At 31.9% G+C, this 54,739-nt stretch overlaps 2 long non-coding RNA genes across 2 annotated transcripts; one reads left to right on the plus strand and one right to left on the minus strand.

The window, feature by feature from the left end:
• Positions 1 to 10,691: 10,691 nt before the first annotated feature.
• On the minus strand, positions 10,692 to 12,626 carry LOC143078357 (uncharacterized). Its single transcript, XR_012979188.1, has 3 exons — positions 12,562 to 12,626; positions 11,115 to 11,180; positions 10,692 to 10,816 (listed from the first exon to the last, which is right to left on the minus strand). It is a non-coding gene; the product is annotated as an uncharacterized LOC143078357 (long non-coding RNA).
• A 12,975-nt stretch (positions 12,627 to 25,601) lies between these two features.
• On the plus strand, positions 25,602 to 50,116 carry LOC143078358 (uncharacterized). The gene is made up of 5 exons (XR_012979189.1): positions 25,602 to 25,662; positions 31,821 to 31,924; positions 45,888 to 46,187; positions 47,129 to 47,244; positions 49,930 to 50,116. It is a non-coding gene; the product is annotated as an uncharacterized LOC143078358 (long non-coding RNA).
• The last annotated feature ends 4,623 nt before the right edge of the window (positions 50,117 to 54,739 follow it).

The raw sequence follows: 54,739 nt of genomic DNA on the forward strand, positions 1-54,739 counted from the left end.
AGTCAAAAACGAAAGTCAAATATCTGTGGCAACAGCACATCAGAATGCCCTCAGAGACATCTCGAGGTTAAAGAGCGTCCACGCGGCGAGCTGATTATGTTCATAGAGATATCGATTTACCAACGGGAAAAGTCTTTGATATCCAAAAAGAACTGTTTTCCTTCTCGATATTTTTTTCTATGTTAATGATAAATGCATTTTCTGTTTGACAAGATTTTTTATTTTCGTTGTATCTGAAGTTGTCCAATTTAAAGTATGAGGCTACTCAGTTGGTATATACAAAGTTCGGGACATTAGCATTTGTACATTTTAATTTGTTTGGATTATTTATTTTACCATTTGAATATTCATTGTAATTTGGAGCTGTATTGGATTGGATTGTTTGAATGAATGTTTCTTTTAAGTAATGATATTTTTTGTCTATTTCGATATTACCAAGGTGGATATGCTGTAGCAGTGTGACCAGTTTATTAGAATCTTATAGGTCGGTAGACTATTTGCAACCGCATTTAAATTCCGCCATTGCATCATCACTTCAAATAGAATAAGTCGGTTAAACCATGTGATTGAAAACAATAGACTGAACAGGTTGTTAACACTTGTAACTATCAATAGGGTCAATCAACATTTTCGAAATGATAAGTTCATGTAAGCGTTAATTTTGTTACAGTTACGTAATTTTAGTGATATTGATCCTAAAACATTAAACGGTCATGATCTAAGTTTGTGAATTATGTTTGCAGTTTTCTTGACATGCATTGTGACGTGTCATCGTATTCATTTTATGTCAGAAAACTATAGCAGTTATATCAGAAAAGTATCGCATTCATAAATTTTTGATATTAAAAAATCATCGCTATGATATAAGACAAATATCGCATTGATATAATACAATATAGCAGTATCTTTGACTTATATGTGATTTTGGCTTAGCAAACAATTGAATTCATCTCAGTTGCATTCCACTGAATTTGCTACATGATATTTATAGAATGTGTACATCTACAAATGAATAATCGTGCATTTATGTTGCATTTGTTCAACAATTCAAATTTCTCGTTTAAATACACCTTGCTTGTTATTACATAAAATAATTCATGGAAATTATACACCAGACGTATGTCGTGTTAAATGTCACCCTGGTTTTAAGAAAAGAGTCATTTCTTTATACCGAGAAATCTGCCTTTCTTCGTACAAATGCTAACATTCGTCTGAAATTTCCCATAATGCAACTCGTTGATATAAGACAATATCGCTCGTTGATATAAGAGAAGTTTTTATCGAATCGCTTCTTCCATAGACTGATAATTCAAACTAGAAATGTTTTTTTATAAAATAAAAATTTGGGACTTTAAATGCTTATAAGACAACTATATATCTTTAGAACACAGCAAAAGGATATAGCAATTATGAATCACCAATGATAATAATGAAATGATAATAATAATAATGATGATGATGATGATGATGATGACGACGACGACGACGACGACGACGACGACGACGACGACGAGGAGGAGGAGGAGAACAATGACGACGAGGAGGAGGAGGAGGAGGAGGAGTAGGAAAACGACGACGACGAGGAGTCAAAGGAGGAAAAAGAGGACGAGGAGGAGGATGAGAAGGAGGACAACGAGGAAGAGGAAGAGGACAACGAGGACGAGGAGGAGGAGGAGGGCGATGGCGATGATGATGATGATGATTATGATGATGATAATTATGATGATAATTATGCTAATGATGATAATGATGATAGTGGTGATGATAGAGTACCTGCAATAATTGCTTTCATTGCATATTGTATTATTTTCTGGTCTTTAACAGTTTCGCACCGGTAAACGCCCTGGTTTTTCTTTGAGAACATTCCAATGTTCAATATGTATTGGCTTTTCTCATTTTTCGTTATGAACGCTTTGTGTTTGATAGTTGTAATATTTCCATTTATTGCCTCCCTAATTCCATATATCGTCAAAGAAGGAGGACCTCGCCATACAATTGATTTTTCTTCTTCCAAGAATGGACATATCAAAAGAATCGATGAGTTTTCTTTCACATAAATAACATCAATTGAGACTTCTGTTAAGAAATACAATCACAATTTTAATATAGTGTTGCAGGTTGATAATGAAGCGAATGTAATAGATATAATTTCTGCATAATTTATGTTTTTGTCTTCCTTCAATGTCTTTTATTTGTGTAAATGCCCTTTGATGTAAAATTAAAAAATGCTTGAAAAGGAAGCGAATGTGTAACGAAGGACAGAAAGTACCCATAGATCGTAACGAAATGTGACTGTGCAGTACTGCAATTATGATATCATTCTTACAGCTATTACCACTGAAAAAAATAGTTTTTGAGAGGTTTTCATGCTATAAAACAAAAGTCATTCCTTGTAGAATATATTGCACTAGTAAGCTCAAATAATATACATTCTATTTGCGACAATAGCTCATATATTCAGGCAAAAACCCTATATCAGTTCATTTCACTTTTTCATGATTATTTCATTTTGAAATAAATCGAAAGTTTACCTCAGTTAATACACACATATATATTTATATAAGATTTAAATTCCACAAAATATATGTAAATGTCAGCTAGATATATTGATTCTGTTATGTCATTTGTCTTAAAATAAAAGTTAATGTAAAATATTTTACTTTACCGCCAGTATGAAATATCAGTACACAGCAGCAAAGCGAAATCACAATCCATCTGTGCACCATCATCTCATGTAAAGTCTAAAAAAAAAACACACACACAACTTCATTATATAGTTACATCTGTGTAGATACTCTTTTAAATATATGTCCAATCCACTAATGCAAAGGTACGTCAATTATCTTATTTGTTATGTTTTGTTTTGTTTGTCATTATTATCGTTATTATTCTATCTCGGACCCCTTAAACTGTCCTTCCATTTTCCTGAAAATAATAGATGTTAGAAACTTTATATTACAGTTATTTAAAGTCATATACAACTTCAAATTAAAAACATATGCATCTGTTTTATATACCTGGGTTGTTTTTAAAAGAAAACCTATGTACATATACTTTTTTTTCAAGAAAATTCTATAATTTGTCCTTTAGAAGAAGTTTCCTTTTTTTAATTGCTTGCTTCCAGCAAACAATTCACCGACATGTTTTCCGTATGCAGCGTGATCTTTCCGGTGATCGAAATACGCAAGTTCAAAGGGAAAACTAAACGTAAACATCGCTCTGTCGTCAAGATAAACTTTATCTTATTGTACCTGTTATACACGTGCTTATATTACCTGAATATCCATGCTTCGTTGTTAATTGCGTACAATGGGTGACAATCGTTAAATTCGACTTCAATACACGACCATTAATAAGCTGTCATATTTTCACAACACTGACCGATTAAAATATTTTTTGACGATTATCATGATTTATGAGAAAAAATTGTAAAATCCTAGACAGAAAACTAAGTGCATGACATATGATATCAATGGTTCAAGAATTGGATTAACATTATTTTTCACCGGCCACTCGTTCCATATGACTTTAAATCACCTGGGAGTAGACTTTGCATAATTTGTTATATGATGGTATTAATATGAGTACTACCATATGCAGAAGCAAATTGACCCTGAAATGTTCAGGATGACCGCCGTTACCATGGAAACTGTACAAATGCGAACAAATTCAAAATGTTTCAAATTTAATGTTATTTTATACTCCTGTTGCCTAACATATTAAGGTATAGTATTTGACTAAGATTTAAAAAATGCCTCTTCAACCATGCAAACAGCAGAAACGCTCAATAATAAAAACAATGTCACTATAAAAGTCGTAAAAAATATAACCTGACATGTGTAGACGTGCAAGTTTTGGAATTTTAAAACGGCTGCCGTTAACATAGATACAGCAAAATAATCATTTGGCGTTCGTTTTGGCGACTTTTGAGTTAGCATTCAAACAAGAGTTACTAAGTTACCTGTACGAAGAAAAGGTAGGAGTTATTTTAGTTTTCTTATTGTGAGTATGAATGTAAATCATGTAATATTTAAAGGAAGAATCGTGGGGTTTTTTACAGTCCAAATTCGTAAATTCTTAATTTGAGTTTCAACAAAATTTTATTCTTTAAAAAAGAGGGACGAAGATACCAGAGGAACAGTCAAACTCATAAATCGAAAATAAAGTGACAACGCCATGGCTTGAAATGAAAAAGACAAACAGACAAACAATAGTACACTGACACAACATAGAAAACTAAAGAATAAGCAACACGAACCCCACCAAAAACTAGGGGTGATCTTAGGTGCTTCGGAAGGGTAGGCAGATCCTGCTCCACATGTGGCACACGTAGTGATGCTCATATTATTACAAAGCCGATTAATAGTTTAATTCAGTAGGTCACGTTATGAAAGGGAATGGGATTGTAGTTACAACGTAAGGAACATATCTGATATCATTTTAAAAACGGTTATTCCATAACGGTCAACCAACTCGTGATGGCGTCCGTAAAATTTACGAAGGGATGATTTCAACTTCACCATTTGGAACTCTTGGTTTAATAGCTTCCTTGTGAGCAGCAACCTCTATCCAGAAAAAGCATAATAGGAAATGCAAGCACGGGAATGTCGTATCAATTAACCTATATGTTGTATCCGCTTTTAAGAGCTAGTACATAGTGTTAGATAAATAAATAAAATAAAGCGTTAAACCTGCCCTTGATATCTAATTCAAAAGTCAATTTATTTTCCATGTTTGATTTATTGCATTGAAACATCATGACTATTCTTACAGCACTAACTGCGTATCTAACAAATCTGGATTACCTTGATTGTGATTATTTTTGAAAAAAAACGTATCATTGACGTATCACCTCATGGTCTCACATCATAACATTTATTAGCATAAAAAGAATAAGAACGTGAATTGTTAAGCCATCACGAAAAATTTTATATATTAATGTTGTATATTTTTTTATAACACACTTTATTTCATTTTCCCACCATTATTTCAGGATAAAAGTAAAAGAACAACTAGCAATTAACATACTCTAATGGTAATGACTTTTAAAACAAAACTAATATTTATCTTATAGTAAAAAGAAGATCATGCATCATTATTATGAATTAAACACTTACATTATATGGATGGAGCGTCCCAATCTGTTTGTCCTCGCTTTTATAAATATCATGAGATTAAAAGGCATAAGCACAGGAAGGAAGGAAAGTATAATCAACTTTTCGATTTAGACGCGGAAACTCTACTTTGTATAGTATTAAAAAAATATTGGCATGATTAATTTATCCTATTCCTGATTGTGACATTTTGACTGAATTTAAATTTGCTTGGCGGTGACGCAAACATACCAGGATTGCTTTCACTATCTATGTATAGGTATAGGCTCCTTTTGGTGTCCATATTATTCCTTAAGAGTTTGTTTGATATTTTTTATCTTTCTCTTCTCAATCGATTTTCGAAATTTGAATCTTGGAAAAAGAGAGGCTTGTAAGACCAGAATGACATTCAAAATAATACATGTAATAAGTAAAGAAAGATAAACTGACAACGCCATATCTAAAAAAGAAAAAGTTCAACAGACAAAGAACAGTATATGTAACAAAACATAGAAAACTAAAGACTGAGCAACACGAAACCATCAAAACCAGGAGGTTTGGCTAGCCATAAAACCATGTTCAACCGACCATTTTTTCTTAAAATGTCTTGTATTAGGTCAGGATATGGAAGTTTTTTTTTCAAATAGTCCGTTAATGTGTATGCTATCATTTGTTGCACTTCAGAGTTAATATTGTTTCTTTGTTTTCCTCCTACAGTTGATTTTTTGTATTCCGGATTTGTTTTCTCTGAATCGATTTATGACTTTAGAAAAGCTACTATTGTGCCTTTTGTTTTGCTTTCAACCGACTCTTACTGTTCATTTCTGGATGTAAGTCAAGATATAAGTAAACTTCGGTCATCTTAAACTACTCTTATTGTTTGTGTGAGATAACACAATTGGAAACGAGTAATGTATAAAAACCATAAATATTATTCAACAACCCATAACATAAGTTTGAAAGATTATATCGTAATAAATTATAACAATACATTCATACCAAGGTCAACACACAAAAAAGACACTGCTTGCTTTAATTACAGTCCCATGTTTAAAGTCTGTCAGATTTTCATTTTTCATTTTTAATAAAAACATTTGTGTAGAATTATTTAGATTATATGAATCAGAGATTGAAACAGACACCCTTAATATATATATATATATATACAACTCGTCTAAACATCAACCCAACAATGTTAGATCTGTAAATTTGCTTTCGCAAATTTTTGGTTCTTCCCTCGCCGGGATTCGAACCCATGCTACTGTGATATCGTGACACCAAATCGCCTGCACTGCAGCCGTCCCGCTAGACCACACGACCACCTGGGCTCTCAATAAAAGAGCTTTCGCTGGCCGTGTGTTACCTTTCCTCGTCAGTTTTAATCTAGCGGCGTACTACAGTACATGATATATAAGGCATGAAGATGTTATTGTTACAGATCAGCTAAATTATCTATAGTAAAGGATCCTACAAATTAATGTAATATACAGTCACGGAAAATAATTATATTCATAAGTACGTCTGAGTCAGTGACAACTCTACAACAGATGTATCCATCGGATCGCCATCAATGATGGTGATACATGGCTGTGTACATAATGTATATACAACTCGTCTAAACATCAACCCAACAATGTTAGATCTGTAAATTTGCTTTCGCAAATTTTTGGTTCTTCCCTCGCCGGGATTCGAACCCATGCTACTGTGATATCGTGACACCAAATCGCCTGCACTGCAGCCGTCCCGCTAGACCACACGACCACCTGGGCTCTCAATAAAAGAGCTTTCGCTGGCCGTGTGTTACCTTTCCTCGTCAGTTTTAATCTAGCGGCGTACTACAGTACATGATATATAAGGCATGAAGATGTTATTGTTATATATACATAAAAATTGAAAATTGATTTCTGTTGAAAGACACTATCTAACTTCAAACTTTTGGCCTTTTTACTAGAAAAGAGGATTCACCAAGAAAAAGTGTCGCACAAACTAGTGTGAGGTCAACATTTTATTATAAACATTTGTTTGATTCCTCAAATATAACAAATAAACATGTCATTTGTATGATCAACCATTCCTGCAATTACAGTATTATTGATCTTTTTCTAAAACGTTTAAAAAGGCATCCTGCTACACAAATCACTAGTGCAGAAAACCCACAAACGACTGCATATGTTGTTATGAATGACACAGAACTATTGCCTGAAAATATCAAATTAAAATTTAAAAGAAGGTATATACGTTGTAAAAGCTATATCATTTCGTGACCAATATCCATTTAATTTAATGCTAGTCTATTCAATGATACTTTTCTGCAATAAAATTATCAATTTCGTAATATGTCACACAATATAAAACAATTATATCCGTTAAGTCACTGTGTTGTTGATATCCTTCAAAAGCTCGACGCATGATATTGATAAATCAAAAATGAAGAGTAGTTATGCATATGCGATAAGAAGAAAGTAACGGGAGAATACATGCCTTCTTAAGATTAATCTGAATTTTGGTAGGGCTTGTACACGGACAGTATCGAAAGTAACGGTCAACCAACTCATGATTGCGGCGGTACTATTTGAAGGCATGCGTTCATCTTTACCAATTCTATATATTGGTTTAGTACCTTCATTTGAAGATCAACCTTCATTGTCAATATCTACCTGTTAGTCAAATTATAGTAACCTGTGTATTTCTTTATTTTAAGCTCGATGAGATAGATGCGCTAAACAAAATTACTAAGCTATGATACATTTATTGATTGCTAAGACACCATCTTTATAGAGGAACGTTAATTTAAAATATCATATATATATATATTTTCGGTTCTTTTTATTCTGTCTAAGAGACGTATGTATGAAGTCATTTAATGATGTTTATTTAACTTTTAAGAACAAAATATGTATTCTATCGTATGGTTTTAGTTCTTTTTTCATTAACACACACAAATCAATCTTAACTGATCGCGAATCGTAATTATTATATAAAGGTCGGGAAAAATCACTTACCATCTGGCTGTATTTCGTGCTGTTACATAATTTGTTATCGAAACAATGTGTACAAATTAAAAAGAGTAAGAAAATAGATTAAGCGAATGGAATAACTAGAATTAACTAGCTACAAAGAAATGTCATTAGCCATCTTGATAACAAGTACCAGTTAATTCCTTTTGCATATTTAATATTTTATCTATATTTTCATATTAAAATATCTATACCACAATAAATGTATCAGTTTGTCATATTCAAATTAAGATTGAACCTCCATGTCAAATTCATATTTTTTCCATTTGTCTAGTTGATCATCCGAATTAGCACAAAGCAGTGGCTAAAATATTATAAATAAAGGCAACAGTGTATACCGCTGTTCAAAACTCATAAATCCATGGACAAAAAACAAAATCGGGATAACAAACTAAAACTGAGGGAAACGCATTAAATATAGGAGGAGAACAACGACACAACAATATAATGTAACACACATAGAAATATAAGTTTAGTTTTAAATATAATGGCTTAGCTATGCACATGTACTGATGACAAAAGTTCGGGGTATATGTATTTATTGCATTAAGCAACATTTACAGTATCAGAATTAATATAACACTTTGTACGTACTTTGAATTCGGTCTGTTGAATGATCAAACATTTCAAATGATGTAGTTCCAAATATATCTAGGAAGAAAAAGAAAATAGAAAAAATATTCCAAAATTTCAGATTCTGAAAATGCGGATGAGTGCGTTGACTTCTAACATATTTTACTATTTTAACCATGCTAGTTGAAGTAAACATTATAGGCTGCACTTTGTAAATACAGATGTTTCTCAAGCCACGCCTTTTTTGGGAGATATATAAATTTCAAAGATATTTTGTTTTGTTTACGTACTGGTTCCCAGATTGATCTCTACGTTTCATGTCATAGAATTATAACTACGGAATGTTATCAGTATAAAAACACATGGTAGCAGATAAAAAATAAAAATTAGAAGACACACATTGAAACTATTTACCGGATTTGTTATCACATAAGCAACACGACGGGTGCCGCATGTGGAGCAGGATCTGCTTACCCTTCCGGAGCACCTGAGATCACCCCTAGTTGTTTGGTGGGGTTCGTGTTGTTTATTCTTTAGTTTTCTATGTTGTGTCGTGTGTGCTGTTGTTTGTTTGTCTTTTTCATTTTAGCCATGGCGTTGTCACTTTGTTTTAGATTTATGAGTTTGACTGTCCCTTTGGTATCTTTCCTCCCTCTTTTGAAGAGGGTAGTATAGAAATTTTTAGAAGTTTTAAAGTGCGGGGCATATACATGTTGAAAATATGCAGCACAGTCTAATGTTGTGACCTTTGTATAAAAAAAAACGTAGTACATTAACCTATTTGCATTTAAAATAACTAAGCGATTGCAGAGTTCGTAACCTTTCAGATCCAACCAGAATCCGTCATTGAAATTAGTAACCGGAGTTATTTGCGTGTTTGTGATTTCGCTTTGCATATCAATCTGTTACAACACATGGATTTAAAAACGAGAGACGGAAAATACCAAAGGATTATTCAAAACTCAAAAGTGGAGATGACAACGCCATTGAAAAAACCGCTAGTCGTCAAAAAGAGAAACACGTATACATGTATTCTATAACGTAAAACATTCGAATGGATAACTTAAATTTTACTGCTGGGATACTTCATTCAAAAGCATCCTTTTAAAGAAAACCCCCTATCAAATAAATCAGAATAAGAAACGCAAGTTCTGACATTTTATATTCACGTAAGGATTTATAGCTATACTGAAAAGCCGGTCCGGTAACATAGTTATCGTCCCTTGATTTTCGTAGTCCCTAGTGTGGACAGTGTGTTACTTGTTAATTTTTTTGTAATACTCCTTCCAAATGTATTTTTTCATGTTTTATGCCTCAAATAGCAAGTAAGAGGATGACATTACACTGTAAAAAATATGGGTCATTAATTTTAAAGTTCAGTAGTGATTCGGTCCAGCTTAAAAAGATTAAAAATTAGCACTTCAGAAGCAGTCAATACTTTTTAAAATTGTATATATTTTGAGTAAGAGCCGATGAAGGTTTGTATAATTTTGATAAAAAAAATTCCCAAAAGTAGTACTACACTATAAAAAATATTATTGATAAATCGCGGATAGGAATTTTTTATTTTCATTTTTGTTGTTATTGGTTTTTTTTTTTTTTTTTTACATATATTGCAAAAATGGTAATATATACCAAATGAGAAATGTACTATATCCTAATGAATCAATTGATTTAAATCAGTTGAACATAAGAAATCTTCATATTCATTTTTTTTAAATGTATAATTATTCTATTACTTCACTTATTGTTATTTTTTCCAATGATATTTACGTAATCCATAATCTGATTTGAAAATTCGCCAGTACTTACCATTTGTATAAAAATTGAGTGTACAATTTACTTTTCCATAAGTGTTTTTCATAAGCATTACTAGTACACCAAACGATTTGAAGTCGTTTTCTGTAAATGTCAGATTAATAGTATATCCAAACCGTATCTTGCCACACAGGTAAATAGAAAATATGTCAACAAACAGATTGTACCGTGAACAGTTGTGAAACATATTCAATGTTTGGTTAAGACATTCTACATTGATATATTTAGTAGGGTTGTAAACTTGGAATGATATGCTGTGATTTTCACTTGTTGATATTTCTATAGGGTTATCTCCATTCATACACACTGGTAGATCTACAACAACACAAAGGTGTTATCAACTATTTCTAAATAATATATTTTCTTCAATATTTAAAGATGATCCAAGGCTTAACATCAAAACATTTTTGTTACAAGATTGATTCTTTAATAATATGTAAATTATCTCATGTGGGTAAGGCTTGTGTTCCTCTCTAGTTTGACATAAAACAAATAATATGTGCATAATAAACATGTCAAGTAAAACAAATGTCATCATTGTATGTACATGACGCCGTAGTGACATTTCTGCACTGGATATTAAAAAAAGTTACTAAACAATCAATTAACTTACTTGTACACATGTTCGTATTCTGGTGGCCTTTGAAAATGCGAGTTGGAACATGAACATTGGTGCCATCTTGTAATAAGGATATACAATAAATTACAATATTGATATGCACACACACTAGTCACAAATGAACAAGAGAAATTTGGATTGGTGTGGTAACTTTCTAAGTTCCATTTGTTGAAATAACTTTTAAAGGATAACTGTTTCTTCATATGTTCAGTGCATATTTAAAATGACTTTTCCACTAGTCTTTTCTTTTTTTTAAAACTTATTTTCTTCAATATTCCAAAAGCTTCTTTGACACGTTTATCTTATTATGAATATGTTAAACCAAAATTTACTAATAGAATGACAATAAAGTGCACCGGTCATTACTAGGTCATTTCACTTTACCAAAATATTTAGATCTCAAAGTGACCATTCATAAAACTACTAAATCAAAATTAATCGAGGAAAAAACACTGCAATGTGAACCGTTTTATATATATTTTTTTAATTTATACGTTATAAAGGTAAATCAGAAGTTTCTATCACCAATGGAAACCAGTAAATATTGATTGTTTTTCATCTCTTTGATCACTTTAATTTCACAAATAATACACGAAGGTCTTGCAGTACATATTTTAGGTGCTGATGTTGTTTATCATCTTATATTGTGTTGTAGCATTCTTTTATTTGTCTTTGTAAATTTTTACCTTAACTGTTTAGTCTAGTTTTGTTAATTATTTGAAATACTAAGGATTTTTTTATCCCAGGCATAGAAAACCTTAGCCGTATTAGGCACACTTTTTTTGGAATTGTTGGACATCAATGCTCTTCAACTTTGTACTTGTTATTGCTTTTGAACTATTTTGATCTGAGCGTAACTGACGAGTCATATAAAGATAAAACGCGCGTTTGACATATAAGATTATAAGCCTGATACCTTTGATAACTATTTGAAAATATCAGTTTGAAGTTAGTTGATACTTATATATCTCGTCTTTGTGTTATTGTACTGTGGTAAATGTCTGTATTATTGTCTTTCGTTTGTGCTAATGGAATTTGTGTATATGCCTTTTTTGGTTATATTTGTTGAAATAGGGATTAAGAATATAACACAATGTTGACAGCTGTCCCCCTTTTTTTTGGACATTTTAATCAATTATGTATGGGTGTTTTCTTCGAACCTCGTTATCAATATAACGGAGTTTATGCAACTGTAACACATGTGAGAGGTTTAGCAAGCTATAAAACCAGGTTCAATCCACCAGTTTTGAATATAAGAAAATTCATACACCAAGTGAAGAATATGACAGTTGGTATCCATTCGTTTGATGTGTTTCGTGTGTATGAGCTTTTGTTTTTGCTGTGTACATAGATTTCGGTATTTTTGTTATTTTACTTTTTATCCACTTTAATCTTGAAAACATGACCAATAAAAAAACCACATTAGCTTATTAAAACCTACCTTTTATTAGGAGTGCCATCAATACTAGGAACATAATTTCTTATGAAGGCTGATTAAACCTGCTTTCAAATTTTGTAAAGGAATTTAAAATGTCCCTGCATAAGAAGGTTTCATATCAATTTTACACATTGCATCGTGATATAAGATACATACACTCTTTAATGATACAAAGCATTTGCGAATAAGTATTCAAATCGTAATCTTTTCGTGAATGTATGTAGATGTAGATGACATAATACATAAACGTCATTTGACTATTGGTTGGCTTGAAATCTATGTCAGTAAGATGTTTAGCAATGGAATGAATATTCCATTTGGAATAATTTCCTTATGAAAACCTATGAAAAAGCATACACAAAAACAAAGACAAGCAAAAACGGAATATACATGGTCCAAATGGACTGACTTATAATATCGAGTTGTTATTTTTCTTTCATATGAGTGGTGTTATTTGATTGATTGGTCAATCTTCAATGTAAAATGCAGCTGTCAGCACATTTCGTATAAGTAGTTTTGTTTTATTGTATTTGTAGAGGAAGCACGATAACCCCGCGAGATCTAACGACCATCAAAATGAAACTTGGTAACATTATGTTATAAAATGATAACATATTTTAAACACTTTCTAACTTACTACCCTCATAGACGTAGTTGGCACAACATTTCGAACGTTTCAGTTGTTATTGTTCTTCAATTTTGTATTTGATTTGTATGTTCAACTGTTCTGATTTGAGCATACTTTTTTAGTGTAATTCAGACGGAACGCCATTCTAACGTACCTCATTCCATGCCTGGGATTTCGTCGGGTGATCATCAGAAACATAAACAAACTGTAATGAGATCAAACCAGTTTTGCAGTCATGCAAACATACATATTGCATTGCCTATCTAGACAATATATCATTTTAAAACCAAAGACACAATTTAATACTTACTCAATACCATTAGGATAATGACTAACATATTTTGAACTAAATAGGGAATAAATAAGTCAGTTTATACTTACAGAAATTTTAAATTCAATTGTGTCAATACAATATAATATCAATTGTAAATTTTGTGATGATAGACCTATTGATATTGACATGCTAATTTCCTTGTCACATCCTTCTTTCGATTAATTCCATTGAAACATAAAAGCATTATGTAAAAATGTGTTTGTTTACACTTGAAAAAAGTATATAGACTAAAACAATGCTATCGAAACAAAGAAACTTAAAATCAAATTGAGACTACACACATTATGAGCTATGAAAAATCACTTAGACATGTATCAAAATTAAGCAGATATGAACATCATATACAAATAAGAACATGTGGAATAGTTGACATTGACCTAAACATTTTAACAAAAGTCTAAGGATTTAACCAGCTAGAAGGAATAATATTAAAAGTCAGCGAAGTTTTTTTAAAATAGTTTATTTCTAAAAAGAAAACAAAAACTTTGAATTTTTTTGAACTCAAAACTGCTAAAAACATCAAAAGTCATCTGTTTAAAAAAGCGTTTGTAATAAAAATGTGATTGGTGAGTGCTAATTTCAAACTGACCGTCACGAAGTAGCACAATAGTGTCGAAAATTGAACGTTAAACATCAATCAATTAAATACTCAAACTAATTTCAAAATAGTTCATTTTTAATTAGATAAACTGCGAGCATTTTTTTTTTTTTGGAAATTCGTTTATTAAAAAAAACTCGTTTTGGTAAAACAAAACACATTACGATTATTTGGCTATTTCTTTAGGTATGTATTTTCATAAAGCTCTTCAATTGTTTCAATTTAAAAAAAATCCTTTGCTTGCAAATATTTGGCTTTGAGCGTTCCTGATGAAGGTCAATTTAGAAAAGCGCTTCGAACGCCTTAAATTTGTATGAAGTGTTTTCTCTCTCTCTCATGTTTTAGAGTAATGGGTCAATACCTCTGCTGGTGAACTATCAGTCAACGACAGAATCATCTGCTCTGTAGTCAATACTACGGTACTGATATGATGTGATTAAGAACAATCCTTTATAAACGTTTCTGTAATTAAATATTGAAATCATAAACCAATTAAGGTTGACCATAGATGGATTTGGCTATTTCTTCGGTTTTTTTTTTGTCATATCGATCTCTATTTGTATCGGTTCTTTTACATCCTTTGTCTTCAAATATTTGGCTTTGAGCTTTCCGTCTGAAGGTAAACTAGCAAATCGCGTCGGACACTTGAAATGTTTATGACGTTGTGCTTTTATGTTCTTCGAAGCTCATATTAAGTCAAGCAACGATGGTTCGGATGATTTCCCTTCAACCCATCAATTATATACATTATATATAAAACATTTACTCATTATACAGATTTTAATTCTCACCGTTATTTATTATTTTCTTGTACGTACACACAGATTATGTTATATTATAGATCTTTTATGTTGTACAGCTGGGTCCGCAGCGATCTATATCATATTTTAAGACAGAAATTTAGTTATCGTATTGTCATTCGATAAAGTAATGCTGATAAAAAGGTACACAGTTGTCTCCTCCATTCAAAACCATTCTGTTATGGTTTTCTTACTACAACAAGAAACTTCTTGTAGACATACTTTTACGAATAATGAGTGAATAAAGGAGGGTCAGGTGACGTTCGGTGTGATAATGACCCGTGTCTATAGCAAATCCTAAATACACTGTTTGGTGGTGCGCCTTTCAGAGGTGGAACTTATATATCAGATGAGAGGTGTTACTGGTAACGGTTTCGGATACGACCAGTTTTATGTTTATAATGTGGAAAGCAAAAGGGCCTAGAATGGTGTCAATTTTTTTTTACAGCATTGTCATTTATTAGTGAAATATGAAGACATATAAAAGTTAAATTCTTTCATTTGCCAATTAGGCCACACCAATTTAATTCCTTGTTCGACGGACCCGCCCGCACCTATTTTTTTCAAAGAAGAATTTTTTTATTTGTTTTATATTCCCGCATCCGGAAATGTAATCGTGTCCATTTCCCGCACCGTTTTTTTGGTAAATATTATAAACAGATATTTGCACAAGTCTTGTTGTTATAATCACAATCTAACATGTATTTATAACGATTTTAAACATATAAGCACCCAAGTACACTGTGTCAATGTCTGTGATAATATTTGATTCAGCATGAAACCCATTTATCCCAAATGGGAGTGCTCCGATGTAAGTAGAAAACAGAAGAAAATACATACAGAACAAAACAATGGTTTCCTCCCCCCTTACTTAGATTCCCTATCAAAATATGTACTTGTTAGAAATAAACTTCAAAGAACTTCGGAAATAAATGTCTTCAACTGCAATATGCTGGCGATACAAAACTATCCATACCCCCTGCATGTGTATGCACCTGTCCTGATTGATTCAGGGGCCTGTCGTTCAGCAGTTAGATATCGTTCGTTGATGTTCATAAATATTATTTGGTATTTTCCCGTTTGTATATACATAAATTAGATCGTTGGTTTTCCTGTTCGAATTGTGTACACTTATAATTTTTGGGTCCCTTATAGCTTGCTGTTTGGTCTGGATCAAGGCTCTGCCGTACGTACTATGACCAGATGACCTGTATTTGATATTATCCCTCAGAAGGTCACATATGGGGTCATTTTACTGTTGTAAAAAAGAAACGAAGAAATACCAAGGATTTGCATAGTGTTACTATACAAATCCTTTGAAGAACTTAAAAAAATTAACTAAAAGAGAGGAGAAATACATCATATTTAAATAATTTTAAACAACATTACTATATTCTTAAAGAGAATTATTTATGATATTATTTATTTTGAATAATATTAAAGTAAATGTGTTAACATAGCCTATAAGTCCAGGAATATTACAAAATTCTTGGGCATGTTTTGACCATTTAATACCAGCTGATAGATATATAGTTCTTTGGGAAAAGATGAGCTCTTTTGTACTAAAAAGTTATATTTACAAAAAAATATATTGTAACTTATATTGACCCCTCATAAAAAGGATATTTATAAAATTTAGGGGTTGTTCTCAACCTGATTATGACTTGGATGGAGAATTGTCTCATTAATTGGCACACATACATACCAAATCTAATTATTAATTGGTGAACAGGGGAAAATACTTCATTAATTAAAGAAATGTCCAAGTACAAGTGATAAATCAAGTTTTAATATTGTCAAAACCTACTATTTTATGTTTACAAAAAAAAAATATAATCGCTCGCCTTTACTTTTCAAGCTTCGCCTCAAAAATTTGCAAAATAAATATTTTTTTATTAAAATTTTCAAATCGCTCGCTCGCCCCAATTTTTGGAGTCCAAAAATCCGTAGAACAAGAAATTAAATTGGTGTGGCCTTACATCATAACAAATTGAAACTCTTTATTTATAGGTATAGATAGTGAAAATAATATCTAAGTTCGGTTTAGTTTGACTTATTATATCACAAACACAACTGGTACTAGAAATCAAAGTAGTCCTTTCTTCAGTTAACGAAAAACATACACTAGGTTCATTTGTTTCTGAAGCTTTCGCTTAGTTTAAAAAGATAACATGTTTGTTCAAATGGTTAAATTAAAAAAAAGTCATTCTGTTGTTTACTGTTTCTTCATTGTCAAATTATGATATTGCCAAAAGATAACACTCAAGTTACCAGATGTTCTATTTATTAAAGCAACATAAATTACATTAACTTAGTAGATAAAATTGACAAGTATAAGTGAAAAGAAATTATTGCGAAATTTAATTACTTAATAATGTGAAAACGGCATCAAAACATAAAGTTATTCCTGATTAATTTTTCGAACTATTTTAATATTAAAGGCATTAAGAACCTTTGGTGACCCCACAGTTTAATTTCTATAATAAGTAAGTAGTGAGCAGTTGTCGTTGCAGACACACGTTCACCTAATCTGCCCCAGTCAATGGGATACTTTAAGGTTGTCAATCAATGGCCACAGCTACACTGTTTTGAATATGATTCTAAGTCAGCTATACCATGTGATGCGTTTTCAGATTCATCACTCGACAACTCCCTGTTTACCGAACACTTTTTTTACACTATTAATATTATCCACTTGCGGCGGGGGTATCATCAGTGAGCAGTAGCTCGCAGTTTCACTTGTTGCTTTTGAACTAGCTTTCAGTAAATGGAAGTTCTTTCAGATCGAACTGTGTTTCGTTATTGAATTTGGTAGTTGTATAAAAAAAGGAGATGTGGTATGATTGCCAATGATACAACTGTTCACAAAAGACTGAATGACACATAAATGAACAACTATAGGTTACAGTACGGCCTTCTACAATGAGCAATCCTATCCCGCATAGTCAGCTATGAATGGCCTCGAAATGACAAATGAAAAACATTTCAAACGAGAAAACTTACGACCTTATTCAAGTACAAAATAATGAACGAAAAATGTATGTAACACAACAATAAACGTTAATCACTGTGGTTGTTCTTTGTATCAAACCGGTATACCAATATAGACCAAATCTACTAGGATAATGGAACTATAATCATTACGGAAATATAAGCAACTGTCATATAAGTGGAATGATAAGGTAGTAATAAACAGTTAGGAAAAAATACTAAAATTTGCCCTTATGAATTTTACCATCCCCTTTTCATTGCTTTCTTGCAATATCAAGCTTACTGTTTGTGTCATATATGGGCATATGTATGGAATCAGAATCTTCCATAGATTTTATATCCAGTATATGAAATGGTAAAATATAATTTCTTTTTGGTGTATCCATGGCAACAATCTGCATTTATTTGTTATAAAATATTGCAAAAAAGGGGGGGAAAGATGTCACATATTTCCTCGAAATTTGGCTAAAAGTAGAATTTCAATCGCTTGAAGTAATACCTTTTCTGAAACTGTGTACATATATCATTCAGCAAATCCAATGAAAATCATATGTCTTTCATCTCATTTTTTTGTAAAATGGCGTCAAAAACTTCGTGTAGAAAAAGAGTGTTTGTAAACAGTACATTAATTTCTGGACCGATGGCCGGTGTAGCTATGAAAATACGGATTGACAAACAGAAAACAACCCATAAAACATGTAAAAAATAATCTTGATGCACTTATAAACCATCTTTGAAGGCTAAATTAGCACTTATCTGTCTGAAAATGAATTTTATTATACAATAACTTTCCTATTTGAAAAATCCACAGGGGCCAAAATGCGAAACTAAACTACTAACTGTGTATTGCTACCTTAAGCTAATCATAAAACCAGGTTTATCCCGTCATTTTCTTCAGATAATGTCTGTACAAAGACAAAACAATATAGCAGTTTTCCCCCTGTTCCATATATTGAATAATAAACTCATCATAGATACCAGGATTAAAATTTATATTTACGCCAGACGCTAGGTTACAATACGGCCTTTTACAATGAGCAGCTATGAACACACAAAAATGATAGCGTATTATTTTTTCAGTTTGTTGAATTTTCCTTTTTGAATTTGTCTGTAGTTCAATAGTTTTGTGTATCTACTTTTATACCTCAGGTAGTAAACTGTATGACCACGATGTATTACAACCAGTATTTTGGTCCTGACAAACACACATTGTTTTACTGTTACTAAAGAAGGGACGAAAGATACTAGAGGGACAGTCAAACTCATGAATCGAAAATAAACTGACAACTCCATGAGTAAAAATGAAAAAGACAAACAGACAAACAATAGTACACATGACACAACATATAAAACTAACGATTAAGCAACACGAACCCAACCAAAAACTGGGGTTGATCTCAGGTGCTCCAGAAGGGTAAGCAGATCCTGCTCCACATGAGACACCCATTGTGTTGCTCAGGTAGCAATACACAGTTAGGAAAAAAACTTAAAATTGACACTCATAATTTTTAAACAGCCTCTTTCCCCTCCTGTCTAACAAATAAGGCTTAATATTTGTGTTATGCATGTATATATTTATAGAAAGAGAATCTTCCATAGATTTGATTTCTATTGGTCACAATGGTGAAATATAATCCCTTTTGGGTGTAACCATGGCAACAATCTGCATTTCTTTGATACAATATATAGCAAAAAAAGGGGGGGTGAACAGGTCACAAAAGTCTCCAAAATTTGGTCCAAAGGAACATTTCAATCAATTACAGTGATACCTTACCTGAAACCATAGGTTTATATCTATCAAGTGGTTAAAAAAAAATCGTATGCATTTCTGCTGGTTTTTCCATAAAATTGAATGGAAAAGATCGAGCGCAAAATCTTTGTTGATAAACACTATAATAATTTATGGACCTACAGGCGGTACGGATAGGAAAATACGGACTGTCAAACAGATAAATGGCCTATAAAACATGCTAAATAAAGGCAACAGTAGTATACCGCTGTTCAAAACTCATAAATCCATGGACAAAAAACAAAATCGGGGTAACAAACTAAAACCGAGGGAAACGCATTAAATATAAGAGGAGAACAACGACATAACACCGAAACGTAACACACACAGAAACAGACCAAGCATCAGACAAAACACCACGAGAATAACAAATATAACATGAAAACCAAATACATGAATTTGGGATAGACAAGTACCGTGCCACGTCTTATCTCAATTTCTCGAAAATAAGAGAAAACACAAACGACTCAACGTTAAAATGCAACACACACAGAAACGAACAATAATATAACAATGGCCATCTTCCTGACTTGGTACAGGACACTTTTAAAGGGGAATAAAAGTGGTGGGTTGAACCTGGTTTTGTGGCATGCCAAACCTCGCACTTTAATGGCAAAGTTAAATATAACATTGAAATGACAACATAATATTACAGGACTACAATACAAATTAATAGAACATATTAGACAAAGAAAAACATGATTAATAGATAACAAAAAGCATCAGGTTTAAAATTCAATACGCCAAAAACGCGCCTTGTCCACACAAGACTTACAAGTGACGCCCAGATATAAAAGATCGAAAGTGAAAAAAGTTCAAAGTTGTACAGCACTGAAGATAAAAAGTTGAAAAGGTTTTGCCAAATACGGCATTGTTTTTATACCCGGGATAAGAACATCCTTATTATATAGAACAATTCATGCTATTGCAAACAGTAAATTTTAACAAATGAATATGAAAGAAATATACATAATGAAACTGAAGTATTAACTAATTACAGAAAACTAAACCCGAATACATAATGCTATAAAAGTTCAACACAGAATAGACACACCCGAATCAGTCCAGGCGTCAACGTAATTAAAAAAAAAAATGTGACGTCACATACGATGGCGAAAAGGCACAAACGTTATGCCACATTTGAATTTATGAAATTTAGAAACAGCATGACGTCACATATGAAAAACTATCAAAGTGAGATAGAATTAGGATTGATTTAAGATTATATTAGAACTAAATACTGATAATTCATTTAAACAAAATGCATATTGCAATACTTATTAATAACAATTAACTGTAATATATATATATGTCCAGTTTGTTATGAATCCAACTTCAAACGTAAATAATCGTACAAAATTTAATATAATTAATAAAGGCGGTGATTAATTTTTCTATCCGTAACACCTAAATATAATAAAAAGACGTCAACACATTTGACAAAATCCGATGAGAATTACAAATATAACATTAAACATGTAAACTAAATACATGAATTTGGGATCAACAAGTACAGAAACACGTCTTATAGTAATGCGAATTCACATTCAGCAAAACAGTCACAATCGGGAATAAGTCACGTTTGGTAATTAAAAGATTAGACGACATAATGACAAACCACAATCTACCATGTGATAAAAAATGTCCTTAGCTAGTTTGGTTAAAGAGACATCATATGGATCCACCAATTCGTGATGGTGTCCATAAAATTTACGGAGTGTCAATTTTAATCTGTCCTCCTCATAACTTTGTTGGAGCAGTTTCTGCGTAAGGAGCACACTCCTGTATATGAAGTCCGTATAGTGTGAATAACGTATCAATTGTGATATGTAAACACCATACGAAGGGGCAGAGTGTATGTTACTGCTGAGAAATGGGAAATTGATAATTGGGAAGTTGAAATCGTCCCGTTTATCATAGATTTTCGTGTGAAAACAATCTAAATGTTCATATAAACCCACTAAGAAGGCTATATTAATCTTCAATTATCTAAAAATCAATTTTATTGTAAAAAAAACTTTCATATTTAAAAAATTCACCATGGCCATAATGCGAAACTAAATTTCTAACTTTGTATTGCTACCTCATGTAATAACAAATCAGGTAGGTCACATTCATGAAAGGGAAGGAGATTGAAGTTACGACGTAAGGAACATATCCGATATCATCTGTGAAACGGATATTTCCTGATGGCGTCCGTAAAATTTACGAATGGATGATTTCAACTTCATCATTTGGAACTCTTGGTTTAAAGCTTCCTTGTGTGCAGCAATCCTCTATAAAGAAAAACATGATAGGAAGTACAAGAACGGGAATATAGTATCTGTATGCGGGTGCTGCTGGAATGTTGCTTCTTAGAAATGAAAAGTTCACAATTGGAAAGCTGAAATCATCTCTTTTGTCGTAAAGTTTCGTTTTCAACCGACCCGCATTGTCAATTTCTAGATGTAAGTCAAGATATGAGACTAACTTTACTGTATCTGTTGCATCCTTTATCTCTAGTTCGATAGGATAAATGCGTTCAACATAGTCACCAAATATTGAATTATTACGTGAGAGAACATCATCTACATAGCGGAAAGTAAAATTAAACGATATTGCTAACTTCTCATCTTTCTTCCTAAGAAGTTCCTGTATGAAGTCAGCCTCATAATAATAAAGAAACAAGTCGGCAAGAAGAGGGGTACAATTGGTTCCAATTGGAATGTCGACAGTCTGTTGAAAAACACGTTCTCCGAACGTAAGAAATATGTTGGCAATCAAGAAATCAAGCATCTTGATAATGCCAGATTCAGAGAATTTTTTGTTTGAATCAGAGTGATCCTTTACAGAGTAGGATTTATCCCTCCCTAACACAAGATACTTGTATCTACGTTGGCCATTCTTTTTTATGAAACAAAGCAATACCAACTCTTTCAATTTGCCTTTTAGTTGGAATGTGGAGTACTTGTGTAAAGTGTAGAACAGTCAAATGTTTTAATACTATTACAAGATGAAAGAGAGTTAAATTTTATGTACTCTAAAAGATCTTTGGTGGTTTTTAGTATCCACATCTGATTCACGCCACCTCTAGAATAGGCAGTTTCACAATAACTTTGAACCCCGGCTTTGATTGCTGATATAATATATGTTTAGAAAGAGGTTTCGTGGAGCAATGGATGACCCAGCAATATACCATTGTTTGTAAGGACATTTATGCAGTTTAGGTATCCAATACCGTAATGGATCATCCAGTTCTTTATTTTTTGTTGAAATTCCAAAGGAACATAGCACAGACCTATGATTATCCAGGATTTCCTCTTTGGTAAGTGTCGTGAGGGTATATGTTGCGTTTCCAAGTGAATTGTCAATACCTAATTCATTTATCAAGCAGTTAATGTAATGAGTTTTACACACAGAAACGATGTTGTTTGTGGCTTTATCTGCGGGTACAACAACAAATTTGTCATGGAGGTAGGTGTTTTGTAACATTTGGGTCTTTAAAGATTGCCGTAGCATGAGCATTGATAGACCCATTCAGTTTCTTAATTCTGATTTGTATCAACAACCTCACAGCCTTAATCCATTCGGAAAGAGTGTCTACGTCTTCCTTCTCTCGATTAGTCCATTGCTGGCATAATCCTCGACTAGATCCATCAACATTTTGAAGTTGTATTCTCAGTTGATGGATTTAGGCTCACCATATTACGGACCTTTCGATAACACATTTCGCAGGGAAGTGTTATTGACAATGTTGATGACACCGGTAATAACGTGGCCAGCCGAATTATATGTGAATTGGGAACTAGCACAAGTGCAACCAGGAGGTTTAGATTTGAAGTTGTCAATATTGAGATCCTGCAAAACGTGTTTGTAATTGAAAATTTTAGTTGCAATATGTTTGGTATAGCAATAAGAAATGATTGGTGCAGACTGATCTTTGAAATAAGAAGGTATTTTCGACTGAACTGATTTATGATGAAGGATTTTGCCTAAGTTGACGCCATCGAGGCCTTTGTTTGACATCATATTACATTTAAGAATGTAGTGTCATCATGCATATACCTGCTGCATAAATCCATAGCCTAATTTGACAATTTGTATTATCCTTCCGATGTTTATTGATTTGGATGGCGTTCAATATGTTTCGTCTACATAAGACTCATCAGTGACGCTCAGATAAAAACAGTTATAAAGTCAAACAAGTACAAAGTTGAAAAGCATTGAGGAATCAAAATCCAAAAAGTTGTGCCAGATACGTCTAAGGTAATCTATTGTTGTGATAAGTAAATCCTTAGTTTTTCGAAAAATTCAGTTTTGTAACAGGAAATTTATAAAAATGATCATATCATTGATATTCATGGCAACACCGAAGTGTTGACTACTGCGCTGGAGATACCCATTCGGGACGAAATTTTCAATAACAGTGGCATCGAACCAGTGCATGTGTAAAAAATTTTCAAATACTCCAAATTGACAACAACACTTCAAATGGTCTGCAATTTTATTTGCTATGGCCTACATTCTAGGTACATTATGTTTTTCGAGAAAATTTGACTTCACTGATCTATGCATTTCAAATGTTTTGTACTTCTCATTCATATATGGCCTTATTTATTTATATATATATTATAATATTTCCTTAAAATGAAATCAACATTTTTAGAAAATCAATTATTACCTGTACCGTATTTCAAGATATATTTAATTTTATGAAAACCGTTAATACATATATAGTAAAATAAGCCTGTTGAACTGTGTGTTATTGTGGATTTAAACCTATCAAAACTATTGACATTGAAAAAAACAACATTTATACCTGCAATTGACATGCATTGATTGCGTGACGTATGACTATATACATGTAAGTCATATAACAAAACCAAAAATAAGTTGTGTGTCATTCTTTTAAAATAACTTGGGTGGACAATACAGGATGTATATCTAGATGACACATCAGCATATATTGAAATTTTCACAATGTCGGAGTTGCATGCAAATATTACATTTTTTTCAAATGAGCCCTGTTAAAACAGTTTAACTGAGTTATTTAAATTCACTGCTTATAAGAAACATGAACATATTAAGGTAATCACTCAAATCACAAGATATGTTTTACAGATGTGTGGCAGAAAAAAAACATTTATAAATGCATCACATGCTTTTAAAATATTTTTTTCTCTTTAGAACCGTTAGATTGTTATCGTCTGTATGTTGTCCAAAATATTATATAAAGATTAATATATATATATGTATGATGTGTTTTTATGATATTCAGAATATACGAAAAGGTAATGGTTTTTTTTGTCTGCATCTTTTATTGCCGAGGCTGTGGATAAATATCGAAATGCAGACAAATTCTATCGTTTCTTGCGAATGATCTGGGGGAAGAAATGTGTTCTGTCAATGGTATGTCATCAGGCATGTCAGCCTTCTATCATGACTTTACAACAGGACATTTAGAGGAAAGCACGAAGATTTAACGTCATAATGGCTGTTGTCTGCTCTTTGGTCGGGTTGATGTCGCTTTGACAAATTCCCCATTTCCATTCTTAATTTAATTTTGACCAATAAATAGATCAAATTTAATTAGATAAAAATAATCAACAGGTCAGGACATGGAAAGATTCTTTAAGAGGAAGAAACATTCCCTTATTTGAAATTTGATGGATAAAATGTCTCATTTTCAAGTATACCTCATATTCTTAGTTTGAAAAAGATTATAAAATAAATTGCCGTGTTGGTTTTATCAGCTCTTCAACGATTGTAAAAGTTTGTTCTTTTTTTATGTTCATTTATTCGAACAGCGGTATACTACTGTAGCCTTTAGTTATTTCGCAATGACGCAATATTTAAATATATGCAACCTATCGGAAAAAGTATATTATTAAGACCTTGCAAGATAGGAATATTTAAAGACCCAAGTGCAATTTATTTTCCGAAAACGTAAATGGTATTTTGGCCATAATTGAGATTATCTGAACGGTACGTACATATTTGTTCTAAATGTATATTTATCATTGCTTAAAAAATGGTTTATAATTTGGGCAGAGAGAAATTTAAGAAGAAAAAAAACTCCTTAACATTTTTTACTTTCTTTCCATCAAGAGTCTCATATGGTTTGAATGTGCTTTATAGTTGAAATTTACTTGAAGTGAAAGAGCACTATATAAAAATGTTTGCATTTTCAAAATTATGGAATGATTTATTGTTCAGACTTTGAAGAACTTCTACAAATTACATGACAATTTCAGATCAAATTGTGTTCACAAATGATATCTACGATATGAAATAACTTGGCTAAAATTTTATGCATGAGACATGATCTACACTGCAATGAAATACAGAAAAATCAAGAGCAAATCTGCTTTTGACTTTCCTTTTCAATTGCTGCAATTACCAAAAGAAACTTACTTTAAATGAATAATACAAGAAAACAGTAAAAAAAACATCACTAATTTTATACTAGATTGGGATATTCAGAATTCATATCTTTTAAATACTAGAACTTGGACGATATTTCACTCGCTATTATAAATTTTCCCATTTGAAACACTAAGGCTTTTTTTTAACTCAGGAATATATATTACATTAGCTGCATTTTGCAAAACTTTTAGAAATGTTTGGTCCTCAACGGTCTTCAACTTTTTACTTTATTTGGCTGTTTTATGTTTTTCGGGCGTCACTGGTGAGTCTTTTGAAGACGAAACGCATGTTCACACGGACATTTAATTCGAATTGAATTCGAATCGAATGCGAATCGAATTCGCTGATCCCGTTCACACACTCTTCTTTTTTAATTTGAATTGGTTAATTCGAATTACCCGATTCGAATTAGAAATACGTTTTTGTTAATACGAATTAAAAGTTAACGTCGTTTGGACAGTAAAGCGAATTTGACGCGCATTGTAATTCGAATAAGAATTCTAATGCAACAACGCTTGTAACGTGCATTTGATTGGATAACGTCACTTATTTACATGGCATCAATTGACAATTGATGCTATGGGACGTACGCGCAAGCGCAGACGGCATATGACAGATTTTAAAAACATGTTTTAACGTTGTTTTCTGTCAGTTTCATTAGAATGGAGATAACAATATTGTATTTTAAGCTCCGACGGCATCAATTGTCGATTTGATGGTCACAAATACCCGTTTACTGTCTCCGCTAACGCGTCGCCAGTAAACTTAATTTCCGGCCATCAAATACCCAATTGATGCCGTCGGAGTTTAAAATACAATACAGTTATCTCCTAATTGACGTTAGGACGTAAAACGTTTCGAATGCGAATTAAACTAATTCGAATTAGTTAATGCGAATCGAATTCGAATTACGTGTGAACTCATCATGAATCTAAAATGTTATGAATTTAAAACTGTAATAAGATGTATGAATATTGATTTATCGGCGCAAAAATAGATTATTTTATCAATAAACGTTAGCATATATTAAATAAAAAGTATCGTTGCATAGCTAAGTACATTAAAAAGTACTGATGTTTTTTTGGTGGTTGAATTTTTTTGTATGAAACACCTTCAGTAATTTTGGAAACTCTTACAACTGTACTTTATGTCGTACGCCTTTACATTTGTATGTTACACGTTTCGTTACGTTCTTAATTCCGACCGGATGAGTCAAAATACTTTTGATCGAATTCATAGTTTGTTTTGTTATGTTATCTTTTTCTCTTCGAAAACTGTTGCATATAATACCTATCACCGTCATGTGTTGCTGTATATCAAATATGGTTTCTTCTTTTTAACATACATCTAAGTGGAAGGTGGAATTTCTATCGTATTGACACTCATATCACCTCTTTTTATGTTATAGGTATTTAAACTGAAATGAGAATTTTCGGAAAATCAATTATGTTCTCAATATTTTTATTATCAATGTATTCTTTACATATTATTTTTAGAATTCTAGTTCTGAGAAAATCATTGAGATATATAGTTAAATATGTCTATTTTACTATACAAAGCAAAAATATAGGTCTGCAAACGATTTCCAAGAATAAGGCTACCATTTTTTCAACCTTCTCGACAAGTTCATTGTCTTTGTTATGATATCAATGAAGTTTGTATGTTGAAAAATTAATTCTTCAAACAAGTGAGATAGAGAAGTTGCATGTAGTAAAATGTTTAATTGTATGGACTTTAACAGATCGTTGGACATTTTCAGTATCCACAACTGATTCATACGGATTGTAAAAACAGTAATTTCTATTTGTTGTTATAAAACAACTGTCACCTGCTTTTAAAATCTATTTTATTAATTCCGTCAAGTGTTCGATGACCATTCGACAGACCATGATAATGATTTTATGTTATTTTGATATCCAGTATAGTGAAGTACAGTACAGTTCTTTTCATCTTAGTGATTTCAAATAAAATAGACTTTATCATAAATACTTAATAGAAAAATTAAATTAAAAAAATGCGGTCACCGTTCATTTATGCTCACAATCTGCCTTCAAAAGTTGCTGCATTTTTGTTAAGATACTTGTTCTGTTGAACTAAGAGGAAAAATAGAGGTATTATAATATCGAAATAAAAAAAAAAACCACTTAATTACAGAACTCGCTTAAATCTTACATTATTTAGGGCCAGGTGAGCTTTTCTCATCACTTGGCGTCTTGTCGTCCGTCGTCCGTCGTCGTAAACTTTTACAAAAATCTTCTCCTCTGAAACTACTGGACCAAATTTAATCAAACATCATTATCAGGGTATCTAGTTTTAAAATTGTGTCCGGTGACCCGGCCAACCAACCAAGATGGCCGCCATGGCTAAAAATAGAACATAGGGGTAAAATGCAGTTTTTGGATTATAACTCAAAAACCAAAGCATTTAGAGCAAATCTGACAGAATATTATTGTTTATCAGGTCAAGATCTATCTGCCCTGAAATTTTCAGATGAATCTGACAACCTGTTGTTAGGTTGCTGCCCTTGAATTGATAATTTTAAGGAAACTTTGCTGTTTTTGGTTATTATCTTGAATATTATTATAGATAGAGATAAACTGTAAACAGCAAAAATGTTCAGCAAAGTAAGATTTACAAATTAGTCAACATGACCGAAATGGTCAATTGACCCCTAAGGAGTTATTGTCCTTTGTAGTAAATTTTTAACCATTTTCATAAAATTTGTAAATTTGTATTAACATTTTCCACTGAAACTACTGGGCCAAATTCATTATAGGTAGCGATAATTGTAAGCAGCAAGACTGTTTAGTAAAGTAAGATGTACAAACACATTATCATCACCAAAACACAATTTTGTCATGAATCCACTTGCATCCTTTGTTTAATATTCACATAAACAAAGGTGATCGACACCGGCTCTTTAGAGCCTCTAGTTTAGTTTAAGTACAGATTATTTCAAAATAGTATTAAAGTAGAGGCTCTAAAGATACTATGTCGCTCACCTGTATTTTCTGATGCTTTGGAAATCATGTAAAATAAGATTAAAATCATCATTTATAGTATTTTATCTAAGATAATAGCAAAATTTCTGTAAAATTACTAACTCAGGGGCAGCAACCTAACAACTGGTTGTCGGAATTGTCTGAAAATTTCAGGGCAGATATATCTAAATCTGATGAACATTTTTGTCATTGTCAGATTTGGTCTAAATGCTTCAGTTTCAGAGATATAAACCAAAAACTGCATTTTACCCTATGTACTATTTTTAGTCATGTCTGCCATAATGGTTCACGGGCAGAGTCATCGGACACATTTTTTTAAACTAGATACTCTTATGATAATTGTGAACAAGCTTGGTTACATTTGTCTGAGTAGTTTCAGAGGAGAAGGTTTTTGTAAAAGATTACAAAAATTTAAGAAAAATTGGTAAAATTGACTATAAAGGGCAATAACTCCTTAAGGGTTCAACTGACCATTTTAGTCATGTTTAACTTATTTGTAGATTTTACTTTGCTGAACATTATTGCTGTTTACAGTTTATCTCTATCTATAATAATATTCAAGATAACCAAAAACGGCAAAATTTCCTTAAAATTACCAATTAAGGGGTAGCAACCCAACAACCGGTTGTCTGATTCATCTGAAAATTTCAAGGCAGATAGACCTTGACTTGATAAATAATTCTAACCCATGTCATTTTGCTCTTATTGCTTTGGTTTCAGAGTTATAAGCATAAATCTACATTTTACCCCTATGTTCTATTTTTAGCCATGGCGTCCATCTTGGTTGGCAGGCCGGTTCACTGGACACATTTTTTAAAATAGATATCCAAATACTGATTGTGGCCAAGTTTGGTTTAATTTGGTGCAGTAGTTTCAGAGGAGAAGATTTTTGTAAAAGATTGCAAATATTTCAGAAAAATGGTTAAATTGACTATAAAGGACAATAACACATAAAGGGGTCAACTGACCATTTTGGTCATGTTGACTAATTTGTAGATCTTATTTTGCTGAACATTATTGCTGTTTACAGTTTATCTCTATCTATAATAATATTCAAGATAACCAAAAAACGGCAAAATTTCCTTAAAATTACCAATTAAGGGGTAGCAACCCAACAACCGGTTGTCTGGTTCATCTGAAAATTTCAAGGCAGATAGATTTTGACTTCATAAATAATTCTAACCCATGTCATTTTGCTCTAATTGCTTTGGTTTCACAGTAATAAGCATAAATCTACATTTTACCCCTATGTTCTATTTTCAGCCATGGCGTTCATCTTGGTTGGCAGGCCGGTTCACTGGACACATTTTTTAAATTAGATATCCAAATACTGATTGTGGCCAAGTTTGGTTTAATTTGGTCCAGTAGTTTCAGAGGAGAAGATTTTTGTAAAAGATTACAAAAATTTAAGAAAAATGGTAAAATTGACTATAAAGGGCAATAACTCCTTCAGGGGTCAACTGACCATTTTGGTAATGTTGACTTATTTGTAGAACTTATTTTGCTGAACATAATAGCTGTGTACAGTTTATTTCTATCTATAATAATATTCAAGATAACCAAAGCGGCAAAATTTCCTTAAAATTACCAATTCAGGTGTGTCAATCAAACAACCGGTTGTCCGATTCATCTTAAAATTTCAGGGCAGATAGACTAAGATCTTGACTTGTTAAACAATACTACCCCATGTCAGATTTGCTCTAAATGCTTTGGTTTCAGAGTTATAAGCCAAAATCGACATTTTGCCCCTATGTTCTATTTTTAGTTATGGCGGCCATCTTAAGCTTGGCTGGCTGGCCGGGTCAACGGATTCATTTTTAAACTAAATACCCCAATGATGATTGTGGCCAAGTTTGGTTAAATTTGATCCAGTAGATTTAGGGGAGAAGATTTTTGAAAAGTCAACAGACGGAGTGACGCCGGACGACGACGACGACGGATGCAAAGTGATGAGAAATGCTCACTTGGCCCTTCGGGCCAGGTGAGCTAAAAATATAGGTCACCAATGAGTTGAATAGGACATTTCAATTTCAATGCCATTTGTTTTTGTTGCACAAAAGGGAGATCATTTCGAGCTTTTTTAAAAGTCATTTTGGGCCAAAACAAACCGACTGTTTTTGGTTGTTTCTTGTACCATATTATAAAGTAACAATTAATAGTGTCATAAATAAAGTTTGTAAAAGAAACTGTTTAAAATTTTGCTGATTTTTTTGTACCCTCGAGCCTCCTTCAATAAAATTCTAATTCATTTGAAAGTCCCTAATCGAATTTCAAAATTAAACGAACGAAAAAGGACTATCATATTCGTGACTTGGTATAAACTTGAGAATGGAAATGGGGGAATGTGTCAAAGAGACAACAGCCTAACCATAGAAAAGACAACAGCAGAAGGTCACCAACAGGTCTTCAATGCAGCGAAAAATTCCCGCACCCGGAGGCGTCTTTAAACTGCCCCCTAAACAAATATGTATACTAGTTCAGTGATAATGAACGCCATGCTGAACTCCAAATTGTACACAAGAAACTAAAATTGAAAATAGTACAAGACTAACAAAGACCAGAGGCTCTTGACTTGGGACAGGCGCAAAAATGCGGCGGGGTTAAACATATATAGAAAATTGTGGACAGAGCGGTAACTTGCATGCACAGCAACAGATGTATACCATATCAATCGATCTTGCTGCTTTTGGAGTTCATGCGATATCTATTTTGTAGGTTTGAAGTCATCTTGCGCACAAGCAATGCCCCAATGGATAATATCAGTGCAATAGTTATACTTCTTATAGCATGTGGTTGTATAGAAGGAAATAAAGCTTCGAGTAAGTTGTACTTATTTATTCTGTGCGTAATTTGTTTACTTTCAGTCCTTATTTTGATTTTTCCTTAATAGCTGTGTCCGAGATGAATATCAATAGCACCGTCGAGAATATTCTTGTATCTACGGATACTCTGTATTTTTGGTAATTTGGCCTTTTTAACATGTTACTTTGATACGAGCGTCAATGATGAGACTTGTAGATCTTGAAGACGAAATGCACTTCTGGCATAAATAAAAAGTTTTAATCCTGGTTTCTATGATAATTTATTTCGTTAAGCATTATTGTAAAAATTACAAACACCAAATTCCTATGATTAATTTTCCGCCAAAACAAAATTCTTTTACCTGAACCAATTAAACATTCGTTCTCAAACTTTTTAAAGACAATCATTCAAAAAAAAGAAATTTCAGCTGGTCATAGCACAAATGCAGACGACTGATAGTCCAATTCAATTATGTGTTCAAAGGTCATAACATCAATCAAAATCGCACACCCTAAATATATCCTAAACTAGTATAACTAGAGAATAACTGCGATATGAAAATATACCAAATACCAACATTATAGAACATCGTAAAAAAGTAAATCATTTCAATATAAAAAAAAAGAAAATGTGGTATGATTGCCAATGAGACAACTCTCTACAAGAGACCAAAATGACACATAAATTTAAAACAACTATAGGTCACCGTACGACTTTCAACAATGAGCAATGCCCATAGCGCCTAGTCAGCTATAAAAGGCCCCGAAATAAAAATATAAAACAATTCAAACGAGAAAAGTAACGATCTTATTTTTATATAAAAAGATGAACAAAAAAAAAAACTGTGTAATACAGGCACAAACGACAAGCACTGACTTACAGGCTCAAGCATGTCTGTCCCGACACAAAGAGAAACAACTTCAGCAGAAATGGCTAAATCCATATGTTTGGGTTATATACCAAATATCATATCATTGCATTCAAGAATTAAAGATAAACATGTGAAAAAAACATCGCGGACAGAATGACGAGTAGACATATTGACAAATGTAAATCTGCTGACAAACGAACCTGTTGTAGACGACCAGACAAACATACAGAGTTAACCACATTTAGGTAAATCTATAAAGTTTAACAATTTTTGGATAACAATCATACTGCGAGATCTGTATAAGTATATGACCAAACAATGAAATATGGAATTCAAACAACTGCATACATAATTTTGAAACAACATTTGTAAACCGATGTTCTAGTATCTCAAATATATGGCATGAGTACGCTTTTTATACGTTTTTTTTTATAATATTATACAATTACTGTCTTTTGGTGAGGTAAATATGCGGTTTTATTGACTTTTGAAAAAATGATATTCACTGAGGTCGACGACCGAAGTGAATATCAGTTTTTCAAAAGTCAATCAAACACCATATTTACCGAAACAAAAGACCGGAGTACTGGCTACTGGGCTGGTGATACCCTCTGGGACTAACAGTCCACAAGTAGAGGCATCGACGCAGTGGTAGTAATACCATTAACGGAACCAATTTTTCTGCACCATATGCGCATTTCGACCAAACATGTCTCTTCAGTGATGCTCGTGGCCAAAATATGTAGAATCCAATGCTTATATAAAAGATGAAGAGCTCAAAATTCGGATTTGTGGCCATATATTTCTTTTCGAAAGAAAGACATAACTTTTTTTGTTTTAAAAGATAAACAGAAATTGTTTTTTGTTTTAAAAGATAAACAGAAATTGTTTTTTGTTAAATAATAAGTATTTTTTTTTTAATAAGTATCCTATTTAGATATAACTCATCCTTATGTTCACGAATGAAGAAAAAAAAATTTTTTTTACTGTATATTTATCAAATTAAAAAAAAAGCACTATTTATGTTTTCATGAAAATTTGCATACATAATCTTCTCGCATAATCAAACCAAATGGCATTTTAAAAAAGAGGGGTCCATGAACTCGTTTTCAAGTTAAGTAAGTTTGAATGATAAAAATCAGTCGAAAACTGTATCATTTCCCGGCAAGTCATAGTTTGACGTCGCGAAAATATCAATTTGCGTAAGCAACATCATTACCTCCCCTGTACTGTATCGTATGCCCATAAAACTTTGCTGTATTCTACCTATGCGCTGCGATTCCTGAGCACTATCTGTCCTGTTCCGCCTGTGCGCTGCTTAACCAGTGCACTCTCTTATTTGTGCTTTACTTGTGCTCTTTTGTTTACCTGTGCACTATAACCACACACTCACATATATGCACCTTTAACCAAGTGCGTACGTTTTTACTTTAATATAATATTCTCCTGCAACCTTATTCAGGTACAACTGATATAACTAGTTGAAAAGTTCCGCCGGAACAAAGTAACTGACGGAACATAGTGGCTGTTACATATGCAGGTACTAGATTCTTATTCAGAATCTATTCAATCTTTTATAAATGAAATACTTTTCTACTTGCTTCTTCTAGACGTCTTAACTATTCATTAATCGACCTTTTTTTGTGACAGCGCATCAGGTTTTAAACTAAGTTTTGAACCATAGCATTTACTTTTGACGATACCACATATCTTTTTCTTATGTGTATTGATATAATGACTATTCCTTATTGATTAAACGTTTGAATGACGGTGTCATATGGTATTTTGAACCCCCTAAAATGTGAACCCGGGGTCAAAATATCATGCGGTAAAATGACCCCCTGTTTTTGATAAATAGTATTGCAGATAATCTAATTTACAATTTATTGGCTATCATTTTTTTAATTTGTGGTTTTAAGTAGGGGTGCAATATACCGCAGGGGGGTCAAAATACCATGGCTAAGCAAAATTTTCGAAATATCTTTTCCAGCATGTTTAACACATACAAACTACTTATTGGAGTATTATAACTATCTTAACAAGTTAAAATAGCTTGAATTTTTGAAATTCAAAGTCTATAGTAGGGGGTTCAATATATACCGCAAGGGGGGGGGGGGGGGGGTCAAAATACCATGGCTAAGTAAAATTTTCAAAATATCTTTTCCAGTTTATTAAATACATACAAACTACTAAATGGAGTATTGTAACTATGTTAAGGATTTAGAATAGCTTGAATTTTTGAAATTCAAGGTCTATAGTAGGGGGTTCAATATACGGCAGGGGGGTCAAAATACCATGGCTAAGTAAAATTTTCAAAATATCTTTTCCAGAATATTAAATACATACAAACTACTTATTGGAGTATTGTAACTATGTTAAGGAGTTAGAATAGCTTGAATTTTTGAAATTCAAGGTCTATAGTAGGGGTTCAATATAACGCAGGGGGGTCAAAATACCATAGCTAAGTAAAATTTTCAAAATATCTTTTCCAGTATATCAAATACATACAAACTACTTATTGGAGTATTATAACTATGTTAAGGAGTTAGAATAGCTTGAATTTTTGAAATTCAAGGTCTTTAGTAGGGAGTTCAATATACCGCCAGGGGGGGGGGGTCAAAATACCATGGCTAAGTAAAATTTTCAAAATATCTTTTCCAGTTTATTAAATACATACAAACTACTTATTGGAGTATTATAACTATGTTAAGGAGTTAGAATAGCTTGAACTTTTGAAATTCAAGGTCTAAAGCAGGGGGTCAAAATACCAAGGCTAAGTAAAATTTTCAAAATATCTTTTTCAGTATATTAAATACATACAAACTACTTACTGGAGTATTGTTATTATGTTAAGGAGTAAGAATAGCTTGAATTTTTGAAATTCAAGGTTTATAGTAGGGGGTTCAATATACCGCAGGGGGGTCAAAATACCATGGCTAAGTAAAATTTTCAAAATATCTTTTCCAGTATATTAAATACAAACAAACTACTTATTGGAGTATTATAACTATGTTAAGGAGTTAGAATAGCTTGAATTTTTGAAATTCAAGGTCTATAGTAGGGGGTTCAATATACCGCAGGGGGGTCAAAATACCATGGCTAAGTAATATTTTCAAAATATCTTTTCCAGTATATTAAATACAAACAAACTACTTATTGGAGTATTATAACTATGTTAAGGAGTTAGAATAGCTTGAATTTTTGAAATTCAAGGTCTATAGTAGGGGGTGCAATATACCGCAGGGGGGTCAAAATACCATGGCTAAGTAAAATTTTCAAAATATCTTTTCCAGTATATCAAATACATACAAACTTCTTAATGGAGTATTATAACTATGTTGAGGAGTTAGAATAGCTTGAATTTTTGAAATTCAAGGTCTATAGTAGGGGGTTCAATATACTGCAGGGGGTCAAAATACCATGGCTAAGTAAAATTTTCAAAATATCTTTTCCAGAATATTAAATACATACAAACTACTTATTGAAGTTTTATAACTGTGTTAAGGAGTTAGAACAGCTTGAATTTTTGAAATTCAAGGTCTATAGTAGGGGGTTCAATATACAGCAGGGGGGTCAAAATACCATGGCTAAGCAAAATTTTCAACATATCTTTTCCAGTATATTAAATACATACAAACTACTTATTGGAGTATTATAACTATGTTAAGGAGTTAGAATAGCTTGAATTTTTGAAATTCAAGGTCTATAGTAGGGGGTTCAATATACCGCAGGGGGGTCAAAATACCATGGCTAAGTAAAATTTTCAAAATATCTTTTCCAGTATATTAAATACATAGAAACTACTTATTAGAGTAATATAACTATGTTAAGGATTTAGATTAGCTTGAATTTTTGAAATTCAAGGTCTATAGTAGGGGGTTCAATATACCGCAGGGGGGTCAAAATACCATGGCTAAGTAAAAGTTTCGAAATATCTTTTCCAGTATATTTAATACATACAAACTACTTATTGGAGTATTATAACTATGCTAAGGAGTTAGAATAGCTTGAATTTTTGAAATTCAAGGTTTATAGTAGGGGGTTCAATATACCGCAGGGGGGTCAAAATACCATGGCTAAGTAAAATTTTCAAAATATCTTTTCCAGTATATTAAATACATAGAAACTACTTATTGGAGTAATATAACTATGTTAAGGATTTAGATTAGCTTGAATTTTTGAAATTCAAGGTCTATAGTAGGGGGTTCAATATACCGCAGGGGGGGTCAAAATACCATGGCTAAGTAAAATTTTCGAAATATCTTTTCCAGTATATCAAATACATACAAACTACTTATTGGAGTATTATAACTATGCTAAGGAGTTAGAATAGCTTGAATTTTTGAAATTCAAGGTCTATAGTAGGGGTTCAATATACCGCAGGGGGGTCAAAATACCATGGCTAAGTAAAATTTTCAAAATCTCTTTTTCCAGTTTATTAAATACATACAAACTACTTATTGAAGTATTATAACTATCTTAAGGACTTAGAATAGCTTGAATTTTTGAAATTCAAGGTCTATAGTAGTAGTTCAATATACCGCAGGGGGGGGGGGTCAAAATACCATGGCTAAGTAAAATTTTCAAAATATCTTTTCCAGTATATTAAATACATACAAATTACTTATTGGAGTATTATAACTATGTTAAGGAGTTAGAATAGCTTGAATTTTTGAAATTCAAGGTCTATAGTAGGGGGTTCAATATACCGCAGGGGGATCAAAATACCATGGCTAAGTAAAATTTTCAAAATATCTTTTCCAGTATATTAAATACAAACAAACTACTTATTGGAGTATTATAACTATGTTAAGGAGTTAGAATAGCTTGAATTTTTGAAATTCAAGGTCTATAGTAGGGGGTTCAATATAACGCAGGGGGGTCAAAATACCATAGCTAAGTAAAATTTTCAAAATATCTTTTCCAGTATATCAAATACATACAAACTACTTATTGGAGTATTATAACTATGTTAAGGAGTTAGAATAGCTTGAATTTTTGAAATTCAAGGTCTTTAGTAGAGAGTTCAATATACTGCAGGGGGTCAAAATACCATGGCTAAGTAAAATTTTCAAAATATCTTTTCCAGTATATTAAATACATAGAAACTACTTATTGGAGTAATATAACTATGTTAAGGATTTAGATTAGCTTGAATTTTTGAAATTCAAGGTCTATAGTAGGGGGTTCAATATACCGCAGGGGGGGTCAAAATACCATGGCTAAGTAAAATTTTCGAAATATCTTTTCCAGTATATCAAATACATACAAACTACTTATTGGAGTATTATAACTATGCTAAGGAGTTAGAATAGCTTGAATTTTTGAAATTCAAGGTCTATAGTAGGGGTTCAATATACCGCAGGGGGGTCAAAATACCATGGCTAAGTAAAATTTTCAAAATCTCTTTTTCCAGTTTATTAAATACATACAAACTACTTATTGAAGTATTATAACTATCTTAAGGACTTAGAATAGCTTGAATTTTTGAAATTCAAGGTCTATAGTAGTAGTTCAATATACCGCAGGGGGGGGGGGGGGGGGGGTCAAAATACCATGGCTAAGTAAAATTTTCAAAATATCTTTTCCAGTATATTAAATACATACAAATTACTTATTGGAGTATTATAACTATGTTAAGGAGTTAGAATAGCTTGAATTTTTGAAATTCAAGGTCTATAGTAGGGGGTTCAATATACCGCAGGGGGATCAAAATACCATGGCTAAGTAAAATTTTCAAAATATCTTTTCCAGTATATTAAATACAAACAAACTACTTATTGGAGTATTATAACTATGTTAAGGAGTTAGAATAGCTTGAATTTTTGAAATTCAAGGTCTATAGTAGGGGGTTCAATATAACGCAGGGGGGTCAAAATACCATAGCTAAGTAAAATTTTCAAAATATCTTTTCCAGTATATCAAATACATACAAACTACTTATTGGAGTATTATAACTATGTTAAGGAGTTAGAATAGCTTGAATTTTTGAAATTCAAGGTCTTTAGTAGGGAGTTCAATATACTGCAGGGGGTCAAAATACCATGGCTAAGTAAAATTTTCAAAATATCTTTTCCAGTATATTAAATACATAGAAACTACTTATTAGAGTAATATAACTATGTTAAGGATTTAGATTAGCTTGAATTTTTGAAATTCAAGGTCTATAGTAGGGGGTTCAATATACCGCAGGGGGGTCAAAATACCATGGCTAAGTAAAATTTTCGAAATATCTTTTCCAGTATATTAAATACATACAAACTACTTATTGGAGTATTATAACTATGCTAAGGAGTTAGAATAGCTTGAATTTTTGAAATTCAAGGTCTATAGTAGGGGGTTCAATATACCGCAGGGGGATCAAAATACCATGGCTAAGTAAAATTTTCAAAATATCTTTTTCCAGTATATTAAATACATGCAAATTACTTATTGGAGTATTATAACTATGTGAAGGAGTTAGAATAGCTTGAATTTTTGAAATTCAAGGTCTATAGTAGGGGGTTCAATATACCGCAGGGGGGTCAAAATACCATGGCTAAGTAAAATTTTCAAAATATCTTTTCCAGTATATTAAATACATAGAAACTACTTATTGGAGTAATATAACTATGTTAAGGATTTAGATTAGCTTGAATTTTTGAAATTCAAGGTCTATAGTAGGGGGTTCAATATACCGCAGGGGGGAGGGGGGTCAAAATACCATGGCTAAGTAAAATTTCGAAATATCTTTTCCAGTATATCAAATACATACAAACTACTTATTGGAGTATTATAACTATGCTAAGGAGTTAGAATAGCTTGAATTTTTGAAATTCAAGGTCTATAGTAGGGGGTTCAATATACCGCAGGGGGGTCAAAATACCATGGCTAAGTAAAATTTTCAAAATCTCTTTTTCCAGTTTATTAAATACATACAAACTACTTATTGAAGTATTATAACTATCTTAAGGACTTAGAATAGCTTGAATTTTTGAAATTCAAGGTCTATAGTAGTAGTTCAATATACCGCAAAGGGGGGGGGGGGGGGGTCAAAATACCATGGCTAAGTAAAATTTTCAAAATATCTTTTCCAGTTTATTAAATACATACAAATTACTTATTGGAGTATTATAACTATGTTAAGGAGTTAGAATAGCTTGAATTTTTGAAATTCAAGGTCTATAGTAGGGGATCAATATACTGCAGGGGGGTCAAAATACCATGGCTAAGTAAAATTTTCAAAATATCTTTTCCAGAATATTAAATACATACAAACTACTTATTGAAGTTTTATAACTGTGTTAAGGAGTTAGAATAGCTTGAATTTTTGAAATTCAAGGTCTATAGTAGGGGGTTCAATATACAGCAGGGGGGTCAAAATACCATGGCTAAGCAAAATTTTCAACATATCTTTTCCAGTACATTAAATACATACAAACTACTTATTGGAGTATTATAACTATGTTAAGGAGTTAGAATAGCTTGAATTTTTGAAATTCAAGGTCTATAGTAGGGGGTTCAATATACCGCAGGGGGGTCAAAATACCATGGCTAAGTAAAATTTTCAAAATATCTTTTCCAGTATATTAAATACATAGAAACTACTTATTAGAGTAATATAACTATGTTAAGGATTTAGATTAGCTTGAATTTTTGAAATTCAAGGTCTATAGTAGGGGGTTCAATATACCGCAGGGGGGTCAAAATACCATGGCTAAGTAAAATTTTCGAAATATCTTTTCCAGTATATTAAATACATACAAACTACTTATTGGAGTATTATAACTATGCTAAGGAGTTAGAATAGCTTGAATTTTTGAAATTCAAGGTCTATAGTAGGGGGTTCAATATACCGCAGGGGGATCAAAATACCATGGCTAAGTAAAATTTTCAAAATATCTTTTTCCAGTATATTAAATACATGCAAATTACTTATTGGAGTATTATAACTATGTGAAGGAGTTAGAATAGCTTGAATTTTTGAAATTCAAGGTCTATAGTAGGGGGTTCAATATACCGCAGGGGGGTCAAAATACCATGGCTAAGTAAAATTTTCAAAATATCTTTTCCAGTATATTAAATACATAGAAACTACTTATTGGAGTAATATAACTATGTTAAGGATTTAGATTAGCTTGAATTTTTGAAATTCAAGGTCTATAGTAGGGGGTTCAATATACCGCAGGGGGGTCAAAATACCATGGCTAAGTAAAATTTTCAAAATCTCTTTTTCCAGTTTATTAAATACATACAAACTACTTATTGAAGTATTATAACTATCTTAAGGACTTAGAATAGCTTGAATTTTTGAAATTCAAGGTCTATAGTAGTAGTTCAATATACCGCAAAGGGGGGGGGGGGGGGGGGGGGGTCAAAATACCATGGCTAAGTAAAATTTTCAAAATATCTTTTCCAGTTTATTAAATACATACAAATTACTTATTGGAGTATTATAACTATGTTAAGGAGTTAGAATAGCTTGAATTTTTGAAATTCAAGGTCTATAGTAGGGGATCAATATACTGCAGGGGGGTCAAAATACCATGGCTAAGTAAAATTTTCAAAATATCTTTTCTAGTATATTAAATACATACAAACTACTTATTGAAGTATTATAAACTATGTTAAGGAGTTAGAATAGCTTGAATTTTTGAAATTCAAGGTCTATAGTAGGGGGTTCAACATACCGCAGGGGGGTCAAAATACCATGGCCCTGCGGTATATTGAACCCCCTACTATAGACCTTGAATTTCAAAAATTCAAGCTATTCTAACTCCTTGACATAGTTATAATACTCCAATAAGTAGTTTGTATGTATTTAATATACTGGAAAAGATATTTTGAAAATTTTACTTAGCCATGGTATTTTGATCCCCCTGCGGTATATTGAACCCCCTACTATAAACCTTGAATTTCAAAAATTCAAGCTATTCTAACTCCTTAACATAGTTACAATACTCCAGTAAGTAGTTTGTATGTATTTAATATACTGAAAAAGATATTTTGAAAATTTTACTTAGCCTTGGTATTTTGACCCCCTGCTTTAGACCTTGAATTTCAAAAAATCAAGCTATTCTAACTCCTTAACATAGTTATAATACTCCAATAAGTAATTTGTATGTATTTAATAAACTGGAAAAGATATTTTGAAAATTTTACTTAGCCATGGTATTTTGACCCCCCTGCGGTATATTGAACCCCCTACTATAGACCTTGAATTTCAAAAATTCAAGCTATTCTAACTCCTTAACATAGTTATATTACTCAAGTAAGTAGTTTGTATGTATTTAATATTCTGGAAAAGATATTTTGAAAATTTTACTTAGCCATGGTATTTTGATCCCCCTGCGGTATATTGAACCCCCTACTATAAACCTTGAATTTCAAAAATTCAAGCTATTCTAACTCCTTAACATAGTTACAATATTCCAGTTAGTAGTTTGTATGTATTTAATATACTGAAAAAGATATTTTGAAAATTTTACTTAGCCTTGGTATTTTGACCCCCTGCTTTAGACCTTGAATTTCAAAAAATCAAGCTATTCTAACTCCTTAACATAGTTACAATACTCCAGTAAGTAGTTTGTATGTATTTAATATACTGAAAAAGATATTTTGAAAATTTTACTTAGCCTTGGTATTTTGACCCCCTGCTTTAGACCTTGAATTTCAAAAAATCAAGCTATTCTAACTCCTTAACATAGTTATAATACTCCAATAAGTAATTTGTATGTATTTAATAAACTGGAAAAGATATTTTGAAAATTTTACTTAGCCATGGTATTTTGACCCCCCTGCGGTATATTGAACCCCCTACTATAGACCTTGAATTTCAAAAATTCAAGCTATTCTAACTCCTTAACATAGTTATATTACTCAAGTAAGTAGTTTGTATGTATTTGATATACTGGAAAAGATATTTTGAAAATTTAACATAGCCATGGTATTTTGACCCCCCTGCGGTATATTGAATCCCCTACTATAGACCTTGAATTTCAAAAATTCAAGCTATTCTAACTGCTTAACATAGTTACAATACTCCAGTAAGTAGTTTGTATGTATTTAATATACTGAAAAAGATATTTCGAAAATTTTACTTAGCCTTGGTATTTTGACCCCTGCTTTAGACCTTGAATTTCAAAAAAATCAAGCTATTCTAACTCCTTAACATAGTTATAATACTCCAATAAGTAGTTTGTATGTATTTAATAAACCGGAAAAGATATTTTGAAAATTTTACTTAGCCATGGTATTTTGACCCCCCCCCCCACCTTGCGGTATATTGAACCACTACTATAGACCTTGAATTTCAAAAATTCAAGCTATTCTAACTCCTTAACATAGTTATAATACTTCAATAAGTAGTTTGTATGTATTTAATAAACTGGAAAAGATATTTTGAAAATTTTACTTTGCCATGGTATTTTGACCCCCCTGCAGTATATTGTACCCCCTACTCTAGACATTTAATTTCAGAAATTCTGGCAATTCTAACACTTTTATGTAGTTAGAATACACCAATAAGTAGTTTGTATGTATTACACTTGTTGGAAAAGATATTTTGAAAATTTTACTTTGACATGGTATTTTGACCCCCCTGCGGTATATTGAACCCCTCACTCTAGGCCTTTAATTATAGAAATTCTGGTAATTTGAACTCTTTTATGTAGTAAGAATACACCAATAAGTAGTTTGTTTGTATTTAACTTGCAGGAAAAGATATTTTGAAAATTTTACTTTGCCATGGTATTTTGACCCCCTGCGATATATTGAACCCCTTACTCTAGACAATTCAAAAAATTCTGGCAATTTTAACTCTTATATGTAGTTAATATACACAAATAAGCAGTTTGTATGTATTAAACTTGATGGAAAAGTTATTTTGAAAATTTTACTTTGCCATGGTATTTTGACCCCCCTGCGGTATATTGAACCCCTTACTCTAGACCTTTAATTAAAAAAATTCTGGCAATTCTAACTTTTTTATATAGTTAGAATACACAAATAAGCAGTTTGTATGTATTAAACTTGCTGGAAAAGTTATTTTGAAAATTTTACTATGCCATGGTATTTTGACCCCCCCTGCAGTATATTGAACCCCCTACTCTAGGCCTTTAATTTCAGAAATTCTGGCAATTCTAACTCTTTTATGTAGTTATAATACACTAATAAGTAGTTTGTATGTATTAAACTTGTTGCAAAAGATATTTTTAAAATTTTACGTTGCCATGGTATTTTGACCCCCCTGCAGTATATTGTCTCCCCTACTCTATACATTTAATTTCCAAAAATCTGGCAATTCTTACTCTTTTATGTAGTAAGAATACACCAATAAGTAGTTTGTATATATTTAATTTGCTGGAAAAGATGTTTTTAAAATTTAACTTTGCCATGGTTTTTTGACCCCCCCCCCTTGCGGTATATTGAACCCCCTACTCTAGACCTTTAATTAAAAAAATTCTGGCAATTCTATCTTTTTTATATAGTTAGAATACACAAATAAGCAGTTTGCATGTATTAAACTTGCTGGAAAAGTTATTTTGAAAATTTTACTTTGCCATGGTATTTTGACCCCCCTGCAGTATATTGAACCCCCTACTCTAGGCCTTTAATTTCAGAAATTCTGGCAATTCGAACTCTTTTATGTAGTTGGAATACAAATATAAGTAGTTTGTATGTATTTAACTTGCTGGAAAAGATATTTTGAAAATTTAACTTTGCCATGGTATTTTGCCCCCCCCCCCCTTTGCGGTATATTGAACCCCCTACTCTAGACCTTTAATTTGAAAAATTCTGGCAATTCTAGCTTTTATATATAGTTAGAATACACAAATAAGCAGTTTGTATGTATTAAACTTGCTGGAAAAGATATTTTGAAAATTTTACTTTGCCATGGTATTTTGACCCCCTCCCCCTTTTTTTACCATGGAAAATCAAAACTACCCTTATATATATATATATACATCTGTTATAATTACAAATAATTAAAGCATTCAAGCTACATATGGTCTAGTTATAATGTGTCAATAAGTATTTTGAATGACATTGTGTTGGTAAGGACTTCAGAGCACTTATACCAAGCAAAGATATTTCTTTTAATTAAGCATGGAAAATGTACCTCCCCTTCTTGTATGAATGATCTTTTAATCTATGATAAGCTTTAGAATAATGTAAAATGTTCTAATATTCATCTAGGATGAAAAAAACAGGGGGGTTCAATTTACCATGGGGGTTCAATTTTCCATACAGGGGGGGGGGTCAATTTACCATAGCGGTATTTTGACCCCGGGGTCAATTTACCATGGGGTTCAAAATACCATATGACAACGGTCCTTATTTTGACAACTACCGATCGGAATATACCCGGGTTTGTTAACCACAATCTGTCCTCTCCTGATTCTAAATAATATAAATTTCCATAGCAATGTAGACAAAACAAAACCGAAAGTGGACAAATGTTAATTCTTTTAATCTAAGCAGTGTTTCAGCTTGATAAAAGTAATGATATTAAGTTGAAATCTGTAAAGTAAAAGAAGTGAACTATTTTCATCACATTTTACAGAAAGAGTATTACTGTAATACCAGGTTCGTAGACCGTACGTGTCATGTAAATTAAATGCTTACGGTTACATTATCTGTAATGATAAACAAAATAAAAAGACCATGCAATTCGATGCAATGAAAACCTTTTGCAAAGCACATCAACATTAACATAATCATCTACAAATACGAGACTAGACAAAACGTTGGATTTTAAAGTATTACATTAATTCTTTTTTCATATGTTCAGGAAGTAAAAATGTACACGCTAAAAAAGAATACTACTTATTCGTCGTTGAATGTCAGATAAATAGGAAAGTTGAAAGTCAAATAAGTTTGGCTGCTTTGTCGTCTTATAATAGTAACATGAGATACAATGATGAAACTTGAAAAAGGGAAATACCGCTTATTTGAATTTACACTATAGATAGGTTAAACAAATTCAATACCACAAAACTGACTCATAATTAATTAGCCTTTGGAAGTCTTTAAATGATTGTGAAAATATTTTTTTTCATGTTGGAATAGAGATGGCATCTTTAAAGAAAAGAAAAATTGATGCTTAATTTCATATTAAATATTTTCAGTAAGATGGAAACTACTGAATCCTCCAATTGTTTTTGAAGAGGATGTAGTGTTGTACTGCAATGCATCAGGTGCTGAAAACTGCTGCACCAATACAGCAACATGGATGAAAGATTTTGACATTATTATCCATCATGGAGCTTCTATAGACACTTATAAGTACAACCAGAAACAACATATTGATGGGTTTTCATTAATTATAAAACATTTTGATGAACATGATATCAACCACCAATACACATGCCTTTACGATTTTTTCTCATACAGTGAAGTCCTGGAACTGAGCCCTAAAATTATTAGATGTATGTATAAAACGCAGTGGCAGACCTTTAAACAATGTCATTTAAGTTTGCAAATCAAAACAAATATCGTGTAGCGTTTATCATTTGCACTGTCCCTTTACACAATTTACACTTATAAATTTAATTAAAGAAATAAACTTTACAAATAGAACCTAATAGCGGTACTCAGTGATTCGATACTGTCAAGATTTATTACATACCTACTTAAAATATTGTGATGATGGAAGGCTCCGTGTTGAAGACCGTACTTTGACCTATAATGGTATACTTTTATAAATTGTTATTTGGATGGAAGGTTGTCTCATTGGCACTCATGCCCCATCTTCTTATATCTATAATATAATTAAAAAAAATATGCTTTCAATGTTATAGAAAAATTTACCTTCACGTTGATTAAGCTATTATCATGCGACCGTTTGTTAGTCTGACTGTCTGTAAATCAGTCCGTCCGTCGTGAACTTGTCGGACATTAACTCAAAATAACACTAACTTATTCGCTTAAACTTTGGTGCAGTTTTTATATCTATTGACGTTAGCTCCCTTTTCAGTTTTACAAAGTGTGAGTTTCCAATTTATGGGGTTTTATTCATTAAAATAGGGGAATTTTTTCAGTTTTCGAACAATGACTCAAAAATGCATTGAGCCTTTTTTGTGAAACTTTAATGACTTGTGCATGCCTACTTAAATAACATTAATATTGAGGAGTTAAGGAAATTCTTCGAATAAGTGACGAGCGTAGCATTAACTTTTGACACAGGTTTTTATTTTAAGGTTGCAAGGATTGCTGTCGGTTAAGTAAATTTTTGAGTTGTGATACATATTTGTATGCTTTATTTATTCTTTTGGAGTTGTGTTTCTATCCCAAAGCCTGCTTAGTATATTCTATCTGTTGTTTAGTACAATAAGAGCAGTTATACAAATATTTCATTTTGGAATTACAGATGAGCCTGTCAAAGAAGAAATTAAAACAAATATAACGATGTTGGATAACTTGATTGTGGCAGATGTTATGATTGAAATGGTATATCCATCTCCAGAATGCAATTTTGTTTTAAATGTAGGTAGTGATTTTGATATGACATGCCATTTAATAACAAATTTTAAATCACCATGTCTACACAATTTCTATGTTTTTGTAAAGATGGGATTTACCAAGGGAATCATCATGTGTCATAACAACTCTTTTGAGGGTAATAGGAGTATCTCATTAATTGCAAAATATATTCTCAATATGTAGGATATTCTGGAATGTTGTAACATAGAAATTAAAAATTCATAATTGGAAAGCCTAAATCCTCCCTTTGTCTTAAATATATACTTTCAACCCAATTATGAATTTTCAATATTTAGTTTTAGATCCAGTAATAATATTACTTTAATGTACTTGTTCCTTTAAAAAAACAATAATCTACCTAAATAACTACCAACAACAAACAACCTTGAATTTTTATTGGTATTTTACAAAATGAAGATGTCTATACTTACACGGATTTGATTAGATTTCCGAAAATAGATGATGATGAAAAAGGATTCACACACACTTTTGTGGGAAGTAATCATGAAATAAAGAGATGTGATATGATATCCAATGTGACAAATTCCCACCAAAGTTCAAATGAAGAGGGTGTAAGAAATGTTTGCAATCATACCTGTCGACAATGTGAAAAACAAATCCGTAAAGTCGGCGATACAAACTCTGAAATTACAATACAAAATAATTGAATTGAGAAAAGAAACGGCCTAACATATAACAAAACAATTCAGGAAAAACAAACATGATAGTCAAGAATCAATCATAACATCTGAATTAAAGGCTCCTGACTTCAGACAATCACATAAAGGACTTGGCTGGATTAAAGAAATTTGTGGGCACGCAACCCTCTCTATAACCTAGGACAGTGGTGTACCAGCACTGCATAAAAACATATTATAAATTCAGTTGCAAAAATGCTTGACATATTAGATGGACACAAATACAAAACAAACATCAAACAATACGCAGATATGGCGTGACAGTTTATACATTCATCCATCCATCATCCCTAACAACAAAAATGACGTTTATTGGTTGTTTTTCCTTGACTGGCTACTGGTTGCTTTTCTTCCGGAGGCAAATTTTTCATTTAAGTACCAGTAGCTGAAAAATGATTTGAAAACAAAAGACCAAGAAAATATATTTTAGACCAATGGGTTTTAATTGAAATTTTTAAAATCCAATTTGTCCAATCTTATCATTTAAGTGTCATACATATTTGTTTTTGGGCGATCCACAATTCTACACATGAAGAAGTGATAAAGCAAACTTTTGATTAAGTGACGTGAGATGAGTTCAGTTAATATCCTCCTACCAATCTTCAGCTTATCAATTAAAAAAAACACCGATCGATTGAATGAGTAGATTGTAATTTAAAAAACAATTATCTGTTATATTTAGGTCCTGTTTTAGTTTGATTCTCCAAAATCGTTTGATATTACAATTTTTTTCAATATTTCAAGTTCATGCATACCATACACAGGTTTTTTTTATAAACCAAACGTCTTTTGATTAAAAATCCGTAAAATACTTTAACCTCTTTTTTTAAAATAAATTAAAATTTTCTTTTCAAATTTGTTGAAATGGTTGAAGTAGTTTTCCCTGACTTTATCGCCCATTTATTGCATTAAATGCTAATGCTAATAATTACTTTTTGATCTGACAAAGTGATTATACATGGTTACATTTAAAAGTCGAAACTGAACATTTTGTGTGAATATATTTTTAACAGAAAGTATACCACTTACCTCTGGTATGTGGTGGGGTTTGTCTTTCAAAGTCTTCTATTTTTTGTTTTGTATTTTTTTGTTTCTTTTTTTATTCCTTTCCTGGATATCACTTACCCAGTAGTCAGCACTTCGGTGATGACATGCATATCAATTACATGGTCATTTTAATAAATTTACTGATTGTAAAAGTATGAATCATTCGTAATACTATGGTTTTTCTTATCTGAAATTTTGGGTCCGCAATGCTCTTCAACTGTACACTTGTTTGATTTTCTTACTACTTTGATCTGATCATCACTGATGGGTTTTATGTAGTCGAAACACGTAAATGGCGTGTCAAATTATAAGCCTGGTACCTTAACCCATTCAAATATTGGGCTTATGCAATAAGCGTCCAACAAGACCAAAGTAAAAATATGAGGTAATATGAAAAAAAACAAGATTTCAAAATACCAATCTCAATGAATATTCAACAGTAAAGTCCATAAAAGTCCATAAACACTGACAAATTATTATCAACAAATATAAGGCATGAAACACAACTGTCATATTCCTGAATAAGTACATGGGTTTATATTAAAGAGGAGATGTGGAATGATTTCAAATGAGACAACTCTACACAAAAGTTCAAATGAAGTGGATGTACCTTGGTTTTATATCAATTTAAGGTCATACTTGTATAACATTTTAAAAATTTATTGACCAAATTTGAAGATCAACCCTTACAGACATCATACGTCATTGTGAATGGAAATTAATAGACTATGTCTTGTAACAGTGACATACAAGAAAAAAAATTTGTTGAGCTGTTAAAAATCGGCAATACATAGAATAGTTTACCTTCAAAAACATCTGTTCCTTGTAAATATTTTTCTGTGGTCAGGAAAGGGTTTAACTAGTCCGAGGCAAACAGGTGAAAATGTCTGCAACATAAAGAGCTGATAAGACTGTGTTAAACACGTGCTATATTTTCTGACAGGGCGAGATGACAGCAACAAATATGACAATATTTGAAGAAACACGAAATAGACTGTTCTTTAAAATGAAGATTCATTTAGAGTGTGAGATAAACAAAACTAAATGCATCGGAAGTATTAATGTTGCAGTCAATTGTACAGTTGGCGGAGATGACATGGGTATTAAAGAAAATACCACTATTTTTTGTCCAGGTAAATACATGCATTAATTGATTTAAGACTGATGTAGGAAATTAAATGCAATCATGAAATTGCATGGAGAAAACATACTTATAGTATGAGTTTGAATGTATCAACTGCAGTTTAATGAATTAAAAAGCAAGCTCTTAGCCGCCATGAGTGTATTAACAATGTAAGGATATTGAACATAAAATGTCAAAGATCTACCACCAACATCTTATTCTTTAAATAACAAAAAATAATGAAGTGGCATTAATAACATGCTTCAAACTATAAATCAAACTAGCGTTTATCTGAATACCAGACGCAGTGATTGGTCAACAAAAGTATAGCTATATAAGTCATTGATGCATATATTTCATTTTCACTCAGATAAAAAACATCCAAACATTCGCGTAAAGTGAACTATTCAATAAAGAGACTTCGTAACATCACAACAATGATTTGGAATAGTAAAATGCCTTAAAAGGAGGAAAAACGTCACGTTTATCTTAATTTGTCCATGAATATTACCGTGTACATATTTTGCCTTCAAAACTGTGGGGTTTTGTGTAATTGTTCAGGAATTTACTTTGTTCAAATCAAACAAATCTGTAAGTAAAATCATTGCTTTGTTGAAATTTAAGAGATACATACGTGACCTTATTTGTTTAACACTTTTGCTTTCCAATAGACCGACACCACTGCTTATTGATTGTTAGTTCCGGAGGATATCATCAACTCAGGAGCTTTTGATATGATTTTGTTACGAATATTACCTAAATTATCCAATAATAAACTAACAAATTATACAGAAACTAAGGTTTCAACTCCCGTAGACCCACATGTTCGGCTATTTTCCAAAGCTATTCGGGTCATGAAGCTCTAAGAGAATTAAGGTCTGTTACTTACTTAAGAATTGAATGCTTCTTTCTGTAACTTCATTGGGGTGTAAAAGCGTTGAAGGAAGTACATTTTGCATGAAACAACCATATGAAGTTACAAAAAGAAGCATTCAATACTTATAATTACATTTCTTAGATAGGATCATGAAAACACGATTTTAATAAAGTTTTTATTTAATTTATATGTGCACTTTATTGTGGGACCTCGTGTCATCATGAATGATACATTTTATTGTGTAATGAAGTTGATTAAGGAATAACGCGAGATTGCAGTTATCTAATCAGAATAACGTATTATATTGAAACATACCTCTAATGTAATTATTTTGGTTTAAGTATTTCTTATGAAAGTAAATAAAAAAATGCTATAAGGATGCACGAGATTGATAAAATGTTAATTGTATTAAATATCTTCTGTTTTGTGATGTTTAGAATTCCAACAAATATAATCCTATGCCATTTTGTTCTAAATATGTGACAAACTGCTTTGCTCTGATGAACTTTATTCAAATAGGATGGATATATATATATAAGCAGACCATTATGGGTTTCTATTTCATTTTGAAGACCCTCTTGTGACTTTCAAGATGTTATTTCATCGCATTCCTTGAGATTTTTGTCACACGTGATACTTTATCACTTTTTATCTGTTCTTATTTCTGAATACAATTAATAATTTTTTATTTATTTTCGTAGATACAACAACTGTATATTTTTTAAACGAAACATCAAAAGAGAAAACAACCAGTCTACCAATTACTTTGGTTTTCATTCTGACACCATGCATAGCTGTAGTAATTATTGTGATAACATGGAGAATAAATGGAAATACAAGTAAAGCAAATCTGCAAAATATAGAAGGTAATACTAATGATGGTGATATTTATGTTGAGTAATCCAGATTGTAAAAATAAAGTGCAGTTATATTGATTTTGGATACGTCGTGTTTCTCTGGGTAACCGAAAGCCCAAGTGTGATTAGATACACAGCGCCTAGAAATACATGTAATATGAGATTTAAACTAAAATAGAAAATGAGAATTCCGATAAGTGTGATCAAATATGAAATCGTTTATTTTGGTTTATTAACTCCTACATAATTGCAATTTGAGGCCATATTAGCTCTTGTAATTCGTTTGCATCCGTCATCAATCATCCGGTATAAGTTTTCAAAGATCTGTCCTAAACCACTTGATTAAATTTAGTATCTAGTATATTTTTTTTATATTTTCATTCTTTAAGAAAGATGACCACCATGGGTTAAAATAGAAAACAGGGTTACAGTTTTGAGCTTATATTTATAGACTAAAGCAGTTGGAGCAAAATCGACATGAGTTTAAGCGTATTTTTGTTTTTACCTCTCAAACCATCACATTAAAATAGCAATTTGCACATCAAAAATATTAAGCAAGTTAAGATCTACAAATAAGATATAGTTGTTTCATTGGTAATTAAATACCTAGTCTCCTTTTTTAATTAACGATCACCGAAATTTTTAATTGATCTCTTAAAGCCTTTCAAGTTTTGCAGAAACTAAGATAGATAAAAAGAACTTTAAACATGTTAAATGGCAGTATGCTTAAATCTTGAAAATTAACAGGAACAAAATTGTCAGCTGGTCCTTGACAGGGTTTATTGTCCTTGTGATCTTATTTTTTTCAAATACATTTGTTTACAGAAACTATGCTACATACGGATAAACTTTATATCACTTAGAGGTTTAAAATAGTTAGACCTACAAGTAAGACAAAATGACTGACATTGTCAATAGACATGTCCTTGTTTTAAATTTCCATGATTAATCCACAGGAACTAAGTTAAAATTGTAAATTGAAAAATTTATCAGCATGAAATATATCCACCTTGAAAATTTAAAATAAATATATTTGTGCTGACTGTGAGATATGTCGTTTTTGCCGATATAAAAAAAACTAGGCGGTAGGGTTAATATAGTTATCAAAGGTACCAGGATTATAATTTTGTACGCCAGACGCGCGTTTCGTCTACATAAGACTCATCAGTGACGCTCATATCAAAATACATGATAATTGCAAAAATTATGAGCATCACAAATAGTAATAATAATGTGTGTATAAACAAGTTCTTAATATAAAACTATCGCCGATTTTTCACCAGATGAGCGATACAGGCAAATGTGTGATAATGGTTTATATCATCTTGTACGCTGGGGGGATAGAAGGTTAGAAATCACAATTGATATAGCATTTTAAGGCATATAAGCAAAACAATCTTTGAAAATGTTAACCGCTGTCCTGTGTCCAAAGCCAAACACGTACAAAGTTGTAGAGTATTGAGGACCCAAATTCAGGAATATGACAGTTGTTATCCATTCGTTTAATTTTTTTAGCTTTTGGTATTGCCATTTGATTATGGACATTCGCTTTTGAATTTTCCTCGGAGTTATGATAGTGATTTTACTTTTTCGCTAGTTGCAACCTTATATTGTGTTACAAATTATAACCTGGTAGTTTTTGTTTTTTTGAACGTCAGTATTACGTATGGTATCAATCATCCTTTGTTATTAAGCCTCGTGTAAAGTTAGTGCCACGCTCTTTGCACGTAAAGAACCTTTGCAACAATTTTTTGAGGGGTCCGTAGGTGGCCTGTTGCAAGGCAAAATTTCTGTCCCTATCCAATGTATCGTCATTTTCCAGTGACATTCCAAATTTCCCCGACCATCATCCCGGCTGACCACTTATTACAAGACCTACCTATGTATTTATTGTTAACTTGTTCTCGTCCTGAACATGCATGAAATATTTGCCACTAGACGTTAAGCAACCATCAATCAATCAATCCTTTGTTATTATCATTACATAGGAATAGACTTTTCCGTTGTGAAAATCAAATCAGTAGTCGAAGAATAAATAATGACAACTCCATGGCTTAAAAAACAACAACAAGACAAATTATTATCCACATATCACTGAACAGAAAATCCAAGATCAACTAACATTTACTCTAAGAAAAACAAATAGTGAACTGAATTTATTTGAGGGTTAAATTTATTTTAGGGTTAAAAGTCCCTGTTGTACTAGTGACACACGTTTTCAGATTGTTAAATTTTTATCTAAAAAATTTAAATATCCAAAGAATTTTTTAACATTTGTTTTTTGTAGACTCGCACAGTATCAAGAACGTTTTTCTTCAGTAGGTTAATATGAATGAAAAAGAAATTTCAACATAGTTTTAATCAAATGGAAACAAGTTATTGGTCTTACACTATCAATTTTGCCGTTCTATAACAATTAAAACAGTCAGCTCGTTCGTATTATTTTATCTGATAACATTTTCGAAAGTATTTTATTGAGGCACCTACTACGGTAAAAAGGGAAGATTAATGTATTATCTGCTATATATCATTTTCAGCCTGCAGTTATATCGGTTCATTAAAGTCGTAAAATAAGCACCCTTTTCTTGATTTGTTACTCTACTAACCAGGGTTAAAACTGTGTCCTCCACAAGCACATTTGATCTATAAAAGACTCACAAGTGCCACTCGAATACGAAACTTTCAAAAGCAAAATAAAGTAATTAGTAGAAGAGCTATGATAAAATATAATTGATAACATAATTAAATTAGAGGAGATTTAGCTGACAAACGCGTACGATGACGTAATGTCCTGCTATAAATATCAACTGTATGTCTGGCACATTGCAGATCTGGTTCAAACATATCATATTTATTTTCACGAATTCAATCCAGTAAATAGAGTTGTAAAACGCCG

The sequence above is a fragment of the Mytilus galloprovincialis genome, chromosome 6, assembly GCF_965363235.1.
Source record: "Mytilus galloprovincialis chromosome 6, xbMytGall1.hap1.1, whole genome shotgun sequence".
NCBI lineage: Eukaryota > Metazoa > Mollusca > Bivalvia > Mytilida > Mytilidae > Mytilus > Mytilus galloprovincialis.